General features: G+C 42.4%; 2 protein-coding genes across 2 annotated transcripts; both read left to right on the top strand.

Annotated features, from left to right (window-relative positions):
* The first annotated feature begins 808 nt into the window (after positions 1-808).
* On the top strand, positions 809-5,605 carry LOC135497149 (U18-myrmicitoxin-Mri1a-like). The gene is made up of 3 exons (XM_064786886.1): positions 809-1,173; positions 3,939-4,143; positions 4,999-5,605. Exons 1-3 carry the CDS (start codon positions 1,143-1,145, stop codon positions 5,066-5,068), a joined length of 306 nt encoding a protein of 101 aa, XP_064642956.1. The 5' UTR covers positions 809-1,142; the 3' UTR covers positions 5,069-5,605.
* A 4,612-nt stretch (positions 5,606-10,217) lies between these two features.
* On the top strand, positions 10,218-58,805 carry LOC135497025 (metabotropic glutamate receptor 2-like). Its single transcript, XM_064786682.1, has 9 exons — positions 10,218-10,550; positions 29,493-30,151; positions 50,589-50,701; positions 51,187-51,398; positions 51,735-51,945; positions 54,822-54,946; positions 55,437-55,625; positions 56,028-57,290; positions 57,708-58,805. The coding sequence occupies exons 2-9, from the start codon at positions 29,669-29,671 to the stop codon at positions 57,974-57,976; spliced, it is 2,865 nt and encodes a 954-aa protein (XP_064642752.1). The 5' UTR covers positions 10,218-10,550; positions 29,493-29,668; the 3' UTR covers positions 57,977-58,805.
* Positions 58,806-60,948: the final 2,143 nt, after the last annotated feature.

Genomic DNA, 60,948 nt, shown 5'->3' with positions numbered 1-60,948 from the left:
TCCCGAGTACATAATCATAAGGGGGTAATAATTTCATCACTGTAGCTCATTATACCAGCAGTGTCTAAATATTGCACTAGGTTTGTATGGGCTGGCGACACTCGCAAAAGTCGTGAACAACTACCACGGCTTTGAAGTGTCCTTGAAAGAGTTTCGTCCGGATTCCCGGAGGATTGAGTGACGGCAACGGCCTGTATGGAAAATCCTATATCTTTTCATCACGACAGTATTTTCCCATTTCTTGTCACCGTTTGATAGTTTTCATCTAAACTGACCTAATAGTTAGTTAAAAGGGTTATTGGCCTTGCTACATTCTTTATTTGAAATGCAAAAATGTCACGAGACACAAATTATATTAGAAGATTCTCTATCTACAGGCGAAGGAATTTTCTAATCTCCACCCAAGGTGTCCGAGAGAAGAGGCAAAACTGGGTCGAAATCCCCATCTCCCAATGTTCTCTCGTCTCGAGCGTGTGGCGACTTATGCAATTACCAAAGAAATAAGCCATGCCCTGCACTACGAGTTGAAGACGTCTTCGTAATCGAATGCAAATAATTAAATGATGACAAAATCGAAAAGAGTTTGTCGATGATTCTATATAAGCTATCAATCTTGCTAATTAGATGATTAAAATCGATGTACTAATCAGTCGATGCATTATTACATTTCAATAATTTCATTAACTGCGCAGACGTTTTGACAAAAGGTGCCGTTGCGTGCGTATTCTGAAAGATAAAACATGGGCACGAGACGAAGGATAAGAAATTTTTCATAAAGGGAAAACACAGAAGGTACAATTCGACAATATTCGTGTGTTTTAGCCCAGGCACTTCAGCGCAGCCATTGATGGAAGGGCTGTCTTTGGGCAATGACAGCGAATGGGCTTTGGCATTCGCGTTCGCGTTTCGGGGCTTCGCGAATAATCCAAAAGAATTGTAAGTTGGCCTACCGCGCGCGAATCCTTGAGAGAAATTATTTGACGTCACAGAGACGATTCGCCTGAAGTTATAATGACATTGCAGGCTACAATATCGCCATCCGCTCTGTTCGCAGACTATCGCAACTTCACTGAACTACACCATGTAGGACTGAATAATTTCTTGATTGAAATATTAGAATAAAAGAGTTTCATGGATTGAGGATGACCAAGTTAATACTTTTCCTACTGTGTGGTAAGTGTTTTGAAATTAGTATGACGAAAATTATCAGTGTCGCAAAATTTAGTACTCTTGAAAATATAGTTTCTTGTGTTTCGGTTTTGTGTAAGCCCAAGCATGTATGCACATCAAGAGGTTTTCAGAGAAACGACCAACCCGTTAAGACTTCTGAGATTGTGAAAATTCTGAGTCGGATTTTTTTTCTTTTCCATATGAAAAAAAACAAAACAACCTCGACAAGGTGCATTGTGTTGGGTGGAAAGACCCTACAATGTTTTTCAAAAGCTCAGATCTCCTTATTTCTGTTAGTGGAGGAGTGGAGACGAGCGTAGATGTAACGATAATCTATTTCGTTTGATGTCGACCAGAACAGACAAGGATATTTACATTGCAGGATATCGGTATTTGTTTTGAAGATTGGCAGTTTTCAGGCCCAGCTTTAAAATAGAATAGTTGTTTTCATTATTAACAATTCCCTACGGTAACTAGTTCATAACATCACTGTGTTCTACTTGAAGGACAATTGGCATTATTAAGGGCAATATTACCCAGCTGTCGGCTGCCCAGTCACCTCCTATTCAACATAAGTAGTTTCCATCAACAAATTGCACAAAAAAGGAAAAATTCAAAAACTGACTGAGTTATCACGCTTTTCCGATGTTGACTCCAATTTGACCCGAGTTAGCTATCCAAACATCGATCCTTAAGGAACTATGCACTAGAAAGGCGCTTTCTGGAGCCATGGATCTACCCCGTGACGTCTTGGTGTGGATATCGATTTTTCCGACGTCACGCTACTGGAGCTCGATTACCCCGCTATTGCGACAATGTTGGAAATGACGCTGTGTCGTAATAGCGGGGTGACGTGAACTCGGATCTCGGCGTGCACTCACGTGGCGGGAAAGGCCTTTCGTGCCCGGACTTGTGCGTACTAAAAATAACGAATAACGCGTTTTTCTACATTGTACTATCTAAAGAGCTGAAACAAAATTGCAAAAGCATCAAACACGTTCAGAAAAATAGTTTATTGATGAACCAGAAGAAGAACAAACGTACTGTAGTGAAAAGCCGCCCCTACCTTTAAGTAAGACTTTCAAATGATTTAATTCCTGCTTCCTGCTCCTGCCTACCGCCTCGAGGCCAGCTACAAATAACCCGGCGGCTGCAAAACATAACAACAAAAACTGTTTTTCGGGTTAAGTATTAAAGCATGTTGTCGAAATTATTACTGACTGGGTCATTTCTCGGCTGGCGGAATCATATTACATTGAGACTAAACCGCAGTAAGTCAAAACCATTGGCTGTAAAATGTCAATGTCATGCTACTGACAATGTAGTTATCCCAGGATGAAAAACTCCCCTTTATAGAGAACGATGCTGTTGCATGTGTGGGGTACGGTAGAAAAACTGTCCAAGGATAATAAATAATCTATGATGCGGTTGCATCCTGTTTCACTCTAAACCAACTGGATAATTTTTTTAAAAATTTTATCAACAGCATTGCGGTCTTTATTACCCACCTGCTGTTAGCTGAACTTAAAAGAGTGTGAATATATTGCGACATCCAGTTTCACATTTACGGATTTTTAAAAATTTTATCAACAACATAATAGGGTCTTTATAACCCACCTGCTGTTACCTGAACTCCGAAGAGTGTGAATTTATTGCAACATCAAGTTTCACATTTATAGATTTTTTAAATTTTTATCAACAACATTATTTTATTTATTATCGACCTGCTGTTAGCTGAACTCCGAAGAGTGTGAATATATTATTGCGACATCCAGTTTTTCATTTAATCGTTTATTTACCCGTCTTGGTTTGGGCTTATTGACTACCCTGAGAGTCGTTTCATGGGGATCGATGTTATCAAAATTTGCCTTGATGACCGTCTGATAAGACAGTAGAATAATGGGAATCTCAGGCCGAGGCGCGAGCGGGCTTTGTTTGAAGATAATAGATCGGGCTGTATTGGGCCATGACTGACTTCTTATAACTTGCGCGGCTATTAAGGGCAAAATAACGTCATGCCATTTGTGTATTTAAATAGACAACGTGCAGAAAGGTGACACTAAGATATGCAAACGACCAAATGAACCTGACGAGAAAAATCTAGTTGAGCATTTACACTATGTTGCTCGGGATTACCGTCACCTGGAAATACATACATGTACATCAATACCAAATTGGTCACCTTCATAAAATTTCTCTGCATCGTATCATAATATTCAAGGTCCGTGTCCATTATTGATTTGGTGTTCAGGCGGCTGGCTGATAACCACCAACGGAAGTCAGCCATGAAATTGATTGTGGTCTATGGGATGATGGAAAATGAAGGTGGTATTAGTCAAATAGGGTATAGGTTTGTTCAGGGCCAAGTCACGAAGCAATAATTTCGATTTGATAATGACGATATATTTTATGGCATCAGTTTTTTGTCCCCCTGGAAAAAGTGTTATTTTATCCAGATAGATTATGGTATATGGTTCTACTTGACCGTTAAAGTGAATTTCGTACGATTAATACAAAGGCCATCGTGTGCCGCAGTCGGTATCAAAGCCATAATGCATCACCGCGTATTTCATGAGTTCACCTGCCGCCGTGGGGGTAGCCCTCAAGAACTGATGACGTATCACGCAAAAAAGGAATCACCTCGTTCTCGTTCCCGCGGGAATGCATCTGAACTGCTCTAATATAATTCGTATCGACCTGTTTGGAGAATGCCCTAGGACTACACACCTGTCATCTCATTAATCATATCCCTTTACTTTTGGTTTAAGGGTTCCTGATCCTGAGCCTTGAGGCGCTGGTCATCCCGGAGAAAGCCGCCGCCCGTCTTCAGCCTCCACGCACATATGACCAAGGCCCGTCACCAACGGACCCCAACCGCACCAAGTGCCAACCCAAAGTCATCCATACCTACTGCTTCAACAGAGGGACTTGTTTCGCCGTCAAGTCCGGGGAGAAGATGCAGTACGGATGTGTGTAAGTTGTGCACGTGGATGTTTTGGATAGGAGTGATGGCCGTGGCCAACCTGTCGTCTACTCCTAGGATATTATCAATCGGTTTTGCACTTCTTATTCTTGCCCCGAAGAAACGCTGCTGAGAAATGGTTTCTGTTTCATGTAGGCTCAAGCACTGATGAATGCATTAGAAATGGCACTCCGTGCATTGTCGTGATTGCGGTCAAAAGTGTGGCAGAACGCTGCAATCATTTCTCAGGAGCAAAGGATGTTGATATCAACCCGCCCCAGCAATTTCTTTTTGATTCTATCAACGATAAAGGAATGAAATATACGTGCCGTGTTGTCATTTTGAACACTGACCATTCCTTGTCCGAGGATCTTTTTCCCTTACCGCTTCACATGGTTCATCCACCGTTACCTGTGGTATTCAACTAACCATCCCATTGCTCTCATCAGTGACATTTTCCTCCTTGTGCACTCCATAAATAGATTCCATTCGAGGCGCCTTCAGGCAGCGCGATAGCACCGTGAAAGAACGTCCGAATCGTGATGGCACGGTTGTGTGTTCGCGATCGAAACCCGGACAGCGCCACTATCTGTGGTCTCAACGTTCCTAAAAAGTCTCATTCGGGCACCTGTTGTTTTCAATATACTCCGCCTCTCGATATTTCAAACATTTGGATACGTGGTAGGAATAAAAAAGCCTGATCTCTGGATGGAAAAATCAATGTGCGCGCTTTATCTGCTCTAAAGAGTGTTTTCCCGATTGCTACACTTTTTATTGAAATAAGAAATAAAGGTTTTTGAGCCTCTAAAACACCCGCAGTTAACTATTTACATATGTAATTGATTTTATATTTCGCTCTCTTGCAGGTGTCAATCTGGATGGACAGGATATCGATGTTCAGAAGTCAACTTGAATATGTACCGGTACATGGCGTAAGGACTCCACAGAACGTGCCACGAATGTTCAATATAATTTTGGCGAACATGACGAAATAACTAAAAAGAAAAACTACATGTGAGGAGTACATGTACTTCTGACTACTTCATCAACATAATCGTTCGATGGAAACCGATTGCTCCCCGGCCTATTGGCTGCAAGCAGGTCATGAGGAGTTCGGAAGCGAATGCATATCAGATACTACTGATTTCATGCTCTGGGCCTCGCAATCAATAGGCGATATCCTAAATGATTGGTTGGTCCCGCGGGACGGGGGTCAGTCTTTTCATAAACATAATCATAGACACGAATGTGATGGACATCTGAGACAATTATTAGGCATGTTTTGAAGATGCGTAGCAGCAATGAGGAATCATCAAGTAGGCCATGAGATTGACTATATCAGTCGCGCCAAGTTGCGCCCGTGACGCGCTTATCTCTCTCAGCTTCATGTAAGTTACGCTCGACTTACGCACGACCTACGCGCTGGGTTTAGGGATGACAATTCTGATTTGGACTGTAACTGGAAAGAAAAAAACCCAGAAGTATTAGGGTAGCAGGAAGGGTTGGGCGTTTGTGGTTTCTGAGTCTGAGGGGGTTGGTGTCTGTTGACTGTGCTTTAAGAGAGACTAGGCATGGCGCCAGTCTCTCTTAAAGCACAGTCAACAGGCATTTGGTCTCAGTATTTGGGTTTTGATTGCCATGACTGTACCCCTGTAAAAGTCAGAGGAGGAGAAGTTTGGAATGATGAAAGCATTGAAGAAGAAGAAATGTTATTATATATTGAGGAAAGCAAAATTTATTATGAGACTAGAAGGCAGTGTCCTGACTTGATTATTTTGAAAATGGCAGTCTGAACACATTAAAAGGTGGAACATGGCATTTTATCGACTTTGAAGTGTTCCGCAGTTAAAGGGAGACTATAGGCAGCAGCTAGGTAGGCAAGATAAAGTCATACAAATTTGCCAATAGGGGTCAGTCATATCTCTAGGCATGGCGCCAGTCTCTCTTAAGCACAGTCAACAGGCATTTGGTCTTAGTATTTGGGTACAGAATCAAGGCAGAATCAAGGCAGCTCAGAGAGCAATGATTGAACGATGCTGTGGACAAGTCCAAGGATACTGCATCAGTCACGACCAACTTCTCATCAGAAAGCGTCACCACCAGCATATTCAATGTTCAGTTCCAACCTGTACCAGTCCAATGCACGCCTGTCATGGTCAGCAGTGGTCAGCTTAGCGCGATATGGAACATTCTTCCGAAACTCAAGCGAGGGAAGTCTGCTCATTAGCCTATCTCGCGCACTGCTCCTTCTTGTCAAACATCGTAGTGAAATCGTGGTACAGTGGGGCGTCGTCGAGGATTGCAGCTGGTCGGACAGACGTGAGGTGGAATGTGGGCGGCTGCACTTCTTCGTTGATGTGCGATGGCAGATAGCACAGTTGTTGCGTTGCATGACAGCTGAAAGTGAATGTGATATCATAGAACTGAGGCGTTTGCAATGAGACTATAGGTGAAGTAGAAGCAAGGAGTGAAATGGGCCATCTTCCAGTGACTAATATACAGAGTAAGGGCACTGGGTGTTGTTAGATTCAGCATTGAATGTATTCCTCGTACAAGCGTGAATAGTGTGGACATACATGTACAGTGAGAGGTGAGAGACCCCTATTGACTACTTCTTGTAACTTTATCTTGGATATTATATTAGTATTGAAGTTCTAGCCATGGATTATGAAGAAATTGAAGTTGTAAGCATGGAATATGAAAAATTATTCAACGTTGAAAGACATTATTCCATGAGGCTTTGCCGTGATCGCAAAGGACGCGACGCGATTGGTTCACATGCTAATGAGGTATGATAATGATAATTACCTCTATAATGCTACTTGGATAGCGACTGTGTCGTTGATTGCAACAGTGGTCTATGTCAATGTGTGCCTGTAATGTCAATGAAGTATGATGAGGTGATGACGATAGTGCAATTGACTAGGTGGCGCATTTTAGAATCAGCAGTGAGCACTGTGTGTAACATGGTGGAGGCAGCGGAGATAATAACTGTGTCGAAAGTATTGTTATAGGGCCTTCCCTAGGCCCATGGGGTTAAATTTACAATCCACGATTGAAAAGACGTAGTTTGATCGCATTCAACTATAAATCCATTGAACAGTTGTGTTCCTTGGCTTTAGTCAACCGATGACCTTTTGTTGGGCCATGATCGGGGATTGTAAACTGTAAATGTACTATGGACTGGGAGACGGGGGAAACACAAGTGAAATAGACCAAAACAAGTGATTTTGGGGCTTTGGTTTAGACGCATGTCCCACATGCGCCATGCGGGATTATGCGGGATTATACGGTTCATGTGAACTTGTTGACATCTACATGATCTAGTGCCGTTATTGGTCATGGTACATGGTAGGCCTAATCATCATGGCAATATGTTTCAGGAAAAGCTCGGAGTAAAATGAACTGCCGATGAATAATGATGTTGTTCATGTTTACCATGTTTACTATACATAGCCATAGGGTATGCACTGGCCAGTGCACTTTCTGCACGTCGTCATGGTCATGTACGTGATACCTTGCATATTTTGTTTTTTTAATGCGCATGCTTTTTGGGCAAAATCACTTGTACCAACACTAATGAATAATGTCTTCTTATCCCTATGACTCCATACACAGTGAGGGCATTGTCCCATTCTCATCAAATGGTAACTTATTGTACCGTATTAGGGTGGAAGTTGGGGAGCAGATACCTACCGCTGCACGCCTGTCATAATCAGCAGTGATGAGCTTAGCGCGATATGGAACATTCTTCAGAAACTCAAGCGAGGGAAGTCTGCTCATTAGCATATCTCGCGCACTGCTCCTTATTGTCAAACATCGTAGTGAAATCGTAATGGAAAACGTCTGGCTTTGCGCCAGACGTTGAGACTAATAAGTGAAGAACTAGTAGGTAAAGAACTTCTACTTGCGCGAGACTGCTCTGATAAAATTATCATTGCAGAGACTACGGTGACGTACACATATATTTTTTACAATCAAAAATGCCCTCAAAAGACGACATGGAATGATTATTTTATTGATATTTCCTACTATATACCTTCCAATTATCACTTTATACAAATAGATCGGCGTTAGGTCGCATGCTTTTCTTTCCTGGTGACACTATAAAGCAAAATAGTTGCAACCCCGTAAATGCGCTATAAGTCCAATAATAAGTGACGGTGACCCGTTATAAATGTTTCGCCAGCTTCGCTTTTTTGCCGCTACGCGGCGCGTTGGGCCCTTGCGTCAAGGCTTACAGGATGTAACTCAGAGAAAGTGTAGTAACCGAACTAACTGAATTCTGTAGGGAAATTGCTGCCCGATTAATCGAAGTGAAATCAGATATGTTCTGAACATATTTATATAAAAATAAATGAGTTAATAGAAATACCATTGTTGACATTTTCACCTACTGATCGTCATCTTATAGTGTAGAAGAAATGTTTCCGTATGTAATAATGTAAATGGCATTTAAAACATGTTGCAAGAAGAGGTACTAACTGGCCTACTTATTAACCTAATTTGATCTATCAAACATTATGGTGCAACCAAATATGTGGCTTAATTTGTTGCTGTTACACCCTTTTGCGCTGCCACAGACTCGGGCGTTGGATTGTCAGTCATATCATCAACTAGTACATAATAGTTTCGCAGTTACAACTCTGGGGAATTGAACAATCATACTCCGGTGAAGTGTTAGAGTGTGGCGAGGCGGTCCTACTGTTTCCTTGAATATGATGTTTTCTTTGGAGAATATTTTACAATCTCTACCCACAAAGATCCTTGGGTCAAATATTTAGCGTTGATGTGGAGACAGACTCGGCCAATAGGTTCCTCATGCCAAGCCACGGTGCAAGTTTTTACGTTTAGCACGCTTCTGAAAGATAGCAGCACTATTCATGCCATAAACTTGGAGATGATCGTCGACCAAACTTCGCCATTGAAAATTCACACGAGAAAAGCTTTATGGAGAACGGTCTTTTTATAAATGTGTTGTCCTCAGGAAAGCGAGAGATCTCGGCAGAGAAGGAAACTTACAAATGTCAGGGCCGTATTTTCGTCCCGGGTGGCAGTTGGCTCTCTGGGGCGGCAGATCACCACTTTTCGCCAAAAGGACATAAATCTACATGTAAAATGAAAAACACGTTTTTCGGCGATCGCCGCCCTCGCTAAATACGCCCACTCGGATCAGACTGGCCTACGGCCGCCCTTGTGCATTGTCAGTTTCTCAAGAGATCCAAGCGACGGCGGATAAACATGGTCGTCACAAGGTTATAAATGGCATGCCAATTCCGAAAGGACAGGAGGCCAATGATTCCCTCAGTTGACCACGAGGATTAAGGTAGGATAGGTCTCTATGAATTGGAAGCAGGCAAGCCTGGTGGGCTGGAGGAGATGTTTAAATGAACACTAGCAAATCCCACCTTGCTTTCATGTTTCTCAGTGTTCACGTGAAAGGACAGTGAAGCCTGCCACGTGCAGACGTATGCATTACATCTGTGAGTTAGCAAATCAGGCTCCGACAGATTGGATCCGATGTGCTCCGCTCCGCTCCGCTGTATACTAGTCTTGTAGTGGGAAGGGCCAGGCTAGTCTAGCTGTGTTTCTTCAGCATTGGTAAGGCCTACCCAAATATAATATTAGATAATCTAGTGGTGTGCCCTATCTTTTAGTAAATAATGTGATCTGGTCACATTCCAGAGTTCAACTGAGTATACACCCCTGGCCAGAACGATTTGAAAAATACTACATGTACCCATACACGACTACTGTAGTGTTACCATGGTGGCGGTGCATGGCGGCCGTTTGGGAAGTTATTCTCCAACCCAACAATCAAATGCCACGCCATTGTCGGGTCCAAATGCCACGCCATTATTGTGCCTCTAAACAGTTCAACATCAGCAGATGATTGACAGCGTAAACCAAGACGCGTCTTCCGAGTAACGGAAGCTTCTTTGAATCAAACTTCGCAATATCTGGCAATCACTTCTGATAAAACCTTGCATAAGAGCACGTGTCCGTTGCCCCGGCAACGATATGGAAGCGAGGTTCGTTGCTCCATTTATAACTTTGTGTGTAACCTGGCGCCAGCCCACGCTCTTCGAACCGACAACCGTAATCATGAAATGAGCGCAACACGAGATCTCAAATGGATTACACAAATCGCACGAATATAACCGAATGACAACTTGATATCTCATTGTTGCGAACCAAACGGGCGTGATGACCTAATTTGGATGCGGTTGATTTTGTTACTTTGTATTTCGATGTTTCGACTTTTATTCGCATTTTATTTATGTATTGAAAGGGAAGTAGGATAGCCTTAGAAAGACCACTGGATGTATATACTGTTTGTAGGATGTGCGTACGCAAAATGATCTCGTGGCATGGGGCCTAGCATATTTATAGAAACGTATTGATCGAAATCTCGAAGGTTAGTATCGTTTTTGTTTTCTGTATTCGTGTTTTCAATTATTTGTTGTATTATCGCGCCTACCTTTAAAAGAAGAATGCTGTTTAGGATTCTGGCTCATTTTCATTAAAGGGCCAATGGCATTATAAGGGCATTGGTGTCAAGCTGCGGCTTCCCACAGTCACCCTCCGTCTAAGAGCTGAAACACAATTGGAAAAATAGAAAACTAATTTACTAGTGAAACAAAAGAAGAACATACTGAAGTAAAAAACCGCTCATTCCTTTAAGTGAAATTCACACTAAAGGGCCAATGGCGTTATTAAGGGCATTATTACCAAGCTCGGCTTCCCAATCACCCTCCATCTAGGAGCTGAAAATGAAACACAATTAGGAAACGAGAAAACTAGTTTACTTCAGTGAAACGGATGTGGAGCATACATGTACTCAAGTAAAAAGCTGCTCACTCCTTCAAGTGAAACTCACTAGCATGTTGTTTCGGCCTTTTCACTGTCAGTCATGGGCTATTTAAAGAGACTGATTTCTCGAATTCCTGATGTTGGTAGTCAGCATGTTCTCAGCGTGTAGGCCTACTCGTGCTTCCCTTGCCTGTGCGTTCAGCTCTAGGCCCGTAGGCCTGTCAGTTATAGTGGATTTCTGTTTTTCGACACCTTCCACATCGTTGCACCACTTCCCCTCACTGTAGAACTTTTGCTAACTTCGCCTCATACAAGGGTCTGAATAAGCATACCCCGGAACGGCAGTGATTGTGGTGAGGCGCTGTCCTATATCTGCTCGGATTGACCGCCATTGCAATCTAAATGTGGTGAAATCGCTCATCCACGTAACTACTGTACGCCTTTTTTCTTAAAAATCAAAAAGGTTGACAAAGTGTATTTCAAGTCCATGTCTTAAGAAATTCTCCTGAATAGAGGTGGTTGTTTTTGTTTCTATTGGCACTATTTTTGTAGCGTGTAGATATGGCAGTGTGATTTGGTTCGTTCGTGCAGACGGTGATTTGAAGCGAGCTGGGTTTTGGCCCTTGAACAGTTATCATTTGCTCAAAAAACGAATATAAATTCACCTTAGGAATATTTGACAGGGTTACATTAGAAGAGAATCGAAACTTTTAAAGAAATCATGAGATTTATGGCATTTTGTTAGAGCACACTTGCTGCGTGAGTGTGTGTCATACATGCAATACACGTGCAATGGACGCCAATACGGGCAGAGATAATATGCTTGAATGTTATGAGAATGATTGATGGGTGGGCTTTGAAATACAAGAGTATCTCAATGAATTTATTGAAATACCCTTGAAATACTAAACATCCCTAGTTTAACCTTTCCAAACTATATACGCCTCCCGCACAATCGACTTTCCAATTCAAAGAACTCCAAGGTTACTTAAACGATTGATGAGCAATAATTATATGTAGACTGATAAATGAGAAGTTTTAGCGTGTAAATAGTATTTATACTTAGGCTTATTATGCCGTGGTATGTTATTGAAGATATTGGCAGTGAAAATACCCTACCTTCTTACCTCATAGATTTAGCAGGCCTAATTGCCTGTGTTGGCCTGTACATTTGCTAACATCTCGAATGGAGAAAGGGAAGTAAATTTTTAAAGTTCTTGACATGTTACAAAACTTTTGATGTAGGTCAAAATCACAGAGTCACAAGTGAATTTCAGAACGTCAAAATACGCACACGGGCCTATAGCTATTGCCGCTCAGGCATTTGACGAGGTTCCCGGATCATGAAGAATTATATTTCTTTTGGGACATCCTGTAAACCTATAGTATTTGTTAATTGATGTCAGTACTTTTGTATTTTTGATTACAATATCAAATACCAGAATAATGTGTCATTCTTGTATCAGTCAATAAAGCAATCGATAAACCAAACATTGATATATGATCAGCGCTCTACTCTATATATGATATTTATGACTGCTTTGTCACAGATGCGTGCTATAAGGTCTCGATAGCCATTAAACTATATTGACTTTTTTCGGTGGAAGTGAAGTTGGAGACAGCAAAGAATGAATTCTTTCATGGCATCATTTATATTAACCTTAAATATTATAGTGTGCTGGTGATGTCATTTTACCAATTTTTATGATCGGGATTCGCTGGTATGAATATTATTCTTTCGCAGATGTTCGCATTATTAAGGTCTCATTAGTGATAATTTATTTTAAGGTATTTTTGGGAAAAACAAATGGAATTGGACTGCATATAAAAATATATTTTGTACACATCGTTTCGACATAGTTGGGTGGATGATCAATTTTGTGTCTGTATGAGCTGCAATTTGACCAATAGTAAATTTGACGTGCAACTCTGCATTACGCGGGAAGGGGGGATGGTAGCTAGCTGGCCAACTTTGCACTCATGAGACATGTTATTCTTGTTAAATTGTATACTTCCGTTATAATCGCGCTGATATGACATCATTGAGTGATGACACAAGGAAGCTGGTCGAAGCATGTGGTGGCAAATTACGGTGTATTAACGAATATTTATTCAATAGTTATTCTTGTTAAATTGTATACTTCCGTTATGATCGCGTTGATATGACATCATTGAGTGATGACACAAGGAAGCAGGTAGAAGCATGTCGTGGCAAATTATGGTGTATTATCAAATATTTTCCTGATTTGATCAATGTGTATCGGATATTGCGTGAGATATCATCACTGGTTACATCCTCCATTGTTTATCATCGCGATTGTGCTAACCCGTTTCCGAGATCGGGATCGGGATAGCGCTGTGACGTGTCATCGAAAAATGGCATGATGATAGTGGAGAGAAAAAATGAATTATAGAAATAATTAAAATAATCAAACTGCATGTCTTGTGCAATTACTTAAACTACTCGTCTTTCTGTCGATCATGGCATTCTTCGGCCAATGGCTTGCATCCTTGACACAAAAAGATTGTTTTAGAGCTCCTGTTATTAATTGTACCATCAAATTATGGAACTAATTAACACGCTTTAGTCGAAGATGGCACTATATTTTGTGCGGAAGGTAAAAGAACAAAGCAGAAATAACCAGGTAGATTATAGTGTTTAAAAGTTAAGTTTTGAAAGGTAATCGCCCTTTTCATATCCTCGAAGGCCAAAAAAAGTTTAGTCGCATAAGGGGTCGTGAAATGTTAAAGTCGATCATTCATCATAATCCCAGCAATTGAGAACTTGCAAAACAGCTCGTTATCTAGAGATGGCATTCCCAGGCATTTCATCATTACAGAGGTTGCGGATCAATATGATAGCGCCTACTTTATAGATTGATCCTCGGTAAACATCAATACCTTGATGGTGCTCTCATTGCATCGCTGCTCGGACTAATCAGACAAATTCCCGAAATAATTGCGCAATCGTTCGTGTTTTTTCTCGATATAATTCTCTATATATATGATACCCTTCAGCCGTAATTTAACCCTCTGACGTCGGTTCTTCTACCTTCATATCGTACTACTAATTGAGCCCCCCCCCCACCCCCCACCCCCCCCCCCCCCCCCAGACACACGCATCTCAAATTAAACAACGAAAAACGTGGTTTTAAATGCTTTTTGACTGCTTCCACATTTTGCACCAACCCAAGCGATTACGGTTGCCTAACCATAACCGCTGAATTCAGAACGAGGCTTCGTCTGCACATATCGCATTTACACTGTAAAGTGCGGTTCGTTCTAAATCCAGGTATTTTAGAATACTTAAAAGTATCTATTAAGGACACCCTTGGGACTGAGAAGTACTGTCCTTAATAGAGAGGTGTCCTGATTAGAGAGGTCAAACTGAATAGAAACAACCAATATTAATTTGGGACCAAAACTAGTGTCCTTGATAGAGAGGTTGTCCTCAATAGAGAGGTGTCCGCTAAGGTACGTTCCACTGTATTTATTGTGAAATTTATCAAACATGCAGCGAGGGGGTGGTATAATCGGTATAACGACAATCGCCGATCGCATTGCCGACGCATTTTGATACGGTGGCAAAGATGAGTGTGCTTTGGTTCAACACTGTGGCTTTGTAAAGCTTGCAGCACACTGGACGCCAACTTCGGCGGCAAGGCGCGTCAGACTGAACGCGACTGAACGCCGCTCGACGCCAGAGTTGGCGGCAGTGGATCGCGCTCATAGCACACCTACTCAGAATTGGCGTCCAGTAGCGTCTTTTCCGCCACTTCCAAGAATCGTGGGGGCTGCCATTTTGATATCATGTGACGTCAAGACGCAAGCTGATTGGCCAAAGCCTCGCCGTTGACGCTGGTTGACGCCAACTCTGGCGGCGATCCGTAGCACACCTGGATTCTACTTGCGTTCACTGGCGTTCAGACGCCGCTACAGGCGTCAAAAATCAAATATGCTAGATATCTGGCGGCAAGTGGCGTTTGCCTGACGCCGTCTGTAGCACACTACGGATTTTTCAGGCGTTCAGGACTCTTGCGGCAAAAAACGCGCCTTGCCGCCGGAGTTGGCGTCCAGTGTGCTGCAAGCTTAAAGGGGAGTGTTAAATATTACTCTTGGTGCAGTCAGTGTAAAATTGGGCAGGAAAAGAGCTGCGTATACATCGCTATTGTAGAAGGTAAACCTGATGGCGATGTTCTTGTTTGTTTATCAACTATCTCCAATCACTTGCAGACTCCTAGCCTGATAAATCAAGTTACTAATAGGCGAGTGAATCCAGTTTCCTGCAACAACCAGCATGGATTCCTCTCGAGCTTCGTTGGAGGATGTGTTTGTGTGAGAAGATCGAGCCCCAGGTTTCTGGTAATAATGAGTGGGAAATCTCACGAAGGATTCATTCTGTACCAGGAACGCTTACAAAATCTCGAGTAACACTGATTTCGACTTGTTTCAACATTGACTTCACCCCCCCCCCCCCCCCCCCCCCCCCCCCCCCCCCAGGTGTATAGGCCTACTACGGGTGTTTAATTCCAATATCTCATCTCAGGAATGTCATCACATACACTACTGTTCCACAATCGCAGAATCAGTTTAGAATCGGTTTATGTCCAACAATCTCGTAGGAAGCTTACATGATTGCTTCCCTTGACGTTACTGTTTATGAAATCCAATAACAATTCAAACATATATATCGAGTGTCCCAAAAAACAGTGAACCGCTTTTTGACGAGTCTTTTCTCAGCGATAGATTCCCCGCATTCATTGAAAATTTTCACAGAGTAACCTTAGGTATCAACAAGTCTGAAAAATATCCAAGACGTGGGTTGCAGATTATGCGAATATTGTAAAAATTCAAAACAGTATGTCAAAAAACACCGAGTCAGGCTATTTTTAGACTGACACTGATCGACAGATACCAACACAGTCCTGGCAGCTGGCATGAACATGATGAAGGTCACATTGCACAGCTCTGATATTGCATTTTTTGACATGCTGTTTTGAATTTGACAAGTCTCGTACAATTTGCAACCGATCTCTTATATACTTTGTGGACTTGTTGAAAATACCGTAATGTTACTCTGTGAAGATTTTCAATGGATTCAGTTAATCTGTCGCTGAGAAAATACCTGTCAAAAGGCTGTTCACTTTTTTGGGACAACTGATAAATACCAAAATGCCGCGCCATTTCGTCTTTTCTCGATACTTTATTCGGATGGATGGAGTCCATGTCGTTATTACGTTATCAACGTGTGTTATTCTCCCAGCTGCCTCCTACCCTTTCCGCTGCAGCTCAGAGAGCGATGTCTTCTGGCCAACGGAAATAAATATATTTTTTGCCCGGGCAGACGGAGGGAGCTATCGTAATCGAAACGTGAAAGATGACTAGCCAGTCGACCGGTTCAGTAGTCTCGCTAATTACCTGTCGCAAGCCATTCTTTTAACGGCAGTCCCCTGTCCTTACCTCGGGCCCTCGCAGGAGTAAATTAGCGAAACCTTTCCTTGTCAGATATCAATTGGGTCAGAGGCCGTACCCTCTCGGGTACCGACAGTTTCTCCTGGGGCGACAGCTGTTTCGTGATTGTCAAAGCCTTTTGTCTGCTAACATAATATGGCTTTACACATCACATTGATACAAAGTTGAGAGGTTCATGAACAGCTCAAGTGACATTTCTTCTTACTCTTAACTTATATAGGTGTCGCCGTTTATATTCTTGGATGTAATGGTAGCTTAGGAAAGAAATACACATTGGGTGATATGAATAAATACTAGCAAATGCTTTTACTTTAATTTTGTACGGAAAGGTAAATTTACATGGAGATTTAGATAAAAGCATTTGCCAGTCTTTATTTCATTTCACCCAAAGCCGTAGTGCAGTTACATTGTATTTTGCATGCAAGTTCGCTGAAACTTGGCATTCATGGCATTTGTATATATTGTCTACACAATGGCACTGTTGAAATTTACACTCAGTGCGTATCTACACACTGCCGTAGTGCAGTTATTATGCACGCATATTCGCGGAAACTTGGCATTTATAGTTTTTGTATATTAATTATTCTACCCAACGACAATGTTGAAATTTACACTCAGTGCGTATTTAAACAGTTAATCTCTTTCAAATTCGATTTCAAATTTCCAATATCTAACGAACGGTGTAGGCCTTTAACGATGACCAGTTAGAAAACATCTATTCCAATCTGATGTACAGCACAAATAAACTCTACCCACTCATTGGAATTAGCTTAAAGGTGTTAGCTTTATTTCTTTATTTGTGTGCCATGGTTTTAGCTACCTTTTCATCGCCAAGAGCTAGAGCTAGGCTGTGATATTTTTGCATATGTTGCATCACTTGTGTGAACATGTCAGTGCAAGATGCCAGTCTCGGGTGCTCCGGTCATCAGAAAGTGTCAGGCTACTGGTTCCCAAGACAAGCATACCAACCTATGGTGACCGGGCATTTTCGGTGGCTGGACCAATGTTGTGGAACCAGCTACCTACGGAACTGACATCTTGTACTGACCTAACTACATTCAAGGCCCTCCTGAAGACTCATCTGTTTGGGAGGGTCTTTGGTCTCTGATCTTTGATCAGTTTCTCTATTATTGTAAAGCGCTTTGAGCGGAGATCGCATCTCTGGATATAGCGCTATATAAATTTCATTATGTATGTAGACCTATGTATCACTGTTCACACACCAGATTGCTAGCAAGTGCGAGGCGATGCGGCCAATATTAGCACTAGTATTAATCAGCTTGGTAAAGCAGGGTAGAGTTACGCTGTTGATATTAACCTGGGTCAGGAAAATTGAAATGCAGTTATACAAGTTATCATGCATGCAACTTCGCTGAAACTTGGCATTTATTATATTTGTATTCCGTCTGCACAACGGCAATTTTGAAATTCATATTCAGTACGTATTACGCATTTGGAAAATTTCAAACTCAATTTCAAATTTCAAATTTTCAACGAACCGCGAATGGCTTTAAATTGGCAAGGAAGCTGTTGGTTTTTGATACAAAAAACTGAAGAGCTGGCATGAACATCAGTGAATGTACTAGTATCGCGAACAGCCTACGGAAGTGTTTGCAGATCATTACGTAAAATACCGAATACATTGAACATCTGATTTGCAGACTGACCCAGCGGGTGGTAGAAGATGGTAGGTAGCAATGAACTGCACATTTGCCGGGGTGGTTGAATACATCGGGCAAATCTTAGAGTAGGCCGGTTACTCCAAGGGAAAGTAGGAGAAACGTTGCTTCGTGCAAACAGATGGTGCCGACAGGCTGTTTCTTTGAAATATCATCTTATACTCTTTTCATAAGTCCAGACCACACCTTAGGGTGGTTGCGGTCAGTGACTTTTTGCGGATACTCGCACGTATACGGATCGAAATGTACACTACTAATCGTCATCGTCCTACAGAGTTTTATCCGGATAAGTTTCTGTTCTCAACCTCACTAATAACATGCGGTCGTTCCTTATAGAGCTCATTACTTCGTAGCCACGTATGTCAAGGTAAGAAGTGGCTGAATTACCGGTAAAGTCTAACGTAACGCATTCAACTGGTTGATGAAGCTAATAATCTCACTGACGATTATTTTAGTCTAGTTAACCTTCTTCGTTTTTTTTTAACCTCAACATTGTTGCTTCACATGAAATGATGAGGTATAGTCACTCAAAAGCCATTTCACTGCCAGTTGCTCAGTATGTAAGTGGGTGACTCACCATTGCGATTTGGTCGGCGAGGACCGGGTACTGGACTTGTTGAGATACATGTAGTTTATACGCCATAAGGAGATGCCGGTGGAATACTTGTACATGTTTTAAGTATGCGTACATTTTCGTGATTAAAAAAAGTCGATACTGGGATTTTCATCAAACTTTGCAGAAGTTTAGTCCTATATCTTGTCAATGTCAGAAGTGAATTTGAAAACGTTCCAATGATTCTAAATTGCATTTATTAGCGTTTTCATGAGACGTGTCAGAATTGGACACAATACGCAGCCATGTTTACTGCCTGTGAAAGAATATCCTTCCGACCCGGTAAAATCTAGAAAAGGAGTACCTACTTCGAAACTGGCCTAAATTCAAAATCAAGAAAGCCCAAAACGATGTTTGCAAACCAAATAGCTAAATATTCCAGGAGGTATTGAGGCATGGCAGGGCTTTGTAAGCATTTTGTCACCCCCCCCCCCCCCCCCCCCATGATAGCACTTAACAGTATAATAATGATCTCAGCCGTTCAGAGTCACATTGCCAACTAATAACGCTGACATGCTCATCATGTGAACGTCTGGTTTCTTGAAATGACGCTTTTGTATTTTCAAACGTAAATCTCTGCCTTCTGTTCATCTTTGAAAAAAACGCCCGCTGACGTATTGAAATCGGTAATTGCAGGTAAATATTTGGAATGCTGGCAGGTTGCAGGAATCAGGTTGTTCCAACAGTTTTTAAAATAAATGTGATGAAATCCAAGCACACCATAGTTTTTGTAACGTGTTCAGTCTCCTGCTGTTAGTCAATTTGTTCCTTTCACCACTCTCCCGGCGTAAAATGGCGTGATATCTGAAACCTACAACCTGGGGCCCATGTTATGGAGTGATATGCCAACAATATCAGGTGTACATCTATCTAGGTCACAAGGTGGGTAATGCACGAATGCATTACATCAAGTATTCATCCATAAAGACCAAGAATTTGGAAATAAAACTTCAAAAACAAGCTTTCGTTTATTTCAAAATTTAATGCTATTTAAGTGTGATATTTGTAACAGCTGGCAATGATTTTTAAGAGGAGAACATTTCCAACAATATGAAACCAAGATTAGCTCCTAACTCCAAGAAATGAGGTATCTATATGCCTGAGAATTTACCCCATTCATCTGAAAATCCTTGAATTTTATATAAAATACTATTGCATCGTAACTTACATGTAGTACTATCCTTTACCAATTGAGGGCATTGCGGTAGATCTAATTTGATTGGTCGAGGAAGGAAGGTGGGCGGAGACGGACGATCACTCTCCAAGCAGCTCCAAACTTCATGACTGTCCGGAGACTCTCTGGTCTTTACGAATACTTGATTACATTTAACCTATATGTTTGTTCAAGTTGGTATGGGCTGAGAACGCGCTGGTCAATAGCATTCCCTCCGCGACGTTACTATTTATAGCTCACAAGGTCATTTGAATAAGATATTGATGACGTTTTAGTCACGTGACAGTTGGACATCGACACTTATTTCTACGCATTTGAGCTTATTTCAAAGTCAATTATCTTTGACCCTGCATTGTGTTTAGCATGAATGATACCTACGGTGGCCCATTAGGGACATCATGTTTTTTTTTAGATTCAAATACGATTTTTTTTTCTCGAATTTTCTCCACGGAATTAAGTATTTTCTCCACGGAATTAAGTATTTTCTCCGCGGAAATAACATTTATCTCCACGGAAATAAATACTTTTCTCCACGGAAATAAATACTTTTCTCCACGGAAATAACATTTATCTCCACGGAAATAAATACTTTTCTCCACGGAAATAAATACTTTTCTCCACGGAAATAACATTTATCTCCACGGAAATAACATTTATCTCCACGGAAATAAATACTTTTCTCCACGGAAATAAATACTTTTCTCCACGGAAATAACATTTATCTCCACGGAAATAAATACTTTTCTCCACGGAAATAAATACTTTTCTCCACGGAAATAACATTTATCTCCACGGAAATAACATTTATCTCCACGGAAATAAATACTTTTCTCCACGGAAATAAATACTTTTCTCCACGGAATTAAGTATTTTCTCCGCGGAAATAACATTTATCTCCACGGAAATAAATACTTTTCTCCACGGAAATAAATACTTTTCTCCACGGAAATAACATTTATCTCCACGGAAATAACATTTATCTCCACGGAAATAAATACTTTTCTCCACGGAAATAAATACTTTTCTCCACGGAATTAAGTATTTTCTCCGCGGAAATAACATTTATCTCCACGGAAATAACATTTATCTCCACGGAAATAAATACTTTTCTCCACGGAAATAAATACTTTTCTCCACGGAATTAAGTATTTTCTCCGCGGAAATAACATTTATCTCCACGGAAATAAATACTTTTCTCCACGGAAATAAATACTTTTCTCCACGGAATTAAGTATTTTCTCCGCGGAAATAAATAATTGATTCCGCTGATATGATTGGTCCTGCATTTTAGAGGACGAGGTCAAGGTGAAACTATTAACCCTTAAACCCCAACCTTGCGGTAGGCTCGGGAACCAAGCTGTACAGGCGCTGCCCGCTGGAACACGAGGCCGCTTGTCAATCCCGTTTGACATTGTCAGATCTGACTATACGTGTATAGTGTTGGCATGAAGACTGTGGAAGATGTAAGTAACACGATGATTGTCAGATTTGATACGTTTTGAATCATAAAAATGCAGTTGGTAGCATCTTTGTAGAGTGGCCTAGTATCAGTGAAGAAAACGGTACGTGGAGACCCACTGCCGATGTTATGTATAGCTAGCTACTGCGCGCGATAGCTAGCTATACATAACATCGGCAGTGGGTCTCCACGTACCGTTTTCTTCACTGATACTAGGCCACTCTACAAAGATGCTACCAACTGCATTTTTATGATTCAAAACGTATCAAATCTGACAATCATCGTGTTACTTACATCTTCCACAGTCTTCATGCCAACACTATACACGTATAGTCAGATCTGACAATGTCAAACGGGATTGACAAGCGGCCTCGTGTTCCAGCGGGCAGCGCCTGTACAGCTTGGTTCCCGAGCCTACCGCAAGGTTGGGGTTTAAGGGTTAATAGTTTCACCTTGACCTCGTCCTCTAAAATGCAGGACCAATCATATCAGCGGAATCAATTATTTATTTCCGCGGAGAAAATACTTAATTCCGTGGAGAAAAGTATTTATTTCCGTGGAGAAAAGTATTTATTTCCGTGGAGATAAATGTTATTTCCGCGGAGAAAATACTTAATTCCGTGGAGAAAAGTATTTATTTCCGTGGAGAAAAGTATTTATTTCCGTGGAGATAAATGTTATTTCCGCGGAGAAAATACTTAATTCCGTGGAGAAAAGTATTTATTTCCGTGGAGAAAAGTATTTATTTCCGTGGAGATAAATGTTATTTCCGTGGAGATAAATGTTATTTCCGTGGAGAAAAGTATTTATTTCCGTGGAGAAAAGTATTTATTTCCGTGGAGATAAATGTTATTTCCGCGGAGAAAATACTTAATTCCGTGGAGAAAAGTATTTATTTCCGTGGAGAAAAGTATTTATTTCCGTGGAGATAAATGTTATTTCCGTGGAGATAAATGTTATTTCCGTGGAGAAAAGTATTTATTTCCGTGGAGAAAAGTATTTATTTCCGTGGAGATAAATGTTATTTCCGTGGAGAAAAGTATTTATTTCCGTGGAGAAAAGTATTTATTTCCGTGGAGATAAATGTTATTTCCGCGGAGAAAATACTTAATTCCGTGGAGAAAATACTTAATTCCGTGGAGAAAATTCGAGAAAAAAAAATCGTATTTGAATCTAAAAAAAAACATGATGTCCCTAATGGGCCACCGTAGATACCATAGAGCCAGAGAGAGAAATATTCAGAACAATTATGTAGTATTTCCAACACTCGGACATGTGCCAGATTGAATCTAACTGCCCTAGTTAGAAAGCCTGAATCCATTACGAAACCGCATGTTTGTCCGACATTGCCTGTAATTCAGCGATGGGGAAATAGAGGGCAGCAGCTGCAGTGACGTCATTATCGCGGAATGCTATTCGACAAAATTTCTTGCAAAGAAAATTTATCGGTTTTGATTTATCTCGCTGGTGTCTCACATGCAAACTCGATTTCGAACGATTTTAAATGCTATCTATACTGACACAAGTGTTGATTTATCTTGGGCGAGTGAATTTTTGACGATGACCTTCCCAATACTTGAGTAGATACAATGTACTTGAAGTCAAGAACTTCCAACTGTAATTTTGGTTGTTGCTGCTTTGGCGAATAGTTCTTGCAATTGAGTAATGGGTGTACAAGATACACAGTGCATGATGACTTGCCTAAAAACAGCTTGTTGCTGCTGCCGAAACCTAACCGCCTCCAATCGATATTCACCAATGAAATATTCGCCCATTTTTCAATTTTGACAGGTAATGGAGATTTAATGCAATTGACGATAATCTCGAACTGTGAGGTGATTGAAATTATTTTACCGGTTATTGGCCGCGGAAATTGACACGACTCGCATAAAGTCCTTTATGGCTACTCAAAGTTGAGAGGCGAAGAGATGTTTGAGTTATGAAAGGTACTCCGTTGGCCATTACGTTATGTAATGCGCTATACATGTATATACACTGTAGGAGTACGCACCTATTTTTCGGCGGGTTTTAGCGATACAAAACAATTTCCTGCTTTGCTGGTATCAAAACCATGCGTGTATTGATGAACTATCTGATGAGGCGGCATTCGATTTCAAACAATGATGGCGCGAGGTCGCAATGGCCACTTATAGTAAGATATATGAACTGATGCTCATGTCCGCTGTGCTCTGTTGGTGAATACATTAGCGCCACTGCCTGCTGGTAGTCTATCATATCTGAGGGCGTTTGAAACATGGCTGACCGTCGTTCAAAACATGGCGAACGGGCGTTAGTGTTTTCTTACTTGGCCGTTAGGGGATTTATGCTTGCATGTCAGCCATAAGGATGTAGACAAAATGAGCACTGCATCTATAAATTACTGTTAGAAGCCATCGCACTGCAAAGTGACAGTTAATTTTCTATTTCTATCGTATGATAGATATCAGTAAGACAACTAGAGTAATGATCATTCATCAACTAACATTTACACAGTGGTAGCCCCTTAAATCAGATTGTTTTGATAGTGCAGAATACGTGGTGTGTTTCGATATTGGATCGAAATGATAACTATCTGAATTGGTTGTTTTTACACCACACAATCAATCATTTAAGTTCGATTAGTCTTGACACAAAAACGTCAGGTGTGTACAGGTGAATTTGTCCGACCAATCAAGTTCGTTTGCTGGGTTTTATTACCCAGAACTGCACTAGTTCTCTTCCTGATCATCTGCTCAATCTCATAGTGGTTTGTTTCGTGTTACGGTCTGACACATTTTTTTTCTCAAAACAACTTGGAAATAGAACACGCTTTAGGAGTAAGTACGGCCACAGGTCGGTATTCTCACTACTTCGGCTGTACTGCACTTCGTTGTCCAGGGGGAATAGCTTAGGGGTGCGGTGGGGGTGCCCCGAATAAAAACGACAGAGGAGGTCCGTGTTTCGAAACATTGGTTAACAACATAGAAAGACCTGATAGATTAGAATCGACTGCTTGCTTTATAAGCTGTTACGCATTACCCGCCTATTTTCTTTCAACTGGAAATAAGAACTTCCATGTGGTGTATTTCCAGATGCCAGGAAATTGGGTCTTACCTTCCCAAGATACCCTCCCCCTCCGGACTCGGACCAGCTTTCGCCCCTGTACATGTTGATCCATCAGACTCGCATTTTCAGAAAAAGATTTTTGTTTTGTTTATCAATTCATTATTTTTTAAGAGGTTTTACGTTTTGATATCATTCTAAAAATCAGCGGATCCTCCTCCCCTTGCCGCGATACCAAATACTTTTCCAAAATCAAAAAAGGGGCTGTTCGATTACGTCCACACATTTTCGCCGAGCCGAACTTTTAGTACTGAATAATTATAATATAACCTCCCGAAACGCAAGCTTGCGCTAGAGCCAAGACCATCACCTGTTCACGTAGCAAAAAGGTCGTCAGTCGCGGTACTGGTGCACGGTTGGTGCTAAAAAATCCAACCAGCAGCAGTTTGTACTCTAGAGCCCCAAACTATGCGGACAAACATTTACGAAGGGACTTAGTCCTGAGCATACCAAACTATCTCATCTCAATCTCATGTGCTGACACAATCAAGCTCTACATTCGCACGATGAGTTCACCGGAAATGAAGAAAGTGATCAATTTCCGGTGAACTTGTACACTGTCTTCTACTTCCGGTTTCGAGAGTTCCTTCAGAATGAAATTTCTACATCATTTTGATTACAGAAATAGACCCTTCTTTATTTGCAGACGATCCCAGATTGTCCCTGAACTAAAGTAACAATACCAATCCCCAATGGCAGTTGGGTTGCTATTTCAAGCAATGAAACAGGCGCAATCTGGCTGGTTTGTTTGTTTGCTTTGTCGGTGTTGAAAGCGCATGGGCGACACTTTGTACTTATTCATGTTCGATCCCTTGGATATGATTATATTAAGATCGGGAATATGGAAATTTAATTCTAAATAAAAAGTATATTTAAAAATATTTATATATTCAAAAGCTACAAAGCGGCGCTGATATTGAAATTCAATATATTAACCCAATGGACATCAGACTCCAAAGTTCAGATTTTTGACTTTTAAAGATGACTGGCTACTTACTCGTGCAGTAAAGTCGAATTCATACACTGGGTGATATGAATAAAGACTAGCAAATGCTTTTATCTAAATCTCCATGTACATTTACACTAGGCCTTCCTGTACAAAATTGAAGTAAAAGCATTTGCTAGTCTTTATTCATATCACCCATTGTCTCCGACACGCGACCATCGGCGTCCGCGTTCGCGCCAATTCTAACACCGATGCCGATGGTCGCAGGCCGAAGTATAGTTTCGGCTAACTCTTTTTAACGGTCATGTCGACTGAGAAAAACATACTCATTCTCGGCCACCTAACCTACGCTAACACTAACCATCAAAGGCGGATTCTCGCTGGATAGGAATGACAAGCTGAATTAGCTACTAGTTGGACTGTGGTCGGATATTTACGTTGGTGGCACCTGGCCAATGTTAGGTTATGAGGGGTATAGACTCTGGGCTATACTCCCAATCCCAACGACATTATTTCCAACGAGCGTTATTTTAATTTATTTATAAATGATGTTAATAAAACCTATATATGCACTCTCACGCGTGGGCCTTTTAAATGATGCAAGCATAAACTTTTTCAAATTGCAAGTATCTATTCCGTTTTCGGAGAGGCGTTATTTATTAGAAGATGCGACAACAAAATGTTTTTCTTGCACATGTAGATACGTAGTACCAAAAATAAATAAAAACTAAAAATATGTAAAAAGGTTAAAATACCTTCATCCTGAACTTCAGTGCAACACTCGCCACTATTGGCCGAGATTATGTGACGTGTGCGAGGAGGACACGAATGCCACTCCATGGCATTCACAGCTGAAGTACCTTTGGCCGGTGTAAACGTTTTTGAGTGTTTCCGTGTCTAAAATGTTTCCTCAAACATAGCGCTGCTTGGTGAAGTCTAAGGCTGACGTTACATAGGCCTCATTCGTTCACTTCCCACATGTCACGTTCCAGCTTTACTTAACGTTCCTCGGTGAATGCACGGCCTTGTGGCATGCATTCAGTGAGGAACGAACGCATTAAGGGGAACGTGACATGTGGGAAGTGAACGAATGAGGCCTATGTAACGTCAGCCTTAGACATTCAGCATGTTCAAAATTCACGCCCGTACTACAGTCTATGCGTATCCCTATCGATTTCACGTAATGACATAGTCGTATTCTTCACAATGTTAATAGTTGAAAATGAAATTGATTCTTCCAAGTAAATTCTGAATCAAGTATAATTTAATACATGATTGTAAATCAGTGTCCCAGTTGCATGTCAGGGATCGGGATTGTGCAAAATGTCATGCTATTAGGAGAAACGGATGCGATTGTAATCAACGAGCGAATTTCATTTTTGAAAGGGCCAGTGTAACAGTTTTAGATTCCCTAGGATCAAGTGTCCCAGGATCAAGATGATTTATTATACGCTCGAACATCTGAGGTATTGAAGGTTACAGGGCTCTGTAGAATCGTACCTTAATCTGTCACCATACTAAAACCCTAGTAACTTTTTTCGGGGGGGGGTGGCTTTGAGACTGCTTTGTGCATATGCCAGAAAAATGGAATGGGGGTCGTTCTCAATTTGAAAAGACAACATTTGGATACCGGTCCGCCTCGTTTACGTGTTTTGCAGAAAACCTGGATATTTTTTGCGCTCTGTCTTCTATATAAATCGATTTTGAAATCTAGACGCTCTTTTTCTTCTTTTTTCTGTTTTGAAAGGGTGCATTCTGTTACTGTCAGCGTAAGTATAATTATGGGCACCGCCTAGATCGAGGATCGTATATCGTAAAACACCTCAGGGATGCAATCTGGAGCTATTGATCTTAAAATAATACTGATGACAAAAATCGATTAAGCAGTGCCATGAGGACTCAATCATAAGTGTAACGAAGGTTCAGTGGGTATGGTATTCTCATTGAGGTGATATTTCCACCAATGAAGCGGAGATCCCATTTTTTAAAGGTTTGCCTCTTTCCTTGAAAAAATGAACATTAAACTTAATTTGAAAATTTCCAATAAATTGCATGAATACTAAATATAAATTTTACCAGTGACGTTGTAAAGTCTGTAAAGTAAAGTCTTAATTAATCTGCAGCTGGCGAAATTCTTCATAATAGTTGCACTACGCCCACGTACATTTCAAATTACCAGTGGATACACGAGACGTGTAGATAGGGACGAGAAAAGCAACGAACCACACCTATGGGATAATCACTTGTAACGATTTTTTATATTGCTTCTTTTACCAATTGCTACACATTAATTCCAGTTGATCTGGTTAAAAGTTAATGCGGCGAAACTCTCCGCGATTGATTTTCATACCCCTTACGTCACCGTTGGCATTATTTGTTAGCGTGACGACAGCAAATTGTCCATTTACTTTGTATTCCCTGCCTGCTCTCGGGCTTTCATATCGGTCTGCATCACCATGGAGAATAAATTCCCCAGCTTAACGAGAATAAGGCAAGTCTGCCAACTTGCCGTGATAGCCAGGGGTGGGGAATAAGAACGTTTTTCAAAAATGTTATTTTCATCCAAAATGTATTTCCAAAGAAAGCTAATGCCTAAATTATTTAACCTTTATGATATACTGTGTAAAGTAATCTTTCTGACCTGTAATTACTAACATTTATGCATGCCGACTTATCGGCGGTAAATATCAGTCCTAAAGTCTCCTCCTTTCACCGCCGATAACTCCCGCATGGTAATCTGTCGGATGCACCATCATAAACGGGTGGCCAATCAAATTGCTCGACACAAAGTTATTGAATGACGGCCTGAATTGATAGTGCCAGCCTCAGGATCAGGTTACCCTTCTTCTTTACAACATGCACTTTTCATTTGGGTCAGGTCAGCATCCCTGGAACCGTTACTCATTGAACACCTGGTCTTCAATTATGATGGCTTTCAGTGCGTGTCTCGTGCGACAACCACGAGTGATTGTAATGTTAGTGTCGTCGCGACAGAGGACGCGTGGGAAAGGAAGGGAATGCAAGGAGACTACCGATGAAGTAACAGCCCTTCTGACCGCCGATCAGAGGCGAGTTATCCGCGGTGAAGGATGGATATACGCACAACGATGGTGGATCGGATCGGCATGCTTTTATGTTGCTTCTACATGTATCACTCTGGGCCTAGTTGTTAGAAAGCATGTTAGCTCATAACATCATGTTGACATGTTGTTTCATGTGCATCAATGCACATGTAACAACATGTCAGCATGGTATGTTGTTTCATGTGCATCAATGCACATGTATCAACATGTCAGCATGGTATTATGAGCTAACATGATTTTTCAGCAACTGGACCCAGGCATATACATGTACATAATGCAACATTTTTAACAATCTCCGATGATGGCACACATTGTCGTCTAAGTCTATACCTTCCCAATAATAAAAACTACTGTCAGTACAACAAATTATGTTTTAACACGACTGTACATGAATGTTTCTCTTTTGATAACAGGCACAGAACAATTATCCCGAAATAAACAATATAAACAATAACTATTAATAACAACAATTATGCCTGACCTAAATATTCCTAACCTATCAAATCTATGTATCAAATTGTCATATTGATAAGAGAAATCGTTGTCGATTACGTATTAGATACAATGTATAGAGTGTTAAATAAATATTCCCCCATTGAAAGAACCTACAATTAGTATACATTGTTTAAAATGGGGCCGCCAACATGATAAAAAATCATTGTCTTGACATGTACTTTCATGGCATCTTCGACTCTGAGGTCCGTAGTCACGGACACACTTACCCGATATTTACTTTGTTGCGCCATTCTCCATCGATCATGTTTTTTGACATATCGGAAAATGATACCCCTCACTTAGTGGCCTTGATCCAATGATAAAAGCACGATTTTTCATGTACCTTTTTCCAGACCTTTCCCACATATATCCAAGGTGTGATTGTAGTTTCTTTATCTACGTCATTCAAAATAAAACTTAGGCCTTTTATTGTCCTAAATTTCGATGTTTTGATTTTTACACCCTGTATTATAACGCAACAACCAAATTACATGGCAAATATATTCGTTATTTTTACATTGCAGATATCGGGGATTAACTTTGGAATATCGAGCGGGCGTTATCATGAACAGGGTGTTCGGTTATTTTCACGGACACTTACTGATTTGTCATCGTAAAATGTGCAGTGTGAATATCGTCAACAGTGATAGCGTCAGATGTACAGCAGATTGCGTTCTCGACAAGTTGGCTTTATAGAAATATGGCTTTGGAATATGCATTCACATGGATAGCCTTATTAAGTTGCGTTTTGTGTCAAAAATTGGGGAATTACACTGGAGACATCCTCTTAGGGGCATTGTTTCCCATTCACACGCGGAATGATCTGACGGGCTCCTGCGGAGTGATACAAGGCCAGGACGGTATTCGGTCAATGGAGGCCATGTTTTATACGTTGGACGAAATAAACAACAAGCCGGGTTTTCTCCCGTTCAAACTGGGCGCCATTACGGTTGATTCGTGCGACGACCCTGCCCAGGCTCTCGGTCAGAGTGTCAACATGGTGAAATACCTCGTTTCAAGGTCAACCGAAGGCAAACCATCCTATCAGTGCGCCGACGGGTCGAACCCGGAACGCTCGGCTACAAGCGCGGAGTTGACCAAAATTGTTGGCATCGTAGGCGGTGCCTCGAGCGAAGTGTCCATCCAGGTTGCCAGCTTCCTTCGCCTTTTTCAAATTCCTCAGGTAGGTCACGTCATATATTTTATAGCGGCATCAGCCAATCACATAACTGTCTTATCTAATTAGAGCATGGCGTCATATGATTTATCGACCAATCACATGCTCTTGGCGTTTACATGTTGTGTGTGATGCCGTTTTCTATCAGCATGGCAGTTGCATCTTCATTTAAGAACAGTATTTTTAAAAAAAATTAAATTTCACATTTTAATAATATTAATTTCAAGGAGGTATGGCCTGTATGTTTACCTAAAACCATAAAAACGTAATAAGGGCATTTCCGAGACAGCTGGTATAATCGGCATTTTCGGCTCTTCGCTCGGCCCCAGCGGTGTTTTGCTAGCAATTATTTGGTCATGCGGATGAAAAAAATTAATCTAAAAACGTGGGAGTCATGGATACTTTTCGCTCATGTTATGAAATGTAGGGAAGTCTTCGAATCGCGAGATACCATGTAGACAATAAAATAAAAAGGGAAGTGGTTGTGGCTAAAGATAGCTACTGTACTCTACAAATAGCTACATCCGTCATGTACTGTACTACAAATTCACCTTTGATCCGCGTACACAAGAAAAACTATCAAAAACAACAAAGTAACAAGACCGCGCACAAAAAATATAAAATGATGCTTTGGCGCATATTGGTCAGTGGCATACTGGATAGTTCTCGATGAGGATGACTCGTTTTATGTATGGTATAGGATTGACTTTATACTTTACTTTCATAGTAGATAGGGATTACTAAGTATAAGAGGGGTGTGCCATGAAGGAACAGCTTCTTAGCTGGGTTTTTTCTTAATCTCTTTTTTTGGGGATGAGGGGGCTCCAACTCAGGGATAACTCTTCGCGGACCTAAAATTCTCCTCGTTTGAAGACTGTATATGTGAACTTTACAAGTGTACAAGAGAATGATGAACATCCGCAACTTCTTGAACGTGGCCAAATTTCGTCTTGGTTGAGTGTTTCTGGTACAGTTCCGGAGTTTTTCTAATGTACGCTACATTTAATATCGCGTTTCTAAATGTGGCTGCAATGAATAATAGCAATTACAAATTGTATAATAAAATGCATGTAATGGCTATTATCGTTTGCCCTTTTGTTGTAAAACCGAAACGTGATATTCAGTTCGAGAAAAAAGGGTGCTTAATTATAGCCGTGTAATGTGACGCACCATGACGACTGCCATGACAACCAAAATTTAAAAATTAGTAATTTTTTAAAACAGGAAAATTGCTTGCTCCCTTTGGAATACCCCCATTATCGTCTATAGATTAAATGTAAATCCGATTTTCCAGGCTGTGCAGGCCAAGCCAAAAAAAGGGGTTAGATTTTTTCAATTCGTGAAAACATTTCGGGCCCAGGGTAAAACTGCTATTATCGTGATGAGTAAGGTTCTCCTAGGGTATACCCTTAGTCTGAATATCGTAGTTCAACGACATTTATTTTGAATAGAAATCCATTTTATACGTCCAGGTTGCAATTTTTTGTTGACGAGTTTGCGTTGAAACAAGCAGAAATATTCTGAAATCCTATATTTTCTTATTCAGGCTCATCTCTCTCAAAACTCTAGGTGGTGATAACCAACTTCTGCGGTCTGTTTCTAGCTCAGAGGAAGCAAAAAACACACTAAATGCTCAGACCTTTGGTTCAAGTATGATATAGTTCAAGCAAGGAGCGCGATTTGCGTTCAAATTTGCCGTGATGCATCTATTTGGAGTGGAGAAAGAGTGCAAGGAATATCACGATTAAAATACTGAGAATGTGGAAGCCTTCCATGTAAAAGCACCTTTCCCAACACTAGGTACGATATTCCGACTACGGATAACGCGTTAATTGCCTACTGTCAGAAATGCAATGAAAACAGTCTGTTTGTAATGTCCGGTATGCCTAGAAACGATTGTACAATGCAAGCGACTTCACCATGTCCACTGGGGAAAGAAAATCACCTCATTTTCGTTCTCGGATCAAAATGTGAACCTCTCTTATTAGATTTGCGTGAGGGCTTTGAAGGCTATTGTGTTGTCTTTAATGATCTAGTTACTGATCGATGTGACGTTTTAGCAGCGTTCTCGAGTCCTACGTACACGTGCAATAGTGTCCACGCATGGATCTATGACGGCGATTAGTCATCAATGTTCCGTCCGTGGCCCATCCATGTTCCGTCCATGGCCCATCCATGGATAGATCCATGGATGGAACCTATGGATGTATCTACGATGGGCCCATCATTGATCCATGGATGGAACCCATGGATGTATCTACCACGGGCCCATCATTGATCCATGGATGGAACCCATGGATGTATCTACCATGGGCCCATCATTGATCCATTGATGGAACCCATGGATGTATCTACCACGGGCCCATCATTGATCCATTGATGGAACCCATGGATGTATCTACCATGGGCCCATCATTGATCCATGGATGGAACCCATGGATGTATCTACCATGAGCCTATCATTGATTCATGGATGGAATCCATAATAATCTTTTGACGAGCCATCAAAAATGTTCGAATTGGTCAACTATACATATTTTCCAGAATTCGGAAGACTATTGCTCATTGGGTTTGTACTCTCATTCTTATGGGATGGCAGTGGGCCTTGATGGAACTCCCATCCATGGAACGACCATGGCCCATCAGTGGATCTACCATGGGCCATCTATTAATCTATGACGGGATCCCGTTGTAAAACGTAGATTGTGACAATCATCACAGATCCATCAATGAGCCCATCAAGAATCCATGCATGGATACTTTTGCCAGTGTGGTTTTCCTCCGTACAGCAGACTTCGAAAAGCAATGACTTGACGAGGATTGAGGCCAGTTAAAGCTATCGTTCAGTTGGTTTTCAGCGTTCCACGATCAGCATCCATGTACGAAAGGAACAGTCCACAGAAAAACTGTTACATGGAGATAAACCCCGACAGACCAAGTGACTGTTCCATTTAATGGCGGCAACTCTATAGTCAACTGCAAGTCTCGGGATTTCGGGGGGTTCTCCTTCTAGATTTGTGTTGATCAGCTGAAACCCGGTTGCTATTGGTACGGAGCACAGAAAGAAAGAAACAGTGAGATGTGCCCTTAATGACCAATATATATTTTCCATTTTATGGCGACAACTCTCTCCAGTTAGCTGCAAGTCTCAGATTTTCGCGGGGCTCTCCTCGTTTTGTATTCATCAGCTGGCTCCCAGTCCCTACTGATGGTCTTTTCAAAATGGGTTAATATCACTTACTCAGATGGTCGACCATGCAAATGGTCAGCAATTTGTCTTCTCATAAGGAAATCACATCGTCACTGTGGGCAAGCAATGGCCACTCTCTGTTTCATCAGCACCGGAATTTCGGAGGTTATTGTATATTCGCAGCTGGGGGCCAGAATATATGATGTATGACCTGTCACGATGTTCATATTCTGGCAAAATAAACTTTTTCGCAGATGATTAACCGTGCTCGGTCGGCAATATGTATTCATAAGCCAAACGCGTCGTATCTTGGAGAAGCAATGGTCATTCCTTCTAGTGCTGGTACCAATTTCTCCTGCCAGGTTTCTGATATTTTGGAAGCACTACGTTATCATGTGCGCTGGTTTTGTGTCTATGTCCTCCTTCTTCTTCTTCTCCTCCTTTTATTTAACGCAGTCGGCCGTCATAGAGCGTTCCACCACAGAGCTCCCGGGCTTTGTGGCCTGGGTGGTGTCCTTTGCCGAGTATTCCTTTCTATTCTTCATTAAGGAGCAGGTCTGAAGCACCTGATGTCTCCAGCCCGAGATTCACATTGAGCAGATTTTCAAGCCGATTCCGTGAAGGTTTTTCCCAAGACGCTAGGTTGTCACCTGTTTCCGCCTTTAACTACTGATATCAACTTATGATGTCCATTAGACATCAGTCCAACTTCGCGACAGTTTGATATCAATCTCGTGGTGTTCATTATAGACATCAAATGGATTACAGGTGGACATCAAAACCTGTTAAAAAAATTTAAGTATTAAATCATTTCGGATTACAAATACATTTTATGTTGTTATTATTTACTCACGAAAATGATGTCCACTTGCCCTCTTGTTGAATTATGTCAAATGAGGACATCACCAGATGGAGGGGAGGAGTATTAATAGGTATCATCAAGGACAACGGACCATCAACCATCATGAGCATTGCAGAGTAAATTATTTTTTCAATGGAAAATCTCCTGAATACATATCGATCTCCAATTAATTTCATTTTACACATACGTTTAGTGATGATTTCTTCGAAAATCATCCTGGTACTAGAGTTTTTCAATATACTCAGCGTAGAACGTAGGAGTATTAAAAACCTGTTGATCAGGATGTTCGAAATGTCGAGTTATTTTCATCAAAGGTGCATGTAGTTCCAATGCATTAACTTCTGCTATTTCTACACGCCGCTGTGCATCACATCTACAGTGTCCTACACTTCCATACGCGTGGTGATCTCATTCTACAGTGCCGGTGTAACATCTGTGGTTGTTCCCCATGTGTCAGTGTTTCCAAACAATAGGCAGCTAGAGAGACCACGACTTTTCAATAGGGGGGATACACAGAAAAACTTGTCAATCTATTTTTGAGCGTTCCCAAACAATGAGGGGAAACACTTACACACGGGAAACACTCACATATATTACACCGGCACTGAATTGTATTACATAAACGTGGTAATGTCCTTCAATACAAATGCAACAAATCGACCACACAAATCACCAAGCTGGGCATACCATAGTGGCTATCATCATGATATTGAGTTGACCCATAGTAAATTAACTTTGGTCACTCATGGTCAAAGATTTAGATGCTAAGCAATCATACCCGCACCTAAGGATGGCCATTTATCAGTTGATCTTGATGGAGGCGTATGTTTACTATCTTGCAATATTTACATAATCCTGGTCTGGTTTTTATGACGACGTTGTGTTACATAGTGCACCAGTACTTTGGAAATACGTACCCAAAAGGTTGCAGTTAATACTTAGGAAGTGACTATTTGGCAAGCCCGGCTCACCAAACAGCGCCTTTTTTCTGCCCTGAGAGCCGAACTCATGCATATTCAATCATCCAGGAGCTCATTATCATTCGTGGCAACTGTCGCATTGGGACAACCTGTATAAGTTTAGTTTTTTGGGACACACTGTAGTTCAAGGTAATTAGCATAGGTGGCAGCACTGGGGGGAGTGTGTTGAGAAAAAATGATGGAGGACATCTGAGATGCTGTGAGCACATGAAGAAAAGAAACCTGAATATTATGATGAGAAGATGAATATAGACAGTTTTATTGAATTACAAGAGTTAGAGTTGAGTAATTATACAGTCCTACCCCGACATTAGGTCTCTTACCGACCGGATAGTGGAGCAGTGAGGTGACATTTGAGAACTGTAAAAAGTGAGAAACCATGTGCTATCCATGTACATTTTGTACAGAGTTGGCCTGTGCATTTGGCCTCTGCTAGTATGCTGCTCAGTGCAAATGCATATGCATGCTGAAATCATCCAAATGAAGGACTGCTGTTGCAATTTGGATGCCGTTAAGACGACAAGAGAACATTAATTGTGCTGTCCCTCCATCAACCTTGGATTTTGGAACACCACGTCAGTTCAAATCCGAGTGAGCTTTGAGCACAGGCAGCATGCTGAGGAAGAGTCAAGTGACATTCAAAGTCCAGTTGTATGTCACATCGATGGTCGCGGATTGTCGAATTCCTGTCGTTGCTGATCCCACCAACGCTTGAGTTTCGTCGAGTCACCGAGTCGGAGAACACTGTCGAGTTGTCGTGTTCTCAACATCCCAGCATTGTCGAGTAGCTGGTACATCGTCGATGAGCATCATTCGCACATCATTTGCCAAATTCGTGGCTGATGTGATCCTACACAAGAGTGTGTTGAGCGTCTAACGAGTCGAGTCGGAGAACACTGTCGAGTAATTGTGTTCTCAAAGCCAGACGATCAACGAGTTTCTTCGTTCCTCGTCCCTGTGTGAGAACTGTCGTTCTCAACATCGAGCAATCGTCGATAGCTGTTAGCATCGTCGTCATCTTTGAGCATCGTCAATTTATGCTCAATATCCGAGTAACACTTCCACCCAAGTTCAAGGTCATCCGATGTCCATGCCGTGCTGCATTGATGAACTGAACTGTTTGAACCGAGCACCAGCCTCTGATTCCAAGAGACATTACCGAGTTAGCGAGTCACCATCTTCCAAGGACTGCTACATTCCAGCTTTGTGCATTGTTGTCACACACATGATATGCATGAACTAATATTTGAATTCTCTTTCAGATATTGAGTAAATTTATGAACTTTGCCTAGTATTTGGTATAGAAGTTGGCCTTTTACTGTGGGATTTCATTGTACATGTACATTGTAACTGTGTCTTGAGTTTTTGAGCATCTAGTCTAGGTTTGAGTAGGCCTTTGTACTAGAATCACCACATGAGTCTATGCTTTAGGTTGTAAGTTGACCTACTGCATACTACGAGTTGTGAGTATTTCTTCTGACTAAAAGCTGTATTTGGTCTTGAGAATCTTCGCTGCAGTTACAGGTTGTAATTTGACCTTGCTGCACGCTATCTTGAGTCGAGATTGAGAATCTTCGCTGTAAGTAGAGGTTGTAATTTGACCTTGCTACACGCCAACATCGAGTTGAGTTTAGAGTCTCACTGTGGGTTTTGAGTGACCTTACAGTGTTAGCAAGTTTACCACATCAGTGTTAAGTGGAGAATTTGCGTCTTTCTTGAGTAGAACACACGAGTTGTTGTTACGTTGTCATGCTTATGAGTAGGCCTTGGTGAAACTTGGAATATCACTTTGCGAGTTCATAACACCCAACGTGTACGGTGTTAGCAGTGCCAATTCATCTTGCATATTTTAGTTGCATTTCAAGCCAACTTCTATGCTACCATTTTGTATTGTCGCTTTCATGTGTTCACAGCTACACTTTTCCTAAGGTTCTATTTTGCAACGTTTCATCTGAGTTTATCTGGGGTTTGAGAAATTTCTTGTGCTGCCCTCTATGCTGTTCATGATACTACAGGGTTGAGTTCATGTCATATTGACACAGGGAATTTATCAACTGGCTGAAATTCCAAGGGTTTAGATTGCTACTGTGCTTATTTCAGTCATTCTCTCTGAGATCTGAGTTTTTTGAGTTTTGAGTTTTGAGTAAAACTGCAACCATGGGTGAACCACCAACCTTGCAATCACTGTGTGATAAACGCAAAATATGTCGCGGGAAGTACACTCGACAGGAAAACACTGTGACAAGGTATTACAGGGAAGCATGTAACTTGTACGACAAAGGAGATCGCGTTACCCAGTTTGAGACAGCCGTGCGAAAAACGGGTAATGCCATGGAAGAGCTGAATGCGGTCTACGGTGAATTGAAGGACGTACAGACTGAGGTGGACTTCCATCCTGATTTAGGGAAACTGAACGATGAAGCCTTGAGAGTTGAGACTGAGTCAGAGGAGAGGTATCGCACCCAGTACTACGACATTTCTGCCATGGTTCAACAACTGCAAGCGGATGCTGAGAAGGAGAGGCGTACCCCGTCGGAGAAGTCGAGTGATACTTTCACACCTGAGCACTTTGCCGCCGCCATGAAGGAGACCCTGGAATCAGTACAAACAGGAATTTCTGGTGATCAGTTAGAAAGGATTCTAGGGACCTTATCGCACAAGAAGCGTTATGTTCAGATACCGAAATTCAAAGGTGATGTCGAGTTGTTTGACCAGTGGAAACAACTGGTAGAGACTGAATTAGAAAAACCAGGCTATAGCGAGGTGGAAAAGACCCACATAGTCATATCATTAGTTGATGGAGAGGTATCCAAACTCATCAGTGGACTAAAGGATCCAAGTTCAGATGACATCCTTGAGTTTTTGGAGAATAGGTACGGAGATGTGTTGACAAAGATCCAGAAGGCAGTGAACGAGATTGCTGCAGTGCCTGCTGTCAGTTCGCCCTCAGCAAAGGATCTTGATTCTCTCTACAACCTGCTTAATTCCAACTGGAATTACATCATGAAACGAACAGAAGATGACAAACACGTGGTAAGGGCAAGCTGGATCTTTACAGCCCTTGTCCGACCAAAACTGCCAAAGGGACTTCTCAAAAAATGGGATGGAGAGATAATCAAAGAGGAGAAGTCGATGGGGACGACGTCGGAATTACCGATACGTTTCGACACTCTTTTGGAGAAGCTGCAAGATGCCGTCAAGGTTGCGAGGCGAACGGAGCCAAGCAAACGAGATAAACCCGAGAAGGAGAAGGAGAAAGAGAAGAAGTGGGTTAAGGATTACCAGAAGGAATCTAAGAAGCCTACAGGTCATGCTCTTCAGATATCTCAGAGGACACCGAAACCCAACAAGGAGGAATCGTGCATATTCTGTCAACTTAGGCACTTCTCATCAAGTTGTCCAACAGTGAAGTCGATGCCTGTGTCAGAGCGAGTTGAGAAAGTGAAAGCGTCAAAGGCATGTTTCAACTGCTTGCGGACTACTCACTTTGTGGATGCATGTCGGTCATCTAGCTGTAAGAATTGCTCGAGGAAGCATCACACACTCTTACATTTCGACAAGCAAGGAGGAAACAAGACTGGGAGCAACCAGGAAACATCGAGCGAAAAGGAGACAAGTGGAGATGGTAACAAGCCTGAGGAGACCGTGAAATCACCCCACTACTTCGTGAAAGCCAGAGAGACAGATGGTGAAGTACTGTTACAGACAGGCCTAGCGAAATTGGAGTCGAGGAATGCAGTCGCACATGGACGAGTTCTCTTTGACTCAGGGAGTGGAGCCACATTTGTCAGCAAGCGAATGGCAAGGAGTTTGCAGCTGCATGGTCAACCAGTTGCAGCAGAGTTTACCTTAGCAGGAGGAAAGGTCATGACACTTGATACCCAACGAGTCAAGTTTCATTTGTCGAGCATACTACCCAAATGGAAGGGAGAGACGTTCGAAATCATCGCCTATGTTCTAGAAAATCCATGTGCTGATATCAATGAAGTCAATGAGGATTTGTCAAAGATTGAACAGCTGAGAGACCTCCAGATAGCTGATGAGTTCCCGAGAAAACGTCAATCGGTGGATGTTCTGTTAGGAATCCAGGATTCAATGAAAATCTTACAGGATAAGAGAGTCTTTGGATCAGGAAACAGTCTTTCAGCGCAGAGGAGTCACATTGGTTGGATCGTGTCCGGAACCTGTCCCGCTGATCAGGAAAGCCACACAACGTTGCCAGTCAATCATTCAACATTTCAACTGTCCAGCGAGATAGACATCGCGACCAAGCACTGGGAGACGGAGCACATAGGGATCCTACCAAATGAGAAAAACCAGCACCTCTCAGAGCTTGAGACTGAAGCCCTGAGACAGCACAAGGAGAAAACAATCAAGATCAAGGATGGTTATGAGACAGGATTGTTGAAACATCCGGAGTGGAAGGATAAAATTCTGAAATCAAACAAACAACAAGCAATGAGGAGACTTGGTAGTCTGGAGCAGAGACTGAAAAAGGATCCTACATTGTCAGCGAGATACCAGGAGCAAATCAATGAGTTGATCAAGAAAGGTCGAGCGGAACGAGTGAATGAGGAAAAGGAGCCGGAGGATCGTAGTGTGTGGTACTTGCCCCATCATCCAGTAGTGAGAGAGGACAAGACGACAACAAAGGTTAGAATCGTCTTCGATGGATCGATGAGAGGCCGGGATGGAGTATCACTCAACGACACCTTATTACCAGGACCTGCCCTGCAACCTGACCTTCCTGGAGTTTTGATGCGATTCAGGCGCCACAGAATTGCATTGATAGCGGATATCGAAAAGATGTTCCTCCAGGTAAGTATGAAGGAGATAGATCGAGATAGCCAGAGATTCCTATGGAGAGACTTGGACACGGATAAGGAGCCGGAAGTTTTCAGATTGACCACAGTCACCTTCGGATTAACGTCTTCGCCATTCTCAAGCATCAAAACTGTGCTAGATCATGTCGCGGCACATCGTGAGGAGTACCCAAAAGCTGCTGCAGAGATTGAGGAGAATATCTTCGTGGATGATATTTTGAGTGGAGATGAGGAGGATAATGAGGTGGCGGAGTTGGCAGTTGGACTGAAGGAGATTCTGAGCCCGGAATGGAACATGAGGAAGTTTCTATCCAACAAACCAGGAGTTTTGTCAGGTCTTGCCAAGGAAGACATCGCGTCGGAGCTCACAGAGAAGATGGTTGGCGAAGAGATCTCAACAAAGGCGCTGGGAGTCAGATATCGACCCAAGGAGGATGTTCTCATGTTCTCATTTGTTGACAAAATGGAGGATGTGGAGATCGAGACCAGGAGAAGTGTGTTGAAACAACTCCATCGGATTTATGATCCACTTGGCATGCTATCGCCCTTTGTACTCAAGGCTAAGCAAATTTTCCAACAATCATGGGTCACAACTGGAGGATGGGACGACGCGCTACCATCGGAGATAGAGGAGGAGTGGAAACGCTGGAAATCTGAAGTGACACTACTGGACAGCATCAAGATACCGAGGTGTATTGTGCCTGCTGACTTCCAGGATCCAGTATATTTCCTACACGGCTTTGGAGATGCATGTGAGACATCATACGGAGGAGTGGTCTATTTGACTAGCCAGGATTCAACTGAGAGACGTCACGTTGCTCTACTCAGCTCAAAGACCAGAGTAGCACCCCTGGGAAAGAGGAGGAGCATCCCGGAACTGGAGCTCATGGCATCACTGGTGACAGCAAGGTTAACAAAGTATGTGGAAAGAGAGCTCAAGCTTCCGATTGCTTCAGTGAATTGCTGGACAGATTCCAAGGTTGTCACACACTGGTTAAGCAAGCCACCATACAAATGGCAAACATTTGTCGCAAACAGAGTAGCTGAGATTCAGAACTTAGTGCCACCCTGCAACTGGAGACATGTTCCAGGAAAATGGAACCCTGCGGATCTTTGTTCCCGAGGACTTACTGCTGAGAATCTGGTTGAATCTTCATTGTGGTGGAATGGTCCATCCTTCCTGACTGAAAGTGAAGAACAGTGGCCAGAACAAGAGAAGAGCAAGAAGGAGGATGAGGAAATAGCTGACTCGAAAGCCAAGCCCAAACTTCGTCAGATTGGTATTGCTGCTGTAGCCAAGACGGATATTGCTGCTGCTGAGAAATACATTGAGAAATTCTCATCATACCAGAAGTTCATCAGGGTAATGAGCAGAGCGAGGAGTTGGATTAGGATCCATAGGTCCCGAAAGGAGGGGAGAGATCAAAACGAGGGGAGAGAAACTGACAAGGAGAAAAGCATTCCAGGAACAACTCTCAATGACAGACGTCAGGAGGAGCTGCACTGGATCAGATGGGCTCAATCGCTCAAGTATCAGGAGGATATTGAGGAATTGAAAGCCGGACGACAAGTCACCATGGAGAGTAAACTGGCTCCATTGAGCCCAGAGTGGGACGAGAAGGATCAAGTGATGCGAGTGGGAGGTCGTCTTCATTACGCCCCATTGCCGGAGGAAACTAAGCATCCCATCATCTTGCCTGCTCACAACCGATTTGTGGATAAGTTAGTTCTGTACTACCACCAGATTAACCTACACACAGGACCAGCACAAACCCTGGCTTTCTTGAGAAACAAGTACTGGCTTATTCATGGGAGACAGGAAGTGAGACGCATTCTTCACAAGTGCAAGGCTTGTAAGGATCCAGAGGAGATTGAGCAAAAGATGGCGCCGCTGCCTGTGGAAAGAGTGAGCATGAGTCTTCCTTTCACGCACATAGGATTAGACTATGCAGGACCTTTATACGTAAAGATGTCCAGAGATGAGACAACGAAGGCTTACATTCTGATCTTCACGTGTATGGTGACTAGAGGAGTGCACCTGGAACTCACACCAGATCTTACTACAGAAGAGTTCATGGCTGGGCTGCAGCGCATGATGAATCGCAAAGGGAAATGTGTATTCATTCTCTCTGACAACGCAAAGACATTCAAAAAGGCAGACACCTTGCTGAGGATTCTTTACAAACAGAAGAATGGAAAGAACAAGCTTAATGAGGAGATAACAGGAAAGGGAATAACATGGCGTTTTATCACGGAGAGAGCCCCATGGCACGGAGGATTCTATGAGAGACTCGTGCAAAGCGTCAAGAAACCACTGAGGAGAGTGCTTGGGAAAGCACACCTGACATACCTTGAGATGCAGACTGTACTCTCGGACATCGAAGCACAACTGAATTCTAGACCCCTGACTAGTGTCTCTGCAGACAAAGAGGATTGGTCGCCTATCACTCCAGGACACCTGATGATTGGCCGGAGCCTACAAGTTCTGCCTGATGCCTCATTGGCAGGCCATACTACCGTCGCAGTGAGCAAGAGATGGGCCTATAATCAGCACCTGTCAAGGATCTTTTGGAATCGATGGACGAAGGAGTATTTGACTGAGCTGAACCAACTGAGGAAGTGGACTGAGGTTCGAGATAACCTTCATGAGGGAGACGTTGTTCTAGTCGCTGAGGACAACACCAGGAAGCTGGATTGGAAGCTTGGAAGAGTGGAGGAGATCTTTCCAGGACGAGACGGTCTTGTGCGCTCAGTACTGGTGAAGACGAAATCGGGATTGATGAGACGTCCAGTACAGAAGCTGAGGCTATTGGAGACCACCATTGTGCCAGAGGATGTTGAAAGCGATTCAGATCCAGATTAGCCAATGTTAGTGGAGTATTGTGACTAGAGACATTCTATGAGCATTGAGAACTACAACATATACAAGAAAATACAACTAAGGGTTTCGTTCACTTAGTAAATACTTTATTCGAATTGTGGAGTACGAGTAGAGAGAATAGTTCAAGCGATATTTGCCAGTTGGTATTTCGCATAATTCGTTTCAATATTTTAGCCAGTGTTGCAGTAAGCGTGAAATTTTCGGTGCTCAGATTTCAGAGGGGAGTATGTCGCATTGGGACAACCTGTATAAGTTTAGTTTTTTGGGACACACTGTAGTTCAAGGTAATTAGCATAGGTGGCAGCACTGGGGGGAGTGTGTTGAGAAAAAATGATGGAGGACATCTGAGATGCTGTGAGCACATGAAGAAAAGAAACCTGAATATTATGATGAGAAGATGAATATAGACAGTTTTATTGAATTACAAGAGTTAGAGTTGAGTAATTATACAGTCCTACCCCGACAGCAACACGGTCAGCAACACTGGTGTTACAGTGAAACGCCTTTAGAAATGCACACTAATGCATTTAACATGCTTATCAGTTAAATCACGTTTATGACTTTTTTTGTAAATCCATACAGTCATGTACATGTACATGCTTCTTCATGGATTATTGACCAAAACCCGAGTTTAGTAACAGAAATTGAATCGAGAGCGGGAAGTCGGCCATTGTTAAATATGCGCATATAAATTCGAATATGACGTCACTGCTCTCAGATTGGCCAACATGTTGTAACCTCTCCGGCTCGCCAAAGAGGGTAGTATTTTTGCCCTATTTGGCAAGCCCGGCTTGCCGAACAGGGTGGCTTTTTAGTGCTGTTTGGCAAGCGGCTCTCCCAACAGGACAAAAAAAGATGCCTGTTCGGCGAGCGGCTTGCCAAATAGACCCGGCCTAATACTTAATGCCATTAGGAGTTTTATCATTTGTGCGGTACCAGTTAGTCTGCCCCATTACAGTCCGCCACGTGATTGGCCGAAAGTTGCAACACACTGCGAGTGGCCACCTGTCGGGAACTTATGCGCTGGGACAACGTACAGTCATGTATATGGCAGAGCTTCGTTATGAAAGTATTTTTGTTGAATTAAATTTACAGGAGCATAATGACGATCAAACGACTTTTCCATTTCGTCCAAACTTTTAGATTGTAGAAAATAGCATTATTCGTTATTTCTCGCACGCACAAGGCCATCCACGGGAAATATCTTCCCGTCGCCGGAGGCTACACACCACTGACAGATGTTAAGCCATTTTCCTTTAGACATCAACCGTCATATTTTTTTCCTATATCTCAACCGAACCCATGTCCAGGGCAGGAAGACCTCACCCGGGGCATAAAAATTCAGAGATTATTTGACGGGTTATGACCATGACAATTTTAGGGTTTGGAGTTCTAGGTTTTTGGGAGGTTTTTTTTCTTAATTTCACCGGTCCGCTGCGGTAGGATCCCCAAATCCACGCCCGTGAGCATATCAGGCTCGACGTTCATCTAATGTTCGACAGAAACAGCTTTGATAATCCAACCAACTCCGACCCATTCCATGGAAGACTACTTCTGTACCTAGAAATCCTCCCGAATAACCTCTAGTCCGTAAGTGTGCACTCTAGGATGAAATGACAAAATTGATGTTTTTTCCGGTTGGACGATTGGACTGACACTCTAATAGCTTCTTCCTCTCGGCCTAGTGATCTGCTGTGAACTCTGGGGTTCCCAGAGTAATTCCATGAGAGAGGAATGAGTTGGCCAGTGATGCATCGCGAAACAGAAAAGGTCCCCCGGAAAAAGTGGCCGGCCCTATTGAAGAGGCGAAGACTGTGAGTAGCTCGGAGGTTAAGCGCAAAATACAATCAATTGTAACCCAGAAATTTTGACTGAGGACAATTCAAAGTTTAGCTGGAAGTGATACCTCGCTGGATTTATTGATTGCCTCACCAAACACTACGAGGTTGGAGCTAAAACGTAAGCCAACACCTCGGTGCTCCACCCGAGACTGGCCTCATACCAGCCCCAACCCAGGACGCATAGAACCGGGGAGATAACGAGGTGTCGGCAAAAACAACGCTTGGATATTCACCACGGCCGAATAGTCATTAACTCGTTCAAACATTGAGCAGGAAGTATTTCCAAGTTAAAACTTGTAATTGGCTTCCTAGTGGAGAGATTCAGATTTGAGGCCAGGATAGAACGAGGTGGCCGGATGGCACCTTGCCTGCTGCAGTAATGCAATGAAACTGTGCGATATGCCTGTATGGTATGCCTAGAAACGATAATACAAAACAATCAACCTGCCTTGCTGATATCAACCAGTGAAAAAGATCACCTCGTTCGAATTCTCATTCGCGTCCTCGGATTAAAATATGAACCTCTCGATTGACTGCTAACACCGGTGTGACGGGGATAGTAGTCCTACGGCTGATAGTCCGTGTAACAATAGCCCGCATTGCTAAATGTTTTGGTTAGTGTTAGCGGTACAATAGATCATGCTGCTTAATTGGTCAAATGCAATGCTATCGGACTATGACTCCAGGGGGACTATATCCGCTGTCACACCGGTCGTGCATATCCAGCGCTTCCTCTGGCATGCCGATAGCAGGAATCATCATTAATTTCTGCTTTGGGGAAACATGGACTAATTATGCTGGACATTTTGTCAACAACACAACAGTTATGTTAGTTCAACGGGACCCTAATTTGATTCGATAACGGTTTTGACCATCCTGAGGAAATCAGGGTTAATGTTTACTTCTCCGGCTCTGTACGCCGGAGACGCGAATACTGACCACTGCTTTCCACCGGATGGATTTTGTCAGATCAACTGACTATTATCTCCTTGCGACAATCGGTGTAGGCTTTGTAGTATGACAACCATTCACTTCAGCGTTGTCATTGCTTCCTCTTATTGCCAAACATCCAAATGGCGGACAGGGTGATTAATAATCAGTTGTAGCCATCGCCCGGGAATAACCAGGTTCGAAATATGGTATAGTGATAATTGGTCTCACGATATTCGTGTAATAGAGCAATGTCGTTGATCAAACCTTTTACGCGTGTATATTGGACAGACTACAAAGCGACTTCGGATACTCTAAACTTGATTCTGTGACAGCAATAATCCGTTTGACATCCCGCCAATGAAATATCAAGTGCGGTGCCGCTTTATTGCGGCTTTCGGGCATTCTTGCTGATACTTTCCGAACTAATCTATAGGCGATATTGCAGCTCCCGCACCCGGACAGGGGCGTGCCAGTCGCTTGTTGTTGTTGTTGTTGTTGTTGTTGTTGTTTTTGTTGTCGTCGTCGTCGTCGTCGTCGTCGTCGTCGTCGTCGTCGTTGATATGCTCATTATGTTTAATAAGTTCAACACCGTTCATCAAAAATTTTCAATTGTGTAAATACGTTATCCTGAATACAAATTTCAACATTGCCGTATATAGTATAGACAGGTACAAATGATGTATACATGTACCATGTTTGAGCAAAGGAACATGAATGCTTACTGTACTACCATGACTATACGGCACAGGTTATAACTGCATTACTATTTTTCTGACCCAAGATGAAAAACGAACCGCCACGGATGTACAGCACTATCCGTACTATATGTACACACATCCGCGGAACGAGCTCGTAGGTCAACTTGGTAGTCAGGTTACAAGTAGCTAGGCCCTTATGCACAGGCAAACCCACGATTGTCGCTATCACCATGATAGTGCTAGCAAGATGAATGGCCCTTCTATCAGCTTATTGACTACACAGTCTCGCTTAATTTATCTAACACTCAATTCTCAGTCATGATACTCAGAAGCAGGTTCTTAAATTACATTTATCCTACACTCGACAAGACCACAGAAAGATGTTATCTAGTTTACGAACGTGCGACCACGGGCTATTCGGACAAGAAACCATAAAGATGTTATCTAGTTTACCAAACGTGTGCGGACCAAAGGCTTTTCTCAGAAAGTAGCATCAGTCCGCATCTCGCCATTTGGCTCTCTATCGTGAGAAGGGTAAATAGGAAAAAGGCAAACTAGTTGTTCGGTCGATTCAGCCTTTCTGGTTTAGTGGCGTTGGTTAAACGAGTTTATGAGGACTTCATACGTCAATGAAAACATGCATTGATTTTGTGCATTGGGAAATTTCTCACCTGACACAAATGGGCCAACAATTGACAACAACGTCCATCTAATATTTCTCTAAAATTGGTTAAGAAAAACAGCATACTACTATAATGAGTTGAATTGATAAAAATATTTAGCACCCCGATCGTACGCAATATACAATATACTGGAACAAATTCAACAATGTCGTAACCATTTACATGTACTGACTGCATACCGTACGCCATATTGACCACCCGGCTAGGTTTAAAGGGAATACTATGATGTTCAGGACGAAAGTACGCTAAAACCTAAATATCACGAGGCGAAAATTATCATGCTACCAAAAGAAATAATCATGTTTATGCGAACGCTGAAGAGTCTTGTAATGGTTTCTGGACGACCTCCAGATCACCTCATATCTGATAGCTATCATCATGTTTATATAATGACACATTATCAAGTTTATGATGACAGCGATCGGTCAGTGTGTCGTGATTAAGTTAGAATCAACTGATTACGAAGTTATTACGAAGTGCGAAGAACATTGGAAAACATGCCTATTTAACCCCAATACCAGACTGAGATATTTTTTACCCGTCCTAGGCATCCGCATGCAGCCCCCTCTGAACCGCTATCTCTACGAACTTAGGGGGAATTTTCCCCGACCAGCGCTTGAGCTCACTTTTTACATGTTCACCGCCCGAGAAAATGTACCGTCTCATTTCCTGCTCAGAAGTCCGGCGCGGATCAGTTAGCTTATAGATTCACTGCACCATGATGAACATGTATAGACAACAAAGCCCGCAATAGAGTTTCATTTAGAAAATTGTGTATGACTTGACATGCTTAATGGTGCATCTTGCTCAGATACCGACTGAAACGCGAGAAGGGCATTGTATTGCTCGAACGAAACTCGCTTAAAGTAAACATCTTATTTGACCGTGTTCTCCAAGTACACGTATATAAAATATCAGTGGCCCAGGTATTGACATTGCTCAGCTTCGAGAAAACGCACGTATGGGCGGAGGCTACGGAGGCAGTACCGCTGGAAGTTCAGTAATCCTCATCATCGGAGAGTGAAATCATGAATTGGGCGTATTCCGTGTTCTAATTGGATTCCGTTATCAAGTATATTGATTAGCTCTATTCGAGGGCGTTGCAATTAAAGAGGATCAACGAGAGTGGTAGCAAATTGGTTCTCAACGCCACCGCTTTAATTGTTTCAGAGACTATATCGCCAGGTCTCAAGTCTCTGAAACAATGGCTTTTAAGAGTAGAATCATGCAAAAGTAAAACAGGTCGGTTTGGCTTGTGTTTGTGTATGATAATAGCCACCCCCCCCCCCCGCCCCCTGCTCGCTCATCTTCTCATACACGTCACAGAAGGCATATTTTGTGTCCTTCGATAGACCCGTGTTCAACCAGTCCAAATTAGTTCCAAACGCCACCGCTGTAAACCCGGCTTAAAGCGGTGGCGTTGGGAACCAATTTGCTACCACTCTTGTTGATCCCCCTTTCTATTGCAACGCCCTTGAATAGAGCTAATCAATGTAATTGATAACGGAATCCAATTAGAACAAGGAATACGCCCAATTCATGATTTCACTATCCGATGATGAGGATTACTGAACTTCCAGCGGTACTGCCTCCGTGGCCTCCGCCCATACGTGCGTTTTCTCGAAGCTGAGCAATGTCAATACATTGTGGGTCAAGATGATGAAGAGGTCTCTGGTTCTTAACCTTTTCACTCGCCGTATGAACGCATCGTTACGCACTCCCGGTATACGGCTTGCCCGTTGTTCTGAATTAAAACGTAGTGTGCAGTGTGTTTTATAGTTTACACAGATTGTGCAAAGTTTGTATCTGGGTCAGAAACATATCTGATTTGTTGCAGAATTAAATGATTTGCACAAATTATTCTCTCGACGATACTATCTTATCCGCCCGCACTCATTATTTCCGTTGTTAATATGCGAGAGTCGCTTCGTACGTAATGTTATCGTGATATATCGAGAGGTTTCACATTCACTTCCTATAAATTTCCACTTACTTCTTTTATCACTCGGGAATAGTTTTCACCCATGACAATTAATTGTCTCGATAAATTTCCATTATTTTGCAAAACGTTTTAATTGCAAATCACCACCGTTGTCATGGTAACGCCTAAATAATGAGGTATTATGTGACAAGTATTCTGATTCCGCGCTTACCGGTGTATGCTTTATGATTGGTGGATGTGTTTGATAGTTGTCGTAATTCGTCCGCGTTACGTGACTGTTAATTAATTTGGAGTATTTCTCTAATATGTAAATGCATTCTGGGAAAAAAATCTTCAAGGTAGAAGTGAATTTGACGAACATCAGTTGACATTTGATATTTCGATTCATTAAATTCCATTTGATAATGAATTCTTCTTCCATCTGATCTTTTTTTTCTACGAAGAAAAATGAAAATCTGGTACTGAGATGCCTAGATACTGATACTAGGGTAAATTGCCAACTTGTTGAGTGGCTGGCTGTAACAGCTAAAAGCTTTAAAATACTTTCCCTCTTTAAAGTTCGTCGCTGTGTCAACAGAAAAAGTGCCCCCAATCAATGGTGGGTTAATTTTAACGTGATATATATAACCGACGCCAATATTGACATAACCGTTATAGCGTACATACGTTGATCAGTTACAAACATAATAGATCCATATATATCATCATTTATCGATTATGAATCGGATACTCGGCTCGACGATAACTACATGTAGCTTCCGGCTCTTCTTACTGGATAATCGAAAAGAGAAATTGAGTTGTAACAGTGTCAGAGGGAATAACAAGGTTATAATGCATCTTGATTCGGTTTTTCGTACTCACAATTATATCAATACAGGTACAGTCCATATCTCATTATTGTCATCCCTAAATTCGCGTCATTGTTTTGCGTCGCGCTTAACTCGCGCGACGCAAAACAGTGAGAGATAAGCGCCCCACTGGTGCGACAATGACGCACAACTCGGCGTGCGCGTCAATGACGCGAAGCAGGATGGATATCATTTGTGATTTGGACTGTAGCTCCAGTTTGCTACACATGGGGTGCTTTATTGGCACCTCTCCTGCGCATTGGGGTGCCATATATGCACCTCTACAACCTATGACACCCCAAGCTCCTCCAAAACACCCTATAACTTTTAAATTCTCCGTAGCCAGAACGCACCCTTGTTTTTACAGTGTACAGCCAGTGATCCCATGAGCGTTGTTTCCGTAGAACTGACTGATAGATACAGAGTCGTCATTTGGAGGACCGATGGACTATTATTATTGCACATCAAATGGAAAATTTTTTAATCTGACTGAATCATAACGCTATCCGGTTTCGATCACACCTGGACCCAAGTGAAGCCTTCGTGCAGCGATCATCTTAATGCGGATCGACGCATTGCCTACTCGCTTCGCGGAAGTAACCTCGGGTGCACTTAGGAGGCGCGAAAAGATTCCCGAAACCTGCCTTCCCCGAAACCTGCCCCTGACGAAACCGCCGAAAAGAGTAGGCCTCCCGGGGGCACTTCGGTCTTTCATGTCCTTTGGGTTATAGTCGCTTTAAAACCGTTTCCCCTCAATTCCAGGTTAGCTATCTCTCAACCAGCCCCGACCTCAGCAACTCGGAGAAATTCGGTTACTTTCTACGAACAGTTCCTTCTGATGTTAACCAGGCATTGGCCATCATTCGAATACTCAAGTAAGTCAAACTTTCATAGAATCAAAAACTAAACGGGTCAGGTGTAGCTGGTCTCATTGTTAGTGCAGGAACCTAGATTCAAAATCTTAAAGTTTGCTTTGCGCCATGTTGCTTTGCCAGTTTGCTTTGTTTTGCGCCGTAAATTCTATCGTTTAGAACGAACTAACAACATCCATCTATATACTAAAAGTCAGCACATAAAATGGAAATATTCGAGAGAAAACAGCACGCTGCCGAAGTGTTTCCTCTCAGCGGTAACATCGGCAACGTTCCCATTCAAATAGAGCCTACTTTTTATAACTATTGGAGAGATTTCCCGCGAAGACCCGCTCACCGCCAGAACTACCTCCTCGTGGTGTATCCACTCGAGTGCCAGACAACTTGACAACACGTCGCTGTCGTGGCGCCGGGCAGGTCCCCGGTGATATGAGCAGGAAAAATAATTGCATAGAAATATAAGTCGTATCATTCACCTTCGCTTTCAGGCATTTCGGCTGGGAGTACGTCTCCATTGTTTATGATGACACCAACTACGGTCTCAAGGGGTCGGGTGCCCTGGAGACCTTCGCTGATGCATTTGGGATATGTATCGCCACCAGGGTTAAGGTTGACTCCAGCCTCAGGGGCGACTCGGATGAGGCCATGGCACACTATATCGGCGTCATGAGACAGTTGATGCAGAAAAATCATGCAAGAGGTAAAGAATTACGAGGCCATGGAAAGCTTTCCTGGGGCAAAACTAGCGGGCAAAATATTTTCCGAAAACTTCCCAATATTTCAGATGAACTTTAAAAAAGACCGAATTGGATAAATACATGGTACATTGAATAAAGTCCAGACGAAAACCTCTGTTTTGACATGTTTTACTTTGTCCGCAGTACTTCAGTAATGACGCCGTCATCAGCATGAGGTCGATGCTCACAGTACTTTTTCCATTGAACGGCCTGTCCCATTCCATAACCAGAGGCATCGGAACCTATTTCAATGGGCTATTTTTTAATTTCCCCGAACACATTTTCTCTTAATATTTCAGTTGTGATTGTCTACTCAGATTACCCACAAGCAAAAATGCTGTTCCGAGCCGCCAAGCAGCTGAATGTCGTTGGAATGTTTACATGGATTGGGAGTGATGGATGGAGCGGGCGGCTGGCGGCCGTCTCCGGCGTGGAGGACGTGGTTGATGGTGCTATAACGGTACAGCCGCGTGCTGTGGAGATTCCCGGCTTTGACAGGCATTTTCAAAGGTGAGTTTTCGTGTTATTCAAATCTACATGACCGCGGCAATGTTAAAGCCCGTTGGTAGACGGAAGCGACTTTGTAAACTTGTTGAAAGAAACACAGTTACTTGGTCTCGAATGCTTTGATTGAAGACAAGTCTACCGCTGCTGAAGACATGGTTCTTATATTGATCTATAATATCCTTCGTACTTCATAACTGCAACATGATGGTTTAAATCAGCAAAAGTGCGAGGGACTTTCGCCATTGACTTTTGCTATTGGTGGCATCCGTCAAGTCTTCACTACGACCAGCTACCGTTCCATCTCGCCCACTGATATTTATAAGACAACTCGTACCTAATGTACTTTACGGTTAAGGCGGACGTAGCGATGTTTCTTCAGAAGAAAACATGGTACTGGACTGCAAAGCCACCATCAAAAACAATCAATCCGGGTGAACAAGTTTATTTGGCAGCGTCTTCCACCGATCATACCTTTCATAATGCGTTACCAGTCATCGTTGGTTCGCTCAGTCAACCTAAAGCTTTCATCAGCGGTTTCGGCGACTGCTTATCAACTGCGTGAAAAAAAACCCCAGGGAAATTGTCTTCTCGGCCGCAAACCTCCTGCTGCAAGGCGAAGACCGAAGCCCACTCGCTTCTTGTGCCATACAGTTTAGATAGGAAAAGAAAAAATGTCCTGCCAGTTTCCTTCATCATTTCCATATCTTAGACCTCTCCGTAATTTTCCCGTGGGTAAACATGATGGCGTATCATAAACAAATATAAAACCGTCCTGTACTAGTTGCAATTGGTCTTAAGGCGATCATGTAGGGTCTTATTTTACGTGGAGCACACACTTAGTGGGTGGATGGGGATGGACGTCGAGACAATTTGATTGACCAGTCAGGCAAGGGTCTTTGAAAGGCGAGTTGTTGCTACTTCCTGCTGTCGCCGCCTACGTACATACATCCCAGTCTTTATTTGTAAAGATTTTATATATAAATACTGTACATTAAAATTATTATTGTTAATTTCTTACTGACAACGAATTTAAGATATTAGACACGGCAACATGTTTTATCTAGTTTACCGTCTCGAAATATTAAAGGGGGCTATAGGCAGGAGCAGGGGGTTAAATTGGCCATCTTCAGTTGATGGTAGGCACAGTAAGGACACTGGATCATGTTTGATTCAGAAATGAATGTATTCCTCATAAAAGCGTAAGTAGTTTCGACGTACTGAGAGAGAGGAGAGCCCCCTATTGGTGACTTCGTCTGACTTTATCTTGCCTACCTAGCTGCCGCCTGTATAGTCCCTTTAAAGCAAACAATGAGAGTGGCATGACAATTTATGTTATGGTTAACTTATGTATGATCCTCTTGAATAGCTCATGGAAACCAAAATATACCAAAGCCAAACCCCTCAGCGATTAACATTTCCTTTAGTTTGTCAGTTGCATAACTATGACGTGGAAGGCGTCTTGTTAAGAAGCAATCTTGGCAAACAATGTCTTGAGGCAAAGTGATATTCAATAATGCAACAGTCAAAAGAAGCCATATATCCCCCTTCCACCCACCCACCCCCGGTCAGGCGATCGACAGTTAGTCGACACTCGCATTTTTCGGTTACCATGGTAAAGGATTTGACAATTTCAAGAGGTCTTCACACTTCCACAGATTTTTCACTGCTGACGTAAGTTGCTTTCTATTCAGAATGGTGAAGAAGTCGACAGATATTCGACATGACATATCTTTCTGATAGACAGAAATTCGTCACGGATAGGAAAACATGTTCATTCAAAACTCGACACTAATTCGATTCTAAATTAGTTATAACCCATGACCGGGGGGTGCAGGGTTTACATGACGGCTGCATAATCCGCCCCGAAGCCCACACGCGTTTTTGTCAGATGTAGAGGAAATATATCCGTTCAACCACAATTTTCCCATGGCTAAACACACAATGTACCGGTATTGCTTATGGCCAGTTTCATTAGATATTCCTTCAGATCTAAAAGATGGTAAACAGGTTTTCGTCTTGTTCAGCTGTCTGGTGATATTAAACCGTGAATACGATCCATCAATCGAATACATACCCTGATCAAAAGCGGTTTGTGTCACATCTAAACGGATATCTGGCGTTTAATTGGATTCCCGTCGTCGAGATTTTGGTGGTAAGTGTAAGATTACGAGCAGCACGACACAGGCGTTGTTGAGCTTTGTGGGCAGAATCTTCTCCGCGTCACAAAATATCACACATGAAGGTTTTCTATTCGCTGCATTCGGAGTGCAACTGTCTACAGTTTAATGAATAGTTATCGAACTGGAAATATTGCTTGTCTTGCTAAACACTGCGATCGTGGAGGTAAAATGTTGGCCGATTCCGAGGTATGTTTCCGAGAGGTTTTGACGAAATGGCTGTTTCACCAGAGCGGTGTTTGTTGGAGACAACCAGGCACGGTTTCTGCGGAGGGGGGGGGGGGGGGCAGGGGGTAAAATACTCACCTTCTCAGGGTTTCATACAGAGCGGGGACTTATGTTTTAAAGTCTAAAGTGGCATTTTAGGATACTAAGAAGCAGATTTAAGCGTTCTCATGTGCATAAAAAGCTTAATTAGTTGTAATTTTCGGGGAAAAAAGAAGAAAAAAATCGGGAAAACTTTTTTTCGAAATTTTTTTTCTTTCTATTTGTCCCCATGATTTTTTATTTGAAAAACCAACATATCTCAAGCCCGAGTTGTCCCTTTTATGAAAAAACACTAGAAAGACAAGACGACAGGACCAGATTTGGCAGATGCAAACCACAGCGTGGCTTTTCCTGAGCTATTACCGCACCTGGTATACATGTATCGGATGAAATACTCATTTGAGGAGACTGAATTCTACCGCTGTTTCTTTCCAGCCTCGACCCGTTTACCCACATCGAGAACCCCTGGTTCCAGGAGTACTGGCAGGCGGCGTACAACTGTTCCTTCACCAACCCGCTGGAGCTTTGTACCGGGATTGAGAACACGAACGGCACTGACGGTAAGATTACAGAAAAAGTCTTGGAAATCAGCAAGAGATGGTAGATCACATTTGAGATATCAAATCGCTCTCTTGAGATCATTGAGAGCTGCATGTAATCGCTGTTGTACTTTGTTACTTGAAGGGCGAGTAAAGGCAGGAGCCAGTGAGGGCAGATTCAGTTACAGGCCGACAATGCGGCGATAGGAATCGTTCCTATCTATCGAAATCATTCATGTTTGCATGCGAAATATGATCATAAGAGCTGAATCAAACACCACCCAGTTCCATGTGCACTTTACTAGTATTCACCTGAAGATAACTAGTTGAAGGGCTAAGAGGCAATGTCCGTGCCTTGGCTTCAAAGTGTTACGAACCTAACGGTAATTCCTAAGAACAACAAGTTGTATTTAATAGGCGTCATTCTAACAAGATGTCTGATAGACATCACCAGGTTTTCCCTATGTAGTTCTTTAATAACTCGTCTGTGTGGCTTTTTTCAAATTCACAGATTACTCGCATAAGAACCACTCCCAGCTCCAGTACGTACGAGATGCGGTTTACGCGTTTGCCTACGCCTTGAGGGCTATCCACCGGGACGTCTGCGGTCCGATGAGCAACACCCTCTGTCCCGCAATGGCCCCGGAGAAAATCAAGGGAGACACTCTCCTCCACTATCTCAAGATGATAAACTTTACAGGTATAGATAGAATCAAAGGGGTCGGCGTCAAAACTACTATGTGCATTTTCTTCGTTAAGGAAATAGCAAAAACGTCACAAATACATGTCTAGATTGTTTTGGTTCACAAAAATTTGAATATTCATTTTACATTGCGTAACCACGTGATTGAATGGCCGACTGTCTTGCACTTGAGTTTCATGTGCAATTCACCAAGAATGAACAAAGACTAGTCTTTATTAATACTCTACATCACTGATGTCTTTTGAGTAGCCAAAGCGAACTTCGATCCGGAAAGTTTTTGCACATATGTCGTTTCGAGTCTCCGTTCAAATAAACCATCCTTCGGTTGTTCTTCTAAATTTTCTAAGTTCTACTTTTTGATGAAGCTTCTTCAATCCTGTCTTTTTTTCGTCCCTCCAGATACGGCTGGTAACGAGTTCGTTTTCGTGAACGGCATCGATGGTCCACCGTACTACAGGATCCTGTCGTTCGGTAAAAACAAAGTTGGTGAGTTTGAGTGGCGGGACATCGGGAAATTCAACGGAAACATTACGTCACAAGCAGGGTTCGATATCACGGAGCAATTGGAACTATTTCCGGAGTTCCTCCATCTGTCACAAACATTCCCGCCGTCCGTCTGCTCGGAGCCTTGCTCACAAGACCAAGCGGTCAAGGTCATCGAGTCGGACCATTGTTGTTGGGTGTGCGTCAATTGTACGGATTACCAATACAAGCCAACGGAGGACACGTGTGTTGATTGCACGGAAGGATTTCTGCCGAATTACAACCGGAGTCAGTGCGAGTCTATACCGGAGGAAATGATGCCTGTGATTAATCCACTTACTATAGTTGCGGTCGTGTTGTCTCTGTTGGGAATTGTGGCAACAATCGTCATGGTGTTTATCTTCATAAAATACAATAACACACCCGTTGTAAAAGCATCGGGGAGAGAGTCCAGCCATGTGTTATTGGCGGGAATCTTCCTCTCCTATAGTGTTACCTTCGTCTTCCTGGCAACGCCCAATGTTGTCGTGTGTGTTTTGACACGTGTTTTATTAGGCGCAGCGTACACGATATGCTACGCCGCCATCTTGACCAAATGCAACCGCATTGCGCGGATCTTCAATCCGGCTCTTAAAACTGCTAAAAAAGCTCGATTCATCAGCCCACGATCTCAGTTACTCATCATAACAATGCTATGCATCATCGAAGTGATCATATTGACTGTTTGGATGGTGGTTGACCATCCAGGGACAGCATATATCTATCCAACGCGCTACCAAAAGGTCCTTGTTTGCCAAGGGGCGCAGGGTTTCTCGTTTCTCATAGCATTGGTCTATCCGTTTGTTCTGCTGATTATCTCTACCGTCTACGCCATTATGACGCGAAAAACGCCGGATGGTTTCAACGAGACACGAACTTTGGCCTTCACAAACTACACAAATTGTATCATATGGTTAGCTTTTATTCCTATATTTTTCACATCAAATAGTAACATTATACGCATGGTGACTTTATCCATTGCGACCACAATAAGTGGGACGGTGGCCATTACTTGTCTGTTTATACCCAAGATTCACGTAGTGCTGTTCCGACCAGAGAAGAATACAAAAGAAGCTGTGATGAATAGGACCAGGAGCAAGAGTACCATGGATGGAGACCTGGGGTCAAAGGTATTGGGAGGTAAGTGTCCTTCGGATTAAGTACGTCGACTGCCGACAATTCGGTACGCTTCCTGCAGACAAAGGGCACTGGGTGTATATTGCAAAGCTTTGACCTGGTTGATCAATCGCCGTTCCTTGCAGTAAAGCGCCTTGCAAAACGATAGATTTAAATTTCTGCCACATGTACATGTACTTGCGATTTAAATCGCATGCAGTGATAATCGCTCGTTGCGGTGGTCATCGGGTGTCGGCGACATGAAAAAAATCGTTGATCGTAGAAACCTGCCATCGATATCAAACCCAGCGATTGCATCAACGAAGGTGTCCCTCTGAGGCCTGGTCTTGTTTCGAGTTCCTTGATTGGCCATAAGTTCGTCCCGTGTCAAACATCCACCAATCGAAAAGCGTCTTACATATTTGTGCTGCCTCGTTTCAGATCGATCCCGGTCGAGTTCGGTGGGTCTCCAGAACAGCAGCGGCAGCAAGGTGGCCAGCACTTTGGATGTTTCACAAGTGACTTTCGTGGGCCCAGCGGACAAGTCGTCGTCGCCCAGGCACTCGAAGACACTTGGCATCGCAGTCGAGCTGGGAGGGAAATATCTCAGCGTCCCATCTAGCAATAGTTGTTGTGCTTTTCAGACGGAAAACTCCATTGCAATGAAAGACATGAATTTGGCGAAAAGAGGGTCGACAGTGTCAAACTGATATTTATTTTGTCAGGAGACAAGGCCACCATTGATTTTTTAAGCCTTTTAGCAGCTAATTTGTCAATGTTTGACTGCGTCGCATCAAATACTGCGTGGGGTTGTGAATCTGAAATTTAGATATGATATTCCGGACAGTCGGGCAAGTAAATGGTGAAAAGTAAACTGGTAGTTGACCACGGAAACTTTTTGATAATCGACCAATTGGACAGACGTTGATATTTCCACTCTTTTCAGTCAACTGGCAGAAAAATCTCAAAACACGCCCCCTATTGCCAAATATATAGGTCTGGAACCTCCAACCTATGAATATTCAATGGTTGTCTTGTCTCTTTGGTAAGAAAATTTAGCGAATAATATCCATCGTGATGCAACATTTGAATTTGCGGAAAATAGGTTCTACGATGTCAAAAGTATATTTTCCTAAATGAAGGATTGATTCCGTCGAACAGATAGGCCTACTTGTTGTTTGGGAAAATAAGGGTAGGCGAAGTCCTCCATCTTCACCACCAAGGTTTCTGCATCTTATCAAGGTATACCCCAGCTGTATTTGTTAAAAGGGGATAGACCATGAGGTTTAAGGGATGTCCTCATATTCCGGGAGACCAAAATTCAGTCCGGTTCAATTCCTAATATTGCCACCAGGTGGTTAAAACCGAAAACACAAAAAGTGATATATTTCCCTAATTGTACCACCATTAAAAACAACGCGACTGATGTTCCATTCTGCTAATTCTGTGATATTAGAAAGGTCAAGCCCGAGTGAATGATATGTAATATAACCACTTCATAGATTGAATTATTGGTGTAATATATAACTATTTGTGCAATAAAATATCTTAAAGTTATACTCTGTGTTTGTTCGTACCCTTTGTCAATCTCCGATTCATACCCGACATTCGATCGCCGCTGATAACATCTTGGTCCCCATCTTGGAACCTCCAATCTTGGGACACGCTGTTTAAAGGCGGAGCTCCGAGTGTGGTCAATTTGGAGATCCCCGGTTATTTCGTGCCTTAAATGAAGGTTTAGCAAGCTTGTTGCTGAAAAAATTATCAAAATCATCATGTTGATCGTCCGTTGTCGTCTTCCGTCTGCAAGCTTGGACTATGAACTTGAATCATGGTACACATGACCCACTAGGGCAGATGACCTCTGACACGGACTTTCGGTCGATCTATGTCTTGACTTGGCCACCAGGGGACCAAACCCAAAAACTTGAGAAGTGCGATATATTGCCTTCACCTACAGAGAGGTGAGATTTTCTTATGGCGCAGCGTCCGTCATTCGTCGTTGTCTCTCGTCATTTGTTAGCAAGGCAGGTTTCAAACTATTGGAGCTATCAACTCTCAACTTAGTCCATATGTTCCCATATGTAATGACATCTGCGAGATCAAATTTTGGCCTGGTTTGATTCCTGATTTTGCCATGTGGTGTCACAACATAGGTCACTAAGTAGCATAATTTGGCCGATGGTGGCACATGAGTACTCACATGTCGAAACTACTGGAGCTTGCAGGGCGTTTTTACATCTGATTTGGGTCCTGATGAGAATCTTTTATCATACACAATAACTTGCCTTTTTATCATCGCTTTTTTGCTAAAAGTTAAAGTTTAAAGTTAAAGTTTGGGGTTTATAGTCTGATATCAACTACGATATAGGTTATCATCTGACTTTCAGTTTAACCCCAGTCTGTCCTGAAACCTTTCAGTAGACCTCAGATGAGCTGCTCAACCAGCGCTACAATCTGAGCATTTCTGACCGGTACCCATTTATACACCTGGGTGCAGAGAGGCAAGTAAGACAGATAGACCAGCCTACAGTCTCACGCCGACAGTGGGGATCGAACCCGGGACCTCTTGACCGCTGGTCGAGAGTCCAAGCCACTACACCACAGCGGCTCCTTGCTAGTTACTGATGGACGCAACTCTAACACAAGTCATCTGCATCAAGTAAAAAAATTGTAATTTGAGGAGTTCTATGCACTAAGCTGCTTTCATCACAATATACATTGGTTCAAATATGACCATTGCTCAAGTACGATGATTCTTTTCAAAAGGCCTGTCAGACAATACATCAACACACGTAATATCCCTACTACTGTTTGTACATGGCTATCATCAAGTGAACTTTCATCATTGCAACCATAGCCATGCTTGAAAAAGAAAGTAACGTTAAAGGGTAACTCCTGTCAAATTTCACCATATAATGTTTTAGCTGTTTTTGACAAATGACTACGTCACTTTCTCATCAATCGGTAAGGTTTTCGAATCGAAATGCACATTTTCTAGAAATTGATGGCTTCATCATTTCTTACTGGAGTCCATAGCATTTAAAGTTGTTGGAGAAAAAGATAACATGAATAAAGAGGACACAGACCTGAGTCATATGACTACAAAGCCATTTACGAAGGGACAACAGTACGTTGATTCTGGGAATGTAGTGAATATTAAAGACAATAGCATTCCGCGACGTTACTATTTATAGCTCAAAAGGTCATTTGAATAAGATATTGATGACGTTTTAGTCACGTGACAGTCGGACATCGACACTTATTTCTACGCATTTGAGCTTATTTCAAAGTCAATTATCTTTGACCCTGCATTGTTTTTAGCATGAATGATACCATAGAGTCAGAGAGAGAAATATTCAGAACAATTATGAAGTATTTCCAACGGGTATTGGTAAACAGAGAACTCAACAAATGAAGAACTGGAGAACTCAAATGATCGATTAGTTTTGCCTATAGTTCCACTATCGGCTGTAAGGCGGCGATGTACTTAAGAACAACTTGTAAATTTTCAACTTGTTGTCTTTTCCTTTTGTAGTCCATGCAATGATGCAGAGTCTCTTCACCATCATGATTGGTGTGTAAGGAGATGTAGTCCCAGTGAAGCAGAGTCCCTTCACCATCATGATCGATGTGTAAGGAGATGTAGTCCCAGTGAAGCAGAGTCCCTTCACTATCATGA

The sequence above is a fragment of the Lineus longissimus genome, chromosome 12, assembly GCF_910592395.1.
Source record: "Lineus longissimus chromosome 12, tnLinLong1.2, whole genome shotgun sequence".
Classification (NCBI taxonomy): Eukaryota; Metazoa; Nemertea; class Pilidiophora; order Heteronemertea; family Lineidae; genus Lineus; species Lineus longissimus.
This window is presented reverse-complemented; position numbering and strand designations above follow the sequence as displayed.

Excerpts from the sequence above, each read along its gene's own strand:
- LOC135497025 (XM_064786682.1), top strand. The coding sequence starts at position 29,669 with ATGGCTTTGGAATATGCATTCACATGGATAGCCTTATTAAGTTGCGTT. Across the intron at positions 51,946-54,821 it reads TTTGACAGGCATTTTCAAAG|CCTCGACCCGTTTACCCACA; the intron begins GTGAGTTTTCGT and ends GTTTCTTTCCAG. Across the intron at positions 57,291-57,707 it reads GGGGTCAAAGGTATTGGGAG|ATCGATCCCGGTCGAGTTCG; the intron begins GTAAGTGTCCTT and ends GCCTCGTTTCAG.
- LOC135497149 (XM_064786886.1), top strand. The coding sequence starts at position 1,143 with ATGACCAAGTTAATACTTTTCCTACTGTGTG. Across the intron at positions 1,174-3,938 it reads AATACTTTTCCTACTGTGTG|GGTTCCTGATCCTGAGCCTT; the intron begins GTAAGTGTTTTG and ends TTTTGGTTTAAG. Across the intron at positions 4,144-4,998 it reads AAGATGCAGTACGGATGTGT|GTGTCAATCTGGATGGACAG; the intron begins GTAAGTTGTGCA and ends GCTCTCTTGCAG.